General features: G+C 35.4%; 2 protein-coding genes, 1 long non-coding RNA gene and 1 pseudogene across 10 annotated transcripts; all 4 read right to left on the bottom strand.

The window, feature by feature from the left end:
- Positions 1-21930: 21930 nt before the first annotated feature.
- Positions 21931-41109, bottom strand: LOC120076875. Its single transcript, XM_039030827.1, has 4 exons — positions 40954-41109; positions 40496-40633; positions 22170-22481; positions 21931-22071 (listed from the first exon to the last, which is right to left on the bottom strand). The coding sequence occupies exons 1-4, from the start codon at positions 41107-41109 to the stop codon at positions 21931-21933; spliced, it is 747 nt and encodes a 248-aa protein (XP_038886755.1).
- On the bottom strand, positions 40176-47904 carry LOC120070273 (receptor-like protein EIX1). Of its 7 annotated transcripts, none has more exons than XR_005479832.1 (3): positions 44996-47904; positions 43363-43846; positions 40176-43256 (listed from the first exon to the last, which is right to left on the bottom strand). XR_005479832.1 is itself a non-coding variant. In XM_039022174.1 (3 exons), exons 2-3 carry the CDS (start codon positions 43840-43842, stop codon positions 43179-43181), a joined length of 558 nt encoding a protein of 185 aa, XP_038878102.1. In that variant the 5' UTR covers positions 43843-43846; positions 47525-47661; the 3' UTR covers positions 40176-43178. The 7 variants fall into 7 exon arrangements, 6 of the variants coding, with proteins under 6 accessions (XP_038878102.1, XP_038878098.1, XP_038878101.1 ...); XM_039022174.1 differs by having other exon boundaries at positions 47525-47661; XM_039022171.1 differs by lacking the exons at positions 40176-43256; positions 43363-43846 and adding an exon at positions 44749-44890 and having other exon boundaries at positions 44996-46398; positions 47530-47901.
- Positions 47905-54221: 6317 nt separating this feature from the next.
- LOC120070274 lies at positions 54222-55785 on the bottom strand. Of its 2 annotated transcripts, none has more exons than XR_005479834.1 (5): positions 55438-55785; positions 55255-55346; positions 55107-55164; positions 54909-54978; positions 54222-54283 (listed from the first exon to the last, which is right to left on the bottom strand). It is a non-coding gene; the product is annotated as an uncharacterized LOC120070274 (long non-coding RNA). The 2 variants fall into 2 exon arrangements; XR_005479835.1 differs by having other exon boundaries at positions 55255-55323.
- A 2322-nt stretch (positions 55786-58107) lies between these two features.
- On the bottom strand, positions 58108-60560 carry LOC120076867 (annotated as a pseudogene).
- Between the last annotated feature and the right edge of the window lie 11529 nt (positions 60561-72089).

The following is a 72089-nucleotide window of genomic DNA, read 5'->3' as shown; positions in this document are numbered from 1 at the left end:
CCTACAGCTGAGTATTTAAATCATTTTCAATCCCTTTGTAACTGTAGTTGGAACCCTAATACATCCACCACTATTTTCCTCTCTCTCTCTAGATTTCTCTCCACATCTTCTTCACCACATAATCTTAAGTTTCAAATTTTTTGTATTTTCTCTTTTATTGAGAATTACCATGTATATCTAAGTTAGATAGAAATCATTATATATCCATAATATAATGCAATATATTAATCTTAAACATAGATGTTTATATACTATTGTATATTTAAGTAATATATAGGCATGAATATATACTACATCTATTTTGATTATTTATCTTATATTTAGTTTATGGGTTCATATAATATAATAATATATATATATGTGAACATATAAGTAATATATACACTTAAAACGTAATATATTTAACATATAATGGAATATTAAAGTAAGATAAAAGGTAAATGTTTTTTATGGCATGAATTGAATTAGAAAATAATGGATGGATTGGAAAAAAAAAAGTACCGTCATGAAAAGTAGTTCAGTTGTTCTTAAATGGTTTATTATTATTGTTGTTTTTTTGTCAAATTATTTTAGAGGGGTTACTAGCAATTTGCTATGCTCGATTCCTTACAAAAAAAAAAAAAAAAAAAAAAAAAAAAAAAAAAAAAAAAAAAAAAAAAGAAAAATCTCCACATCATTTAGTAATTTGTGAGAAAATGGGTGATTATGGACATAAATAAAAAATGGGTAAGTTTTCACTATTTTTTTTAATTATTTTAAACTTTCACTTCATAATTATTTTAAAATAATTAATAGATATTAATGCTAAATATTAAAATGAACTTTTCATGAAAAATTGAGGTTAAGAGGGTAAATCTTGAAACTTATGAAATAAATTGAAATAAAACTCAAATTTCAAGACTAAAATTGTGGTATTTTGAAATCTAATGAGAAATCAAACTCCCAATTTAAGGATTAAAAGTATAAAAGTTTGAAACTAGGAAATAAATAAAAACTATAAAAAAATAATAAAAGTAGAGTCGCCACAAGTGTTTTTAATAAAAAGAAAAATTGTTTTTGTACTTTTTGTTTCTTTATTGTAAACTTACAATAATGCCACCTATAAAAATTATATAGTACTTTTGATCCAAAGGAAAATATATCATCTCATACTTTCAACTTAGTTATTGTAAATCAATTATTACCCTTGGCTCAATTTTCATTATACTCATCTAAGGAGCATTTGACGTGCAGAGTTGAGTTGAGTTGTATTATAGGAGGAGAATAATTGGGAGAATTGATTCGAATAACGAGATGAGAAATATGAGTTAACATGAATAACGAGATAATAAACCTTTTTAATAATTGATGAATCAAATGGTAGATGAGTTTTTTTTACCAACCCAACCCAATCCAATTTAACGGCCAAACACCCATTTACTAATTTTGACAAATGCAAGAAAAACATATCTTTCAAAATTCGTGAATTTCGAGAAAAAGAAATCAATGTAGCATAAAATTCCATTCAACAAATCTTCGACTCACAAGTTTCAATAACAAAATTTCAACATTCATGTTTTTTTTTTTAAAGTCTCGATACTTAACGGTTTATAATTCGTTAAATGTATATAAGAGTATAACTTTTTTTGGAGTAGAAACCACATATTCTCCTATATACCATATGAAATTTCAATTTCTATCCGACATTTCAACAAATTTCTTCTTCACAAATAGTTGTAAAAAGTTTATAAGAAGTCAAGTGATATTTTTCGCATATGGATTGTTTGATATATAAATATATATATATATATATTCCTTCTAAGTCTTTTAAATCCCTCATGGTTGATTGGGTATAGTTGATTCTCTTTTGAAGGATCTTTATATTGTTATTTAGAAGGATCATTATCTTCAGAAAGTCAAAATTTTTCTTTGAGAGTAAAGTCTTGGAGCTGTTAATTTTGTTGGTCCTTTGCAAAGGAAAATGCCATAAATATACTTTTCTCCTTCTTGGTGCTATATGTGCTAACCACATATTGAGTCTCTAGCTCATCTGTTTATGCATTGATCTTTTGCATCACGTTTCTAATATATTAATTTGAAGGCTTTCAGATGGTCGTTTCTGTGTTTTGATAATACTTTTTTATCTTTTTACTTCTTTATCGGTGAGTTATCCTTTTGGTGGTATGAAGAGGACACAATTTGGTTAGCTCTTTCGCAGGTGATTTTTTGGATTTTGTGGGGTGAACACAATGACTATCTTTTCAAGGATTTTTTATCCTATTTTGATCGTCTTTTATTATTACAAAATAAACACCGTACCCCTTTCGTTGTTTTAGTTTATCATTTTCAAACTTCAATTTGAGATCTTTATTATAATCACCTAAAAGTATTGTATTTTTTTTTTCCTTATTTCATTTATTCAATAAAATATTTATTTATTAAGAAAAATATTTGGGTGCATCCCAAATGTACATATTTTGTGCCGTCCATACAAATGTCCAATCACAAGTTGTTACGTGACAAATTTGTCTTTTTCTAAAATAGAGACATTTTTTAATCTCTTTTTCCTTGGTTAAGATTAAAAGGGACACATACAAATGATACTTCACCCAAGTATTCCCCTAAAGAAAAATCTCCATACAAATATACCTTACTATAAAAGAGAAAAAAGAAATCATCTCAAGTCAAAAAGGAAACAAAATTGACAAGACTTCCTCTCATTCACACACTCCATTGCTAAGCTACAAAAGCTTCACTCAAACCTCCTTCACAAAAAACATAGGTTACTGTTGAAAATTCGATACCCCATTGAGACGATGTTGGTATTCGAAGTTTGAACTCAAATCAACAATTAACAAAATTTCCTTTATCCAATAATGTCTTTGTGTCTTTGGAATAGTGTAATGTAGTAGTTAGCTAGACAAGCAGCTGGTTTTGTTTATTTTCATGATCTGTTACATCTATTCCTCTCCACTTTCCTCTAGATGTTAGCAACACTAAAAATTGCTACGAGTGAGGTAGTTATTTCTGAATCTGGCATCAGCCCGGCCAAGAACACTAAAAATTTAAAGGCCCACTACTCCAAACTAGATAAATTTAAACAATGGACAATAAGAAATCGAAAAAAAACAAAATTATTTGAGTGGTGGAACTTTTTATTGAAGAGAGAGAATAAAGTATGGACACTAATACTCAATCTTCTATTGATTTCTTTTTCAATCTTATCTTGGCAAAGATTACAATACCGCTATATATAGTCTCACAAAGTGTTTCCCTAAATTCCTTCAATAAATCACTAATAAAAGCAAATTAAAGAGATTACAATAATTAATATAGAATTTCAAAAGTTGTAGTAATTCTTGACCCTTCGTTACTCAAACTGTCATAACTTTTGTTGGAAAACTCCAAACAACTTGAGACTTAAACCATCAGAAAGTACACATTTGGGGCATCAAAATCCGTTAATTTAGACATCGTTTGACCTTCCAAATGCCTGCTAAAATTCACCCAAAAACTGACAATTTGAGTTTAATGCTCAACAAATTCCTCCCTTAAATTCAAATCTTTTAAGTCCTTCATTCCGATCATCTTTTTTAAATTTTCAAACAAAGCTGTTGGTAGAGGCTTTGTAAAAATATCAGCTACTTGATCATGACTTGAAACGTGAATCATTTTCACTTCTCCATTCTTTACATGTTCTCTAATAAAATGAAACTGGACATCAATGTGCTTACTCATTTCATGATGGACCGGATTCTTTGCCAACTCAATGGCTGATTTATTGTCAACTCATATTTCGATTGCCTCATGCTGTTGTAGATTTAATTCACACAATAAGTTTCTTAGCCAAATTGTGTGACACATACACCAAGATGCTGCCACATATTCTGCCTCACATGTCAAAAAAGTTACGATTGATTGAATTTTTGAGAGCCATGTGAATATTGTATTCCCCATGTAGAACACATATATGAAGGAACTCTTATCAAGGAGAACCCTTGAGTGGAAGCACGATCGATCCAAATTCATTGTGACATAATTACAAGCATTCACAAATATACAAACAAGTTATGCATTTTCTAACAAATTACGACATGCCATAGTAATTAAATACAAAAAGAGTGGGAGACTTACATTTGAAGAACTCTTCTCCATAGATCTCTCGCTCTTGTGAAGAACTTGGAACAACTACCTCTCGCTTTCGCTTAGAACACCAACCCAATTGTTCAGTAGTCACGAACAAACTTCTCCATGAACAAGTATCCTTTTGAACACCATCACTCAGTAACTTTAGTATTCTCGGAGTGAGAATCCAGGAGGTGTGGACTCTGTTATGAATTTAGTAAAGGTTGGACGAAACAACGATCAAACTCAACAACCAAGCAAGTAGGAGAGTATACTGGCTATCGTATGGACTTTGTGCTTGATCGTTTAATAGAACAACAGGTACACGATCGTTTAGAAAATTAGCCTTGATTGTTTACACGATTGTTTAGTGAATATTACTTGCCACGCGATCGTTTAGTAAAAAGCTACACGATTGTTTAGTGTTGCTTGCTATGCGATCGTTTAGTAAAATGCTACACGATTGTTTAGTCAAAGGTGCGTGTGCACGATCGTTTAGACAAACACTTGAAGGTTGTCGTGTAGTCTCTCGTGAGCTAAATGATTAACAATGTACTTAATGAAGCGATTCTCTACAAAATGAAAATATTTTTAATTTTATCCTTCAGTTATGAAAACTAAACATCCCACGTTCACGCACAGTTAAAGAAGAAACTACCAACAATTATCCTATAATTGTTTTAATTATAAATAAATATAATAACGAACTTATCATATTATATTTATAACCTATAGTTTCAATATCACATCATATGTAACATTTAAACCATAGTCTTTCTCTCCTTTACTTGATATAAATCATATTTATATCAAATTCCTCCAGATATTGTATTTCATACATCATGTCAATCATATCACATATAATTGAACTAGTTTAATTATATAATATATAATCAAACTCCCTCTTGTCAATTTGAACACTTCAAATTGACCCAAAAACTGATTCTCAACTTGAATCCATTGAGCTACCAAGGGGACCTCATGGACCTGTAGCTTGAAGCTCCAACGGTACATGAATAGTTGACTAAACTCTTTAGTCACGAGATCCACGATTCGTTAACTTCCGTACACTCCACTAAAAACCAACTTCTGCACTCTTCTCACTACAGATATTTTTTTGTATCCATTGGATATTATCAGTCAACAGCACGATAACCCTACACAGATGCTCGTAAGTATAGTTGGGTCAATTTATCATTTTGCCCTTGTAGTTACATCTAACTCCTTAAATACCATTGATCCCTCTAATGAATAATACATCATAGTCTAACTATGAGTGGACACTTTTTAGGCTATGAGAAGGTGTGTGGCGCCATATCGTTCAAGCCTCAGAATCTGCCCTTAATTGAACAATCTATCTACTTACCATTGCTTTGGGGAAGGAGTGAATTCCATCTTGTGTAGCTAAGTTCCCAACTCCCCAATCAGACGAATCCCCAAAGTGGTAGGTTTGAGTCAAAAATCTGGCCACTCACACCCATGCAGATCAAAGGACCGCCTTCATAGGCAGAAGTTCCCAACTTATTCAGGATTAAGGTCATGTTACCTATGGTCATCCTAGTGAAATGAAGTCTCTTTCATGAATGATGTTATATAATGAAATTAAACATTTCGTGGTCTGATCTTATACAAACTCCTTTGTATAGGACACCCCCGCTCGCATATCTCCACATGAATGATTAGGATTAGACCATCTGTAGCACGTCACAACACTTGTAACTATCTATAAAGGGGCCGCATCCGTAATGTCACAAGGATATGGTTTTCCTCCTATATCCGTATACCACAAACCATTTTTGTTATCACTTAAGGCATGATCCACTTGTATGTCTCCTCATACATGCTTAAGTTACAATGACAACCAGGGATCTTAGTTTATTGGTTTGTGGTAAAATAAATAAAATATCTCATATTTCATAGACAACAATGAAGAAAATATCTCATATTATTACATCACAAGCGTTTTTTCATATAGGGGTTTACAAACTAAGGATCCTACGAGAATTTAGGGCATCAATCCCAACAATCTCCCACTTGTCTTAAAGCAAGTGGGTCACCAAGTACAAAACAATCAACTAGGGCACTAAGGCCCATTACAAAAATCTCCCACTTGCCCTAGTCCAGCCGCGAGCGGTCCCATAGACCCAAACTCTAAAGGTGACCCTAAAAAACTGTAGCCATGAGAGCCTTCGTAAATGAGTCAGCAACGTTGTGCTCCGAAGCGATCTTCCTGACTATCACGTCCCCTTTATGCACTATCTCGCATATGAGATGATACTTCCGCTCTATATGTTTTCCATGCTTATGACTCCTAGGCACTCTGGAGTTCGCCACAACACCACTATTATCACAATAAAGAGTGATGGGCCTAGACATGTTTGGAACAACTTCCAGATCAGTCAGGAACTTTCTAAGCCAAACAGCCTCCTTAGCAGCTTCACAAGCCACTACATACTTGGCCTCCATCGTGGAGTCGGCGATGCATCCCTACTTAGTGCTTCACCAGACTACAGCTCCTCCGTTAAGAGTGAACACTGGGCCTGAAGTGGATTTCTGAGAGTCCTTATTAGTGTGAAAGTCAGAGTTCGTGTATCAAGTAAGGATCAAATCCTTAAATCCATACATGAGCATGTAGTCCTTCATTTTTTGAAGATACTTGAGGATGTTTTTGACGGCAGTCTAGTGACCCTGTCCTGAATTAGATTGCTATCTACTGACTATCCCCATAGTGTAGTAGATGTCTGGTCTAGTATACAACATCACATACATCAAAATGCCAATGGAAGAAGCATAGGAGACCCGTCTCATTTCTTCAACCTCTTGAGGTGTCTTAGGACACATTTCCTTAGACAATATAACTCCATGCCAAAAAGGCAGTAGGTCCGTTTTGGAGTTTTGCATCGAGTACTTGAGCAACATCTTGTCTATGTACGATGCCTGAGACAACGCTAGCATTTTGTTCTTCCGATCTCGAAAGATCTGAATACCAAGAACAAACAGAGTCTCTCCTAAATATTTCATTTGGAATTTGGTAGCTAGCCAGTTATTAACTGATGTCAGTAGACCTACAACATTCCCAATGAGTCAGATATCGTCTACATATAATACTAGAAAAACTACTGAACTGTCGATGATTTTTTTTTTGTAGACACAAGGTTCATCAACGTTTTGGTCAAAGCCATACGATTTGATCACAGTATCAAATCGAATGTTCCAACAGCGAGACGCCGTTTCAGCCCATAAATGGACCGATTCAGTTTGCAAACCTTTTACTCTTGACCTTGCGCCATGAATCCCTTGGGCCGCATCATATAAATGGTCTCCTCAAGATACCATTCAGAAAGGCAGTTTTGACGTCCATTTGCCACATCTCATAGTCATAATATGAGGCAATGGACAGGAGGATGTGGATAGACTTCAACATGGCAACAGGCAAGAAAGCCTCCTCATAGTCGACTCCCTCCACCTAGGTATAACCATTTCCCACAGGTCTAGCCTTTGAGATTTGCACCTTCCCATCGGCACCCCGTTTTCTCTTGTATATCCATTTACAACCTATAGGTTTTACCTCATCAAGTTGATCTACAAAATCCCATACTGAGTTGAAATACATAGACTCCATCTCGAGATCCATGGCTTTGACCCATTCATCCCAGTCAATATCCTCTATTGCCTTATGATAAGACAATGGATCCTCAACCTCGCCATCGGCTACCATAGCTAGAATTTCAGTGAAACCCATATACCGAAAAGGTGGGTTTGCAACCCTCCCACTACGTCGAGGTTCCCTCAACTCTTGAGGTGGAACTAACCTACTAGATGAACTTCCATCAACAACTTTTGCTAATGAAGCAGGCCCTGAAGAAAATTGGATATGAATATTTCCATGAGCAATGGAAAAATCATTCAAAATTACAATCGTATATGAACTTTACAATTACTGTCTCAAAAAAAACATATGGTTATGCATTAAATACAGAAATTACAACATATTATACATATGATTAAGGACAAGAGTAACACACTTTTGCAGACTCATCATAAAGCTCCTTGATCACGAACGCTCGATCACTGCAACATAGCAACACATGAACGCTCATCCAACACGATCACTACACTGCACGAACACCACGCACTCGAACTCAATGATCGCCAAGGTCACAAACACCCCGAACAACATAAACGGCCTCCACAGGATCTCGATAGTGTCGAGTTGAGTATGACACCACCAAGAAGGCTACTTTGGTATTCTCTGTGTGAGAATCTAGAGGGTGGGCTCTGTGTGGACTTGGTTTGAGGCAGAAAAATGGAGGAACAATAATCGTGTAAATGATTGAGCAAGTGGGAGATGGAAGAACCTATCATATAGGTCGATGCCCAATTGTTTAGCAAAAGCTAAGTGATCGTCTAGCAAAAGCTATGCGATTGTTTAACTCATCGCTTAGCTGAGTGTCTATCGCCTACTAACACTCCACGATCGTTTAGCTAACTCTAAGCTGTCGCTTAGTAAATCTAATTTACTTGACAACTCTCCGCGAGTATTTCCGAGAGAGGAAATCTCAAATCACAATTTTGCAAATCTTATTTTTTTCACCTACTAAAATTAGGAAAATATTTTTCCTTTTAACTCACGGTTATCATGAAACCACCAATAACCTCCCACTCAATTGGTTATTAGAGAAAAAGAGATAATTATCTCGTAATTATATTATTATATATATAAATGATAACTAACTTACCATAATATATTTATAACCTATAGTTTTAATATTTCATTTCATGAAACATATTTTCTATGTCATCACACTTAATGTAAATCTCATTTACATTAATCCTCCACTTGATGTATCTCATACACCATACTGATTATATCATGTAATCGAAATACCTCTTTTCAATTTGAACATTTCAAATCAACACTAAGAACTGATCCTCAACTTGAATCCATTGAGCTAGCTAGGAGACCTTATGGACCTGTAGCTTGAAGCTCCAACGGTACGTGAATAACTGACTAAACTCTTTAGTCACGAGATCCACCATCCGTTAACTGTCAGGCAGGCCACTAAAGATCGATAGCTGAACTCTCCTTACCACAGATATATTATGTGTCCATCTTAACCAATCAACAATGCGACAACCCTTCACAGATCACTCATAAGTACAGCTCGACCAATAATTATTATGCCCCTGTAGTTACATCTAACTTCTTAAGTACCACTGATCCCTCTAATGAACATAAGCCATAGTCCTACTATGACTGAGTCCTCTCTTCCAAAGAGAAGTTGTGATCACTATGTTCAAGCCCCGGAATCATCCCTTAAGGGAGCAATCTCTCTACTTATCCCTACTTCGGGAAAGGAGTGAATTCCATCTTGTGTATTGAGTTCCCAGCTCCTAAATCAGACAAGCCCCCAAAAAGGTAGGCATGTTAAGTTGACAATCTGGCCACTCTCACCCATACTAATCAAAGGACCGCCCTCAAAGGTAGAAGTTACTAAAACACTCAGGATTGAGGTCATGTCACCTATGGTCTTCTAGGTGAGATGTAAGTATCTAGTATCAACGGCGTTATATATAGAGTCTAGTCATTTCGTGGTCCGGTCTTATACAAACTCTTTATACAGGACACCCCCGCTCGCATGTCTCCACATGAATGGCCAGGATCTATCATCTGTAGTAGTTTACAACACTTGCAAACCTCTCCAATGCGGGTCGTATCCGTAGTGTTACCAAGATCAGGTATCCCACCTTACTACTTATACTATAGACCTATTTAGGTTATCACTTAAGTCATGATCTACTTATATCACATATACATGATTAAGTTTACATAAGATAACCATGGAGCTTTGTTTATTGGATATGAGTAAATGCCATAATGAAATAATAATTATTTTATTCATAAAAAAATGTGTATAATTACAAACAACAAGACTCTGGGAGAATTAGGATACCAATCCCAACAATCTCTCACTTATCTTAATGCCTCGAAAGACTAATGTACAATACAATATAAAACATGTACAACATACAATAAACTAGGGCATACCCCAGTATCATCTCCCACTTGCCGCATATCCCGCAGACCCAGACTCTCCAGGTGACCCTCGAACACTTTAGTTGTGAGAGCCTTTGTAAAGGGATCAACAACGTTGTGCTCTAACGCATTCTTCATGACTATCACATCACTGCTGCATAATCTCCCTAATCAAGTGGTATTTTTGTTCTATATGCTTACCCCGACGATGACTTTGAGGCTTTTTCGAATTTGCCACAACCCCGCTGTTATCACAATAAAGTGTGATAGGAAAATCCATCTTTGGAACAACTTCCAAATCTGAATGGAATTTCCTCAGCCAAACAGTTTGCTTAGCTGCTTCAAAAGCGGCTATATATTTGGCTTCCATAGTGGAGTCCGTGATGTATCCTTACTTGATGCGTCGCCACACTACATCCCCTCCATTTAGAGTGAACACTGATCCCGATGTTGATTTGCGAGAATCTCTATCGGTCTAAAAGTCAGAGTCTGTGTATCCTATAAGAATCAGATCCTTATCTCTATACACGAGCATGTAGTTCCCTCGTTCTCTGAAGATACTTAAGGATCGTCTTGACCGTCGTCTAATGATCAAATCCTGGATTGGACTGATACCGACCAACAATCCCTACTGCATAGAAAATTTTGGGTCTGGTACACAACATTGCATACATTAAGCTTCCTACAGCTGAAGCATAGGGAATCCATCTCATCTCCTCAACTGCTTGAGGTGTCTTAGGACATTGATCCTTAGACAAAACGATTCCATGCCTGAAAAGTAATAAACCCCTCTTGGAATCTTGCATCCTGTACCTGATCAACATTTGATCTATGTACGATGCCTGAGACAGGGCTAACTATTTGTTCTTACGATCCCGAATGATCTGGATCCCTAGAACATACTGCGCATCACCTAAATCTTTCATTTGGAACTGGGCAGCTAGCCATTTCTTAATGTTAGTCAGATACCCTACATCATTCCCAATGAGTAGGATATCATCCACATATAGTACTAGGAACGCTATTAAGTTGTTGATGATCTTCTTGTAAACACAAGGCTCATCAACATTCTGATCAAAGCCAAACGACTTGACCGCAGTGTCAAATCTAATGTTCCACGATCGAGATGCTTGTTTCAACCCATAAATGGACCTATTAAGCTTGTAAACTTTTTACTCTTGATCTGGAACTATGAGCCCCTCTGGTTTAGTCATATAGATGGTCTCCTCAAGATTATCATTAAGAAAGGTAGTCTTGATGTCCATTTACCATATTTCATAATCATAAAATGTGGCTATTGATAGGAGAATCCTGATAGACTTGAGCATGACAACAGGTGAGAAAGTTTCCTTATAGTCAACACCCTCAACCTAGGTATAACCCATCAGGCGGATCCACTTACACTCGATAGGTCTTACCCCATCAGGCGAATCAACAAGCTCCCAGACATTATTGAAGTACATAGATTCCATTTCTTGGTTAATGACTTTAGCCCATTCATCTTTGTCAAAATCCTTCATTGCTTTCTTGAAAGACAATGGATCCTCGACCTCATCATTCAAAATGACGTTTTGGGCTTCAATCAAACCCATGTAGTGATCCAGTGGGTTCACAACCCTCCCACTACGTCGAGGCAGTCTCAACTCTTGAGCTGGTTGACTAGATGTACTGACCTCAACAACTTTTGTTGATCTGTCAGCCTATTCAACAACTCTTGTTGAACCCTCAACAGTCTCACTAGAAATTGCTTACAAAACGAGTTTACTCCATGGTTTATGACCCCAGATGTGATCTTCTTCCAAGAAGATAGCATGGATCCTATCCCCTATATCGAACACTAAATCCTATCTATTGATCGAAAGATCTTCGTCAAATACCGGACTTTGCCTTTTTTTTAGGAATTCCTCATATCCAAAGCAGCTTACCACAAGCACCCCACCTCATACGACTAGTTGGGGGGGCTGTTCGCCTTTTGAATCAAACAAAGTCAAAAATCAGTAGTAGGGGCTGAATAGCGACTTTCATTCTAAAGGAAAGCAAAGAATCCACCTTTAGTCAATAGGAGCCCTACTTCCCTCTTTGCGACCTCATCACTGAAATGAAAGCGCTTTGTAGAAACAAACCCTTTGTTCTCACTTGGATCATAGAAGTATCCACCTCTTGTTTCCTTGGAGTAACCTACAAAGAGGCAAACCTTCAGACGCGGTTCCTACTTCTTTGGTTTAGTCACTAGCACATGTGTTGAGCAGCCCCAAATCCTAAAGTGGCGTAAACTATCTTTACGACCTCTCCACAACTCAAAAGGTGTTTCAGAAACACTTTTCGAGGGAATGTTGTTCAGGATATAACATGTAATCTCCATTGCAAAACCTCAAAACGGGTCTGGAAGATAAGCATAACTCATTATAGACCGAATCATGTCTAACAAGGTTCTGTTTCTCCTTTCTGATACACCATTCTGCTGAGGTGTACCAGGGGCCGAGAGTTGGGATGCAATGCCATGTTCTATCATATAGTTTTAGAATTAGAGGTCCATATACTCTCCATCACGATCAGATCGTAGTGTTTTTATCTTCTTACCTGATGTTCTTTTTAGAATGCCAATGTAAAAATGATATGCGATGTCTTAATCACGCTGATAGATGATATATACGATGTTACAGAGTTTACTGTAAAATAGCAATTGATGCGTTCAGATAGTGTTATACGTGTCATAAGTTTTCTCGCGATGAAGCCAAGTATAATTCCACCGCGAGTTTCTCAAAATGATCTGAAGTCAAATGTGGGGATTTGTGATGTTTGTGCGATAATGAAGTGATATGTGTGACTGTAAACAAATTATGATTGTGAAGTGCTAGAGAGTAAAATGCGATGGTAAATGAACAAACAGGTAACAAATAAAGCTGAAATTGTGCAAGGTGTGCATGAGTGAATGTGATGGCAAGTCTTATGGATAGAAACACAGAGTGAAATGGGTTAGGCAAAAAGATTATCGCAAGTTTTTCAATCCAGTTAAGGATGCAACTAAGGTTTCGTATTCCCTTGGCTTACACTTCTCAGTGATCGCCTGCATCACCATATTTCCACGATGATCAGGGACGAACATTTCCAAACGCAAGGTTGTTTCCATCTCTAGAAATACTTCTTGCTTTAGTTAATGTATTCTATCACCCTTCTTTCGAGAGGTGGATTAACATCTTCACTTTTGCTCTCGCAGGTGAAGATGCCATTGAGCATACATTAAATAAACTTAGCTGAAATCTTCAACATGGATTGACTCACTCACTCAATCATTTCCCCACACCCTAGAAGTTTAGTGACTCATGGTGTAAGAAATGAAGGATGAATGGATAATGGTGAACAAAGAGATGAAGATGAACATGGTAGTGATATTAATTGGTAAAGGTAAATCGTTTGTTACAGAGATATGAATGATAGATAGAAAATGAACAACAAACGATGAACAGAAAGGAAGAACAGTCGAGAGCTGCGTGTCAATGTCTTGGCACGGATCCCGATCAGAGTTGCTTGCTTGCTGGTGCGTTGGATGAGTAGAGGAATGAGGTAGAGAACTTCCTTCTCAGGAGAGTTCTTGGGAGAAGAGTGTTCCTTGCACATAACTTTTTTTTTGCTATTTTTCCTCTTCTTTTTCGTCTTTTTTTTTTCTAGTCCTTGTGTTGAGTGTTGCTATTTATAGATTTTAGCACCTCTTGCTTCAATGGTCCGACTCTGAAAAGTTAGTTTTTCTTGTCGCGATTGGTGGGAATGTCCCTCTGCTCCACGTTCCATTTGTCAGGCCGTACATCAGAAAAAGGTGTACGATTTCAGAAATCCCCGAGAATGCGTTGATATTTTTGTCCATGAGCAATCGCCACATGTAGTGATACCTACTACCTGCAAAACAAAGGTTTGGACATTCTTTTTTGCTCTCGCAATGCGGTCAGCAGGTATGTTTGTGATACTTTTATAATCTTCACGTTTCTAAGCCAATTTTACTACGTTCGGCACAACTTTTCCTTCCTATTGCCGCATATTCTAGGTAAGTTAATATAAATAACTTGTATTTCTACAAGTTATCACACTCTCAAATTTAGAAGTATGCTTATACTCAAGCATATCCTATACTAAGGCAATTCAGCTTAAATACTAAGTCATTGTTTTGCACCGATCAGCTACTCAAAATGCTATTCCTCTACATAATTTCTTAAAATCACTTGTTCTTTCTATCCTTTGAACATTTCTTTAGAATGTTCTACTTTTATCTTACTTTAGACGAATTTCTTGTTCAAAGTTCCCTTCTTGTTTCGAAAAGACGTTTTCTCTTTCTTGTAAAAATGGAATGCACCTTTTATGTCATAGCCTGGTTTGCGTCATATATTAGAGATCGTTGATCATGGTTACATTCTTCATTTTGGCTTGCTCCCACGGGTGTCATGTGAACATCCAACTTCGGTTGTGTACCAAGCTCAACTTCAACTCTTGTCCCTTGGCCAAGTTTTTACTTTAGCTGGACAGTGGAGTTGTCTTTTCCTTTTTATTCTTTTTGGTTGCTTCGATCCTGACAACCTACCTTCATTTTGGCTTATCTGCACGGGTGTCATGCGAAGTATCCAACTACGAACAGGTTCCTTTCACGACTTAACTCTTATCAGGTTGGTTTTTTCCCTTGCGCTCATAGTGGAGTTTTATTTGGGTTCCCCCCTCCCCCCTTTTGTTACTTAAAGATGATCGCATCTGCTCAGACCCTTCCCACCCCCAAATTTAGAGGCTTACAAGGTCCTCATAGCAGTTTGGAAATAAGAGACAAAACACTTGGTCAAAATTTTGAAAAGAAGGTTTGAGCATAGGCTTGTACTAGAGAAGGTAAAGTTGAAACTATTGCGAAGAATTGTTTGAGTGTTAGGCAGAACATGCGATATGTAAAGAAATTACGTATAATACTCATCATAGTAGCGTAAATAAACAACGCAAAAGAAGAAAAAGAAAATATAGCATTGAATTGACAAAGGATGAGATAAACAAAGAGACCAAGCACAAGGGATAAGGAAATACAGAAGATAGTAATAACTGCAAACACAAAAATTTCAAAAGATAAGGAAGAAAATACAAAGGTAGGGAAGGTAATACACCCCCAAATTTAGACTTAAGTTGAGGGACCATTGTGGGGTGGAGGTTGCGGAGCTCCGGGCGGCGCCTTTTGAAAGTAAAGTGGCTGTCGCAGATGGGGAGGAACCACGGGGCCATGTAAATATGCGGTTAAGAAGTTGGAGTAAGGGTGAAGATGTTGCATTGTATGTTAATCATCGCCTGACACAACTCTATGTTGCTTTCACATAGCTCCGTGAGGGTTTGGCAGAAGGAGAAGAGTTCTTGGATTAAGAATCCCCACATGTCATCAAGGGCAGCAACAATGGATGCGATGGGAGGAGGTGCCATCGATGTCTCACCTGCATCGATTTGGGGCTGAGTGGAAGGGCTAGCACCCAAACCGTGTGGGTCATCAATGTGTGGCGAAGCCCTAAGAGATTGGTGGGCTGGTGAGGGATGGCTATTGGATGTTGCTGGTGATGGGGGGCCAGAGTTAGGGACAAGAAGAAGGTTGGTAAGATGATCGGGAAGAGGGGAAAGGGGATCAATAGTGGGGCTTGGTGGTCGAATGACTAAAGATGACGGCTCTTCGAAAGGTTCATTAGGTGGTTGATGCGATGCACTGCCTTGGATAACTTCGTTGCCTTTGTTATTACATTGCTGTCATCTGGGTCTTGGCGGTTGCGGTGCATTAAGATCGATGAGGGGACACTTTGGTGGAGGCTTAGAGCAATAAGGTGAATCCTTGAGAAGAACTCTCAGGATTTTAGTGCTAATGAAACCATGGACTTCTGGCATAGGCTTGTCCTCGATGCCAGTGCCTACAGATAGGCAGAGGCTGAAGATAGTCCATGGAAAGAAGTATTAACCCCTAATGTAGCCTACATAGCTTCTAATTTGCCTCGCAATTAATCTGCCTACATCGATCGGGATGCCACGCGCAATGCAATATGCGACCATAACTCGATCCCTTGAAATTGTTTTGTCATGAGTGGTTGGGATGAGCCTCTTTTTCACAAAGTAGACCCATAGATGCACTTCTGGCAGCAGACGGTTAGATGCAAGGGTCCTAATGCTAGTTAGGGACACCATCTAAGTGGTTCCTGGTTGTGCCAATATTCTCAATGCGTTCTTCATATGTTCCTCAGTAGGATCGTCAATCAGCTTGTTGTCGGGTGCTTCCGGGAATTCTTTTAACTTATAAAGCTGATTGATGTCCTTGATGCTAAATGGCACTACCCTTTCGTCGATGATCACCACATTCTCGATGTCATGGAGCCTGCCTTGATAAAAGGCCCGCACTACCTTTGGGATTACTATGGATGGGCATTGATAGAAAGTGTCCCATCCAAGCTCAACCATGATGCTGACGATGAAATCTAGTAGTGGGGCCAGTGCAGGGAAGAAGCCCATCTCCATCAGTAAGTCATCATTTTCTTTTCTGGCTTTTGGGCACCATCTAGCCAGCGAAGACTTGCTGCCTTCCACCTTTTCCTTTCCTTTTTCTTGAGCGGTCACAAGGCGGGTCCTTTGTCGTTTGACGCGTGCCCTTTCCTTATCCTACTCTTCTTTTTCCCTTTCCCATTCTTCTTTTTCTTTTCTTTTCAACTTAATGTTGTACTGCACTTTGTCTATTCTGCGCAACTCCTTCTCAACCTTCTGCTTCCTTTCGACTTCTTCTTCTTTTTGCAATTCTTTTTCAAGCTACTTGGCGGTGAGCGTAATGCGCTGCTCGTCTTCGAGCTTTTTCTTCTCTTCCTCCTCCACCATTGCTTTGACACGGTGAACCTCCTCATCGTGAAGCCTTCTAGCCAAATCGGCTGAGGCGATGATTTGGCATGCCTGTGCCATCTTCTCCTTCAATTCTTTCTTCCTTTATTCTTTTTCCTTCTCTATGCATTCTACTACTTCTGATCCATTGTGGACCCTTGTGGTGCATTCCTCTGCTTCCTTACTTCGGCCTGCAGGTGGCGACGCCGTATAAGCAGGACGATTTCAAGATCTTCCTTTTCATCCAAACCTCGGAGTTGAGCCCCCGACGCAACTAATCGTTGATGTGGTAATGAGGATTGTTGATGTGATGTTGGTTCTGGTTACGCTGACATCCCCTTTTCCACCCTTGCGGTGGTGGAGTCTCCTTCGATTACAGGGCTCTCAGCCCTTTGCCTTCATTCTTCTTCCTTTCTCAGACGCCTCTCTTCATGCATGCGTTGCCTCCTTTCGACTCTCCGCTTTTCTTTTTTTTTCTTTTTCTCTCTGAGTCTCTTCATCATCTTCTGCCCGTTGTTCTTCTTGTCAGTGGTCTTTCGTTACTTCCTTCTCCATCTCTTTTGCGAGCTGCTCTACCCAAGATCACAAGGGCCATCTGATGATGGGCAGAAATGCACGTCCTTATAGGCCTTTTATTTAGAATTATGAGAAATATTAAGTAGAATATGCGGAGATTATATTAAGAATTCATGAGAAAACGAGCTTGTGTCGAGCAGTTAAGAATCTCGGCTAACCCACTATTATGCATTAATATGCGTTCAATTGTTTATTTTTGTAGCAAACGCAGAAATCGATCGCATGCACGGAAGCCAGGTTATTGTGAAGATGACCGCATGCGGGGAATCTTTCGATCGCATGAGGCAAAAGCATACGTTCGACGTATGGATGTTGCGATCGTTAACCACATGCGTTCATCGCATAGAAGTTGCGGCTACAAAATAATAACCATAATAGAGGGATGAGCGCAAAAGTGGTGGAATGCATTGATACTCTGAAAACCAAGCATGAACGCGTACCCCAAGAGTATAAAAAAGGTGATGTTGACATTTCACCTACCATGCCGATGGATGCAGAATTTCAGAGAAGGACCATCACGCCGCAAATGTCAGATTCAGAGCAGGTCTTAATGCTCGGCAATCAAGCTCTATAAATAGAAGCCGTTGAGCAGAACTTTAAATCATCAAAGTTTTTCCTACCTTCAGTTGGATCCTTGTGATCCAGACCAAAGCATGAGAAGATAGTCTTGAGAGTTCTTCATCCTCGTAATCATTCCGAGTGATGACCGAAGCCTTTGCCGAAGTTAGAGCTCGAGAGAGTCTACTCCACCACCCATCCATGGCACCACCGGCAGCTTTGACACACATCTAATGGAAGCAAGACATTGCTTCCATCTGACCCTCCATTTCTTTTCTATCTTTATATTGTATTAGATTTTGGCTTAAGAAATCAATACATTTTGTGATGAATGCATTTCTATATTTTTCTTCGATTCCATCTCCATCTTCATTTACTTAGCATCTTTTACTTTCATTGCATCACTAAGTAAGATTGCTAGAGTATCGCATACTTAATCATACGACATAGGAACATGAAGCATGTAACAAACCACTGGGAGGTGTGCGTTGCGCGAGTGTTGTAAGAAAACCTTATTTTCTTAGTGTGAAGTTGTAGCAATGCTTGTCTATAAGTGGACACAATGCTTGTCTATGAGTAAAATTAGCAACAACTAACTGCCTGGGAGGGTAAGTAGTTGATCGCATTAAGCAATGTAAGCAAGTGTTCACTAGAGATAGTAACAATCTTACGTTAATCAAGTTTATGTGATTACCTTGTCTTATGTATGCATCCGTTACTCCTTTAGATCTGCTCGAGAGAGAGTCTAAAGAAAGAACCTAAGACTTGAGAGAGCTAGGTTAGAATCTAGGCTTGAGAAAGTTGGATTAGAATCACATAAGCAAAAATAGAGACTTAGGAATAAGCTCCGTTTGCCATTACACATTGCATGCATCTTTGTCAAGTGTGTGTATAGCATGATCGCATAGCTTGCATTAGCTGGGGTTGCCCTTGCGGTTAAGCTGTTGCAGTGAAGACATCCTTGCTATTTCATCTAGTTTTTCATGCATTTTACTACGCGCTAATAGTTGTCGTGTCTCTACCTCTCAGTCATACTTCCACCGCTTAATCTGTTAGTTAGGAGTAGGAGTAGTGCATAGTCTTTCAACCTCAAATTCTTTTATTCTTTGCTGCAAACACATTACCGCATAACATTTAGCTACAAGTCCCTGAGTTCGACCTCAGATCACTCGAGAAACTTGCAATCTCGTTATATTTGACGAGAGCACAAGAAAACTTGTGACAGGAACGCATTGTCATTGCATATAAGATTAACGCATACTTTCCCTTCCAACGCATGACCACCGACGCATGAGAAAACACATAACCTAAGAAATGCATCGCATAATGCGTTACCATATTTTCATCATCACCATCCCTTTCGACGCTGCGACCAACTTCTCCTCCAACGATAGGGGCTGGTTCACTACTTCAGCTTTAGGTAACCACCCATCCTTCTCCAAATTGCTTAGAATGCTCCCAAAGACCTCCTTATCATCTTTCTTTATTGTTCACTCTCAGTTGGAGGCAATGGGAATGAAACCTCAGGACTGGTGGCAGGGGCGCTCTTCATGCTCGGCCCCTCTCGCCGAATAGATGGTGATGTAGATATCAATGACTTATGCTTGGGCTTTCCGGTGACTCTGGGAACACATTTCGGCTGGGTTGTGAAGCGGAAATTGACAGCTAGGATGGCTGCTTCCCAGGCTGAGACTGAGGTTTTAGAGGGGGGCGAAGGTTGGGAAGAAGAGTGAGATGATTGTTTGACTATTGACTCCGGTAAAGGGAAAGAACAATGGAGCTTTTGAGTAGGGAAGAACAAAGTAGGGTTTTGAGTATGCAAGGCTATGAGAGTTGAGTGGATTCGAGTGAAAATGCAGAAAAAGGTGACTCGGTGAGGCTGAGGGTTTATATAGGTTGGGCCTTGGGAGGCCTAACGAATGCAGGAAATGCACTCGACAGGCCTTGGGAATCCCAAAAGCCTGCTGCACCCCTTACCATTAAGACCTAAAAGATAAAGGAAAATGTCCTTTCGTCTTCTGTGCATTAATGGCCCTCGGGAGCTTAAACGCACATACGTTTAACCTTCTTCCCAATTTTAATTTTCTTTTTAAATAAAATATAATATGTGCATAATGTATACCCAACATTGCAATGTATACCCAACATCATAACACTTATCTCAAAACCAAAACGATAAGTCATCGCGATGCTCATACCAATCATTCATTCAATCAATATAATTAATGCAAATATAAACTAAAATGGAAACTAGTCTATCAAAGCAGTAAAGATAATTTGATGGACTCTTATTAGAAAAGATTTTCAATGTTACCGCAAAGCGCATCCTTGTAGGCGATCAGGCTTGCCTATCTAAGTCGATGGTCTCTTTGCTTCGTTCCACAAAACCCCAATAGTAAGGTTTAATTCTATGACCATTGACTTTGAATACGTTGCTTCCATCCTCGTTTGTCAACTCCACTATGTCATGGGGAAAGATAGTCTTGATTCAGAACGACCAGACCAGCGAGACTTCAGCTTACTTAGAAACAATCGCAAACGTGCGTTAAATAAAAGTACCTGTTGTCCCATGAAGAATGTCTTCTTGCTTATGCCCTCGTCATGCCATTTCTTTGTTTGTTAGTTATAGAGTTTCACATTTTCATAGAAGTTCATGCGCCATTCGACCAGCTCATTCAACTGAAGCTTCTGGACTTCTCCAGCATTAGTCAACTCAAAATTCAGATTTTTGATTGCCCATATTGCCTTGTGTTCCAGCTCGAGAGGCAGATGGCAAGCTTTTCCAAATACCAGGGCATAGGGGGACATGTCGATTGGAGTCTTAAAGGCAGTCCGGTATTTCTATAGCGCTTCATCAAGCTTTGGTGACCAATCTTTCTTGGAGGTACTGACTACCTTTTCTAAGATGGTCTTGATTTCTCAGTTGGAGATTTCTGCTTGCCCATTAGTTTGTGGGTGGTAAGCAGTTGCGACTCTATGGTTGACATTGAATTTAATTAATAGGTTGGTGATGATGTGGTTGATGAAATGTATGCCTTCATCGTTGATTATTGCACAGGGCGTTCCATATCTTGTGAAGATCTTTTTCTTGAGAAATTTTTCCACCGTGGCCGCATCGTTTCTAAAGCATACGATGGTCTCAACCCATTGTGAAATGTAATCAACCGCAACCAGAATATAGTGATGGCCCTCTGAAGGCAGAAACGGGCCCATGAAGTTGATTCCCCATTTGTCAAAAAGCTCAATCTCTAAGATGAAAGTTAAAGGCATTTCGTCTCGTCTGGACATGTTCCTGATATGCTGACACTTGTCGCATTGCACAACATGGGCATGGGCATCTTTAAACAGTGTTTGCCAAAAGTAGCCACTCTATAGAACTTTTGCGGCAGTTCGCTGCCCCCCAAAATACTCTCCATATAGGGACTCATGAAAAAGCTCTAAGATGTGCTTGGTCTCGTGTGTAGGAGCACATCGATGCAAAATGTGGCCAGGTCTGAGTCGATATAGGAATGGGTCATCCAGAAATAAAATTTAACATTCTGCCTTAACTTCTTCTACTACTAATATGAGTAGTCTTTTGGTACTTGGCCGCAAACTATGAAGTTTACGATATCTGCATATCATGGAGCGTTATCATATATCGTCATCAGCTGTTCGTCAAGGAATCTTTCTTCAATCTCATTTTCTTTCTTCTGAACCTCGCAATTTTCTAGACATGATAGATGGTCTGCAACTTAGTTCTCGTGCCCTTCCGGTGCTTTATCACTAGGTCAAATTCCTATAGGAGTAGTACCCACCTAATCAGTCTTGGCTTTGTATCCCTTTTTGCCATGAGGTACTTGATCGCAGAGTGATCTATATACACTACCACATTCGATCTGATTAGGTACTGTCGAAATTTCTCCAGGGAAAACACCACTACGAGCATTTCTTTTTCTCTGGTTGTATAGTTCTTTTGAGAATCATTCAGTGTCTTACTTGCATAATAAATAGAATGCAAAACTTTATCTTTTCTCTGGCTCAAGACCGTTTTTACCGCATATCCACTTGCGTTGCACATCAACGCAAACGATTGTGTCCAGTCGGGCACAACAAGAATTGGTGCGGTGATGAGTGTTTTTCTTAGAGTGTGGAACGCTTCGGCGTATGCATCATCAAATTCATATTTGAGATCAACCTCGAGAAGTGCACTTAGGGGTCTTGCGATTTGAGAGAAGTTTCGAATGAATCTCCGATAGAATCCTGCATGCCCCAGGAAACTCCTAAGTGTTTTTACATTGACTGGTGGTGGTAAATTGGCAATTGCATCGATTTTTGCTTGGTTTACTTCCAATCCTGCCTTTGATACCTTGTGATTCAGTACTATTCATTCTTCCACCATAAAATGACATTTCTTCCAGTTCAAAACAAAATTCGTCTCTACGCATCTCTTCAAAACTCTCTCCAAATTTCTCAAACAAGTTTCATAGGTGTTATCGAAAACTGAAAAGTCATCCATGAATATCTCAATTGACTCTTCCAAGAAATCTGAGAAAATGGCCATCATACACCTTTGAAAGGTGCCTGGTGTGTTTCAGAGTCCAAATGGCATGTGTCAGAATGCAAACGTGCCGAATGGGCATGTGAACGTTGTCTTATCTTGATTTTCTGGCGCAATTGCAATTTGGTCATACCCTGAGTAGCCGTCAAGAAAGCAAAAGAATTCATTTCCTGCGAGTCAATTCAACATTTGATCAATAAAGGGAAGTGGGAAATGGTCCTTCTTTGTGGCCAAATTCAGCTTGCGATAGTCCATGCATATCCTCCACCCCGTCGTTGTCTTGGTTGAAATTAATCTGTTCTTACTGTTGGCGATGACGGTCATTGATGCGTGTTACTTGTGATGTGTTATGGTATGAGTTTGTGGTGATGTGTGTTATGCATTGTACAGGCAAGTTTCCCTAATAAGACCCAAGTATAAGCCTTCTTAGGTTTCCTAGTACAGGGTCGAACACAGGGACTACTAAGTAAATATACGGCAGACACTTTGATTCTTTTGTGGTGGTAGAAACAAATGAAGTGGATAGTGTTTGAATAACAATTTTTCCTATGCGACGGAGTTGAACGCAGAGTTGATAAAAGTGTAGAGTTACAATGAGTATGTGATGAAGGGTTGAGAAGGGGATTAGCTAACATTTCTTAAGATTGTGCACAAGTTATGCGATCGTGCTACACACAAATAACAACACGTCATTTCTCAATGTAGAATGCCATAATTCCTATTTCTAGGACGCATGCGATGTGTATACGAAAAAGTCGATAGGACTTATGTCTAAGCCTCTATTATTGTCTACGTGATGATGAATGATGCACACAGTCATTCCTATTTCTAGGGCGCATGCGATGTGTAAATAGCAATATAACTTATGTTTAAGTTTCTATTCCTTGCTTTTGCGATTCTAATCTGACACTCTCAAGCCTAAATTCTAATCTGACTCTTTCAAGTCTAGATTCTATCTTTAGACTACTCTCTCAAGTATATCTAAAGATGAATGATGCATACATAAGGCAAGATGATCGCATTAAAATGTAAATCTTAAGTCATGCTAGCTACGTACTTCTCAACCCATTTAGAAATTTAGCTACTCATGCAAAGTATGGAGAGATTGAACATAGATTGAAATAAGATGTTCATTAGCTGTAAATAAAGTACTAAATATAAAATATCAAATGGATTTGAGAGATAAGAATCCCGATAAGCAATTTCTTTCTTCACGTGGCCTTTTACACTGCTCTTTTTCACTCCAACTCTGTTCCAGATGTATATTCTTGCTCTCGCAAGTGTTGGCCTTCTCTCCTTTGTAAAGGTTTCCGGCAGTCTCTCGATCTATTCGGGAATGATCTCTCGACTTCCTCGTCCCTTGCTCTTCTCCGTCCTCTAAGTATATGTACAAGTATGTGCGTGAATGGACTACTAACTCTTTAACTTGTTCCCTTTTACACTAGTGGCCTTTGGTATTTATAGAGCTCAAGATGAAGTAGCATTTCTCTTTAATGATTGCAATGATGGGCGGCATTAATTCCTTTGCTCTGATGCGCTGATTAATGGTCACCAAAAGTTTAGTGTACTTGTTACAGTGTGGCTTTTAACAGCTTGTAAACTAGTTTCGACCGTTACTAACTTTCCGTCCCATCGTGATTTATTATGCTGTCACCTTGATGCGCAGTCTTTATGCGGCCACCTTTTTAAGAAACTTCTCACGATCGCATACGATCGCATGAATTGTGATCGTAATCTTCAAGTGCGCTGATGCCTTATTCCTTTTGATCACAGTTTTACTTGCGCCATCACATTTTTCCTGCACAAAATAAGTGAATTAGCTGCTTTTATGCGATGGGCACTTGCGATTGCAATTCCTTTCAGTTTAGCGCTTTTGAACATGATATTGCTTATTTTACCATTGCATTCTCTCATTATTTTACTTATTTGAGCTGTAATAACTTGTATTTCTACCAGTTATCAGTCATACCCTTTTTTTTTGGAACACATTGCACTGGGCTTACCCAGCCGCTATCAGATATGGGGTAGATGACACCGACATCAAGTGACTTAAAAATTTCTTTCTTGACAACCTCCCTCATGGCAGGGTTTAGACAGCGCTACCTCTCTAAAGATCCAGTTTTTCCTTCTTCAAGACAGATTTTATGCATGCAATACGATGGACTGATCACTTAATTGCGAGGTTGTCTGTTCTAATTATGATTCTGGCCTTGACCTTGATGTTGAAAGCCTGGAGGATTTCCTCTATTTCCTGAATAATTGGTGTGCAGATTCATCTGGCCTTCTTTGTCAGTGTTCCCTCCCCAATTGAAGTGTGGATGATTCCTCCAACCTAGGTTATAAGTGTTGCTGAAGGGGTTATTATGGATGAAATATATTGATTGTTGATTTGACGGGCAGACTTCCACTGAATGAGCCTCTCTACATTGTATACAACTTACTGTTGCCATTTGTGTCAGTGCATTGGTTTGCATTGCGTTCTGAGAGAGTGCTCCTTGATTTATGGCCATGGTTTGCAGAAGTGAGGTGATTACGGCCATTTGAGTGGCCAGCGTCGTCATTATGTTCACTGGTACAATGACATTGTTTGTTTTCCTTCGTTCCGTGTCTTACCTCCATATCCGTCATCAACCCAATCATCTGTATTTTACGATATGCGATCTAGGATGACTTTGGCTTTGGTATATGTCTTATCGATAAAACCTCCAGCTGCTGAGGCGTCTGCGATCGCTTATGTTGCTTTGTTCAGGCCATTATAGAAAGTTTCCATAAGAACGCAATCTGGGATTCCTATATGCGGATAGTTCTTCACCAAACGTTGAAAGCGCACCCATGTTATGCTTAGAGTTCCATTGTCTGCCTGCTCGAAATTTAGTGCTTCCCGTCGTCTTCTGGCCTTAATGGTAGGAGGGAAGAACTTCTTTATAAATCTTTCTACCAGCTGATCCTAGAAGTTAATTTCGTTTGGCTCTAAAGAATGGACCCATTTCTTGGCCTCATCTTGGAGTGTGTAAGGAAATAGATAGAGTATGATGCCTTTGGGTGTGACGCCATGAATGGAGAACGTATTGCACATCTCGACAAAACTGGTAAGGTGTGCATGTGGGTCTTCTCCTTGCAAACCTCCAAATTGGCCCGCGTTTTGTATTATTTGGAGCATAATAGGTTTAATCTTGAACCTGGCATTTTCTTCCACAGTTAATCTTGCGATACCAAGAAGAAAATCGTATAAGTTGGGCGCAACATAGTTCCACATACGAATATTACGATTAGCAGCCAAGAAGACTGGGGTCTTATGGCGGCTGATTCATTCTTTTTACTTTGGCTCTATCATTGTTGTTGTTCTCCATATTTCTGCGATGCCTATTACGATTTTAGCATGCTCTCCTATGGAAGGTTCTCCCGATTTCTGGGTCGACATTGAATTCTAGATCCATCCCAGTACTCATACACCGTCAGTGGCTCTTCATTTAAGCACACTGTACTCCAGAAACTTGTCCTGCATAATATAACAAAAATATCAGAACTAAAGTCGCCAATACCCGGCAATGGCACCAAAAAATTGTTCTTTTTGTCATGCCAATGCAAAAATGATATGTGATGTCTTAATCACGAAAACAGATGATATATGCGATGTTATAGAGTTTACTGTAAAATACCAATTCATCCTTTCAGATAATGTTATGTGTGTCACAAGTTTTCTCGCGATAAAGCCAAGTATAATTCCACCGCGAGTTTCTCATAATGATCTGAGGTCAAACGCGGGGATTTGCGATGTTTGTGCAACAATGAAGTGATATGTGCGATCGTAAACAAATTATGATTGTGAAGTGCTAGAGAGTAAAATGCGATGGTAAATGAACAAACAGGTAACAAAGAAAGCTGAAATTGTGCAAGGTATGCGTGAGTGAATTTGATGGAAAGTCTTGTGGATAGAAACACAGAGTGAAACGGGTTAAGGGAAAAGATTATTGCAAGTTTGTCAATCCTACTAAGGACGTAACTAAAGTTCCGTCTTCCCTTAGCTTACACCTCTCGGTGATGCCCGTGTCACCATATTTCAATGATGATCAAGGATGAACGTTTCCAAATACAAGGTTGTTTCCATCTCTAGAAATACTTCTTGCTTTAGTTAACATATTCTATCACCCTTCTTTCAAGAGGTGGATTAACATTTTCACTTCTGCTGTCGCAGGTGAAGATGCCATAGAGCATACGTTAAATAAACTTAGCTAACATCTTAAACATGGATTGACTCACTCACTCAATCATTCCCCCACACCTTAGAAGTTTAGTGATTCATGGTGAAAGAAATGAAGGATGAATGCATAATCATTAATAGAGAGATAAGAGATGAACATGATAGTGATATTAATTGGTAAATATAAAACGTTTTCCATAGAGATATGAATGATAGAGAGAAAATAAACAACAAATGATGAATAGAAAGTAAGAACAGTCGAGAGCTGCGTGTCAATGTCTTGGCACGGATTCCGATCGGAGCTACTTACTTACCGATTCATTGGATGAGTGGAGGAATGAGGTGGAGAACTTTCTTCTCATGAGAGTTCTTAGGATTTTTTTTGCTATTTTTCCTCTTCTTTTTTGTCTTTTTTTTTCAGTGTCTTCTTCTTGTGCTGAGTGTTGCTATTTATAGATTTGAGCACCTCCATCCTCAGTGGTTCTGCTTTTAATAGTTAGTTTTTTTTGTCGCAATTGGTGGGAATGTATGCTCTGCTCCACATTCCATTTGTCAGGCTGTACATCAGAAAAAGCTATACAATTTCAGAATGCCCCAAGAATGCGTTGATCTTTTTGTCCATGAGTAATCGCCGCATGCAGTGATACCTATTACCTGCAAAACAAAGGTTTGAATATTCTTTTTTGCTTTCGCAATGCTGTCAGCGGGTGTGTTTGCGATACTTTTACAATCTTCATGTTTCTAAGCCAATTTTACTACGTTCGACGCAACGTTTCCTTCCTATTGCCGCATATTCTATGTATGTCGATACATATAACTTGTATTTCTACAAGTTATCACTTAACAAGATTTCAACTTCAACATTATACTCCTTGAACTTGTCAAGGGCTTCAGACTTACGTTGCATTAGGTAGAGATAGTCGTATCTTAAATAATCATCTATGAAAGAGATGAAATATTCATACCCACCCTGAGCTCTAACATTCATCAGACCACAGAGGTCTGAATGTACAAGCTCCAAGGTGTCCTTGGCTCTGTAACCTTTTCCAATAAAAGGTCGTTTGCTCATTTTGCCTTCGAGGCATGGTTCACATACTGGGAAGGAGTTTTCTTCTAAACTCTTTAGAAGTTCACTTTTCACCAACTTCTCAATCCTATTGAGGTTGATGTGACCTAACCTTAGATGCCAAAGTTGTGCCTTTTCTTTAGGAGAAACCTTTGGTCTTTTAGTTGTTGTTATTGTACTGAATATTTCAGTGTTAAACAAGGCTTTTATGATTAATGACCTTAGTACATATAAGTTACTTTCCATTGAACCATAACCAATCTCCATTCCATTCTTGAAAATAAACATTTATTCTCAATAAAGGAGATGTATACCCTTGTTTAATGAGACAAGAAACCGAGATCAAGTTCCTCTTAATATGAGGAACTATGAAAATATTATCTAGTAACAAATAACGTTTCTTGTCAACAAATAACTCTAGCCTGCCTACAGCAACAGCTGAAACAACCTCACCAGTATTGACTCGTAGAGTCATCTCTCCCTGTGGCAACTTCTAGGAACTGAATCCTTGGTAAGAGGAACTGACATGATTGGTAGCACCCGAATCTAAGATCCAAGCAGAATCATCATTCTCAACTAAACACGTCTCCAAGACCAATAAATCAGATTTATTGTCTTTCCTCCTCTTTTGGAGAGTAATGGGATCAGTGTCAGAACAACTGACACTACTGGTTTTGTTATCCATCCCTTTATGCTCGAAAAGTAAAGACTGGTGTTCAAATAAATCTTGCAATGAGTCCATGATCTCGTGTGCAATGACCATATTGTCAACCCTTTTGGCCAAAACATCAGGTATGTTTGCCAAAATATGAAGTCGGACCAACGAATTAGCCTTCATCCACACCTCATATGAACATGTCATGGTGCATCAAGGGTTGGGACTTGGGGACATTCCTCAACTATGACAAAATTAAGGTTGTTTGCCGCAAAATACGTTTCACATGATTCTTTCCACTGTACGTATTCAGTCATATTAAAAGCACTAATTGAAAATACTAACGAGTTGCTGAATAGAAAAACACACTGACCTACGTTAGGTTTTTGAGGAAATACCCATTGTAAAATAAACTACATCCAATAAGGTTTTAGCAAAACTAATATGAATCTAGTGTGACATCTAGTTTCGCAATGACGCTTCAAAGGTTTAGGACAGAAGCTACTGAAGGGAGGTCAATTATCCCTCCTCTAAATTGAGAAGTTCTCAACCAGTCATTAATACCAGAACAATTCTTACTCCTATAATGACTAGCCATCATTGATTTGGCCAAGAGATCATAAACTTACTTAACAATCTCCCATAAGTGTGACTCGTCATTTTAGGCCCTAGAGATCTACCCCAAGCAGCCAATTCGAAGGGAAAAAATCTGATTGGGGCAAAACCTAAAGCGACCCGGTCCATTTCTGGAGTTAACCTTGATCTTGACCAACTGCACAAAACCCATCAGAAGGGGGACGATCCCAGGGTGTCACGAGGGAGTACAGAATGATCTCATGGTGTGAACCAATGATAGAAACCATAGGACGTGTTGACACACGCCCTTCACCTACTTACTATAATACTTATAATAAACGGATGATGCATGATAATGCTCACGACATGCAAAATATAACTCTTATATTTTATGATGCATGCGCTTGCTTTCAAGTAATTTCTTCATGCTAGATTATAACATTTATAATACATGATGCATGAATAATTGCACAACCTAAGGTGGGTTTTTAAACTATATTTCAAACACATTGCCATATAAGCACCATACATCACATGTATAATAAACAAATGTTGATGAACCAGGTAGAATTGCCTCAAGTTCACAAAAAAAAAAAAAAAAGCTAACTATTATAAAAACAAGGAGTCTCTGGTTCAAATAGGCGAACCGGGTCTTGAACCGTCCGTTTGAAGCAACGCGTCTCCAACCATCATGTACCAAACTCCCACGATCATCTACATAAAAGAACAAACACTTCGCTCTATCGTTCACCAATGCCCCTAAAGCTAAACGATCATTTAGCAACGATTGTATACCTTGTACTAAGCGATGAAGGTATGCGATCGTCTAGCGCACTCTGCAGAACGCTTGCGTTATACGATCGTCTAAACGACTACAATGTGGCAAAGAACGATCGCCTACATAATCGCTTAACAAGTGCCTTTGTATTGTATACCGTGCGATCGTGTAGGTAGTAACTGAGCGATGAGGCTTGCTAACTTCACGATCAAATGCTCCCACTACGATTGTCTACCTACAACGCCTATGGGATCGGGAAACCAATGCAATGCGATAGAGTAAATCCCCATTAAGTAAACGATTTACCCCATTGTTTAGATAAATCCCAATGATCATTTACCTTAGACTACACGATACGACCAACTCTTGGTCTTCTTCCTCATTGAGAACCGCATCTCCATGCTTCAAAATTTCATCACGAACGACTCGAAAAACTCAAACACTTTGAATTACAGACTCAATTGCAAGTTAATTACGCCCAAAAACATAGGGGCCCTTACAAATTAATACTTTATAATTGAAGAAAGCTTTAAACAAAGGCAATTAAACCAGTAAACATTCATTAACTCCATTCACAAATGTACTTAACAATTAAACACAAATGCAGAAAAATCACCAAGACTGTAAAAGAAGTTCAAAACAAAATTGAAATTTGGAATATCAGAACAATCTAGCTCTGATCAAATTGAAGGAAATCAAATACGAAAATTTCCTTGAGCAGTGGAAAGACCATTCCAAATTACAATCATATACGAACTTTACAATTACAATCTCAAAATAAACATACGGTTATGCATTAAATACAGAAATTACAACATGTTATACATATGATCAAGAACAAGAGTAACACACTTTTGCAGACTCATCATAAAGCTCCTTGATCACAAACACTCGATCACTGCAAAACAGCAACATACGAACGCTTGTCCAACACGACCGCTACACTGCACGAACACCACGCACTCGAACACAGCGATCACCAAGGTCACGAACTCCCCAAACAACACGAACAACCTCCACAGAACCTCGACAATGTCGAGTTGAGTATGACACCACCAAGAAGGCTACCTTGGTATTCTCGGTGTGAGAATCCAGAGGGTGGGCTCTTTGTGGACTTGGTTTGAGGCAAAAAAATGGATGAACAAAAATCGTTTAAACGATTGAGCAAATGGGAGATGGAAAAACCCATCGTATAGGTCGATGCCAATCATTTAACAAAAGCTCAGCGATAGTCTAACAAAAGCTATGCTATCATTTAACTCATCGCTTTGCTGAGTGTCTATCACCTACTAACACTCCACGATCGTTTTGCTAACTCCAAGCCATCCCTTAGTAAATCTAATTTACTTGACAACTCTCCGTGAGTATTTTCCGAGAGAGGAAATCTCAAATCACAATTTTGTCACCTACTAAAATTAGAAAAATATTTTTCCTTTTAACTTACGGTTACCATAAAATTACCATTAACCTCCTACTAAATTGGTTATTAGAGAGAAAGAGATAATTATCTAATAATTAATATTATTATAAATATAAATGATAACTAGCTTACCATAATATATTTATAACCTATAGTGGTAATATTTCATCTCATGAAACATAAAAATCATAGCTCTTTTTCTATTTCATGGCACTTAATATAAATCTCATTTACATTAATCCTCCACTCGATGTATCTCATACACCATACCGATTATATCATATATAATCGAAATATCTCTTGTCAATTTGAACATTTCAAATCAACACTAAGAACTGATCTTCAACTTGAATCCATTGAGCTACCAACGGGACCTTATGGACCTGTAGCTCGAAGCTCCAATGGTAGGTGAATAACTGACTAGAATCTTTAGTCACGGGATCCACCATCCGTTAACTGCCAGGCACTCCACTAAAGACCGACAACTGAACTCTCCTTACCACAGATATTATATGTCCATCTTAACCAATCAATAGTATGACAACCCTTCACAGATCGCTCGTAAGTACAGCTGGACCAATAACTGTTATGCCTCTGTAGTTACATCTAACTTCTTAAGTACCATTGATTCCTCTAATGAACATAAGTCATAGTCCTACTATGAAGAGTCCTCTCTTCCAAAGTGAAGTTGTGGCCACTATGTTCAAGCCCTGAAATCAACCCTTAAGGGAGCAATCTCTCTACTTATCCATACTTCGAGAAAGGAGTGAATTCCATCTTGTATATTGAGTTCTCAGCTCCCAAATCAGACAAGTCCTTAAAAGGGTAAACATGTTGAGTTGGCAATTTGGCTACTCTCACCAATACTAATAAAAGGACCGCCCTCAAAGGTATGAGTTCCCAAAACACTCAGGATTGAGGTCGTGTCACCTATGGTAGTTTAGGTGAGATGTAAGTCTCTAGTATCAATGACGTTATATACAAAGTCTAGTCATCTTGTGGTTCGATCTTATACAAACTCTTTGTATAGGACACCCCCGCTCGCATGTCTCCACATGAATGATCAGGATCTACCATCTATAGTAGTTTACAACACTTGCAAACCTCTACAAAGTGGGTCGTATCCGTAGTGTCACCAGGATCAGGTATTCTACCTTAATCCTTATACTACAAACCTATTTAGGTTATCACCTAAGTCATGATCCACTTGTATATCATATACACATGCTTAAATTTACATAAGATAACTATGGAGCTTTGTTTATTGGATATGAGTAAACGCCAGAATGAAATAATAGTTATTTTATTCATAAAACAGTGTGTATAATTACAAACAACGAGACTCCGGGAGAATAAGGACACCAAAATATATCTAATTCACCTTTCCAGGTAGGTTCCCAGGTTGGGGTGTTCCGTTTCTATCAGTTTAAATACCTCAGCCTAGACAGAACTCACCATAGACAAAAGGTCCCTTATAGATAGATTTGCTACATATTTAATTTTTTGTTAGTCAATTTAATCCTATTAAACTGATTAAAAGATTAAACATTAGGTTGCTAATCTCATTAGAACCGTGATCTTAGGTCTATCTTTATCAAGTTTTAAAACTCTTTTAAAAACATGATTTAGGCCTAAGTTCGCATACATATCTTTCTTATTGATTTTAATTCTAATTTTCCTTATAACAGTTATAAAAGATACAACCAAAACCATTCCCATTGCTATGCATAGCTAGGTATTTACAACTCTTATAAATTTAACCTATGTGTCATGCTTCATGCAACGTTCATTCATTACTATATATAACTCTTATATACTTTGTAATGAACTAAGCATACATGCTTCCATACACCCTTCTACTATAACACTTATAATATAAAAATGATGCATGTCTATGCTTAATGCATGCATAAATAAAACTCTTATATTATATGATGTATGAGCATGCTTTTTAAGTAACTTAATCATGTAAACTACTATATCAAAACACTTACAATATAGAGATGATGCATGACCAATGCATAACTTAAGGTGGGATTTCAACTATATGGTATACTATATGACATATAATAAAACATACATCTTATATACATTCACAAAAATTAATGGACCAGGATGAGTAGCCTAAAAAAACTGAAATTTAAATTCTATCTATTACATAAAACCATTGAGCAAACCAATTCACAAGTGAACTGGGTCTTGAACCGTTCGGGTGAAGACTTCTTCCTGATCGTTTAGTAAATTGCTTGAGTAACCACGATCCCATAGCTATGATCAAGTACCATTTATAATGCAATGAAGCATGAGGCCATTCAATCGTTTAGCGTACTAATTTAAATAGCGCAAGTCTAAACGATCGTTTAGATGACTACATTATTGTGAAGCACGATCATCTAGACGATCATAGATCACGCGCTAAGTAACTTTTACTACAAGATCGTGTAGTCAGTGACTAAACGATGAAGCTTGTTGAGCTACACGATCGTTTAGTGCACACACATCTACTTTGCTGTCGAGTATCACATATTCAATGATCGCTTACCCCATCTTTTACACGATTTGACCAACGCTTGGTCTTCTTCTTCCTCGAAGTAATGTGCAACTCCTTGCTTTGAAGCTTCATCACGAGCGACTCACACTAACGCAAACACTTTGAATTACAGACTCGATTGCAAGTTAATATACCAAAAAACACAGGGGCCCTTACAATTAACTTTGAATGTAAAAGAATTCAACCATTCAGAGGCAATCATCCTAGAAAACTACATTAATCCACATCTACAAACATATTTAACATTTAAACAGAATGCAAACATGATTTACCCACCAAAACTGTAAATGCATTTCTATACATCAATGGATTTGGAATATCAGAACCTATCTCTAATACCAATTGAAGGAACTCTTGTCAAAGAGAACCCATGAACGGAAGCACGATCGATCGAAATTCATTGTGACAGAATTACAAGCATTCAAAACATATAAACTAGTTATGCATTTTCTAACAAATTACGACATGTTATAGTAATTAAATACATAAGGAGTGAGAGACTCACCTTTGAAGAACTCTTCTTTCACAGATCTCTCGCTTTCATGAAGAACTTGGAACAACTACCTCTCGCTTTCGCTTAGAATGCCAACCCAATTTACCAATAGTCACGAACAAATTTCTCCACGAACAAGTAACCTCTTGTACACCACCAGTTAGTAACCTTGGTATTCTCGGGTGAGAATCCAGGAGGTGTGGGCACTGTTATGAATTTGGTAGAGGGTTAGAGGAAACAATGATCGAACTCAACGACCAAGCAAGTGGGAGAGTATACTGCCTATCGTATAGACTTTGTGCTTGATCGTTTAATAGAACAGTAGGTACACGATCGTTTAGAAAAATAGCCTTGATCGTTTAGTGAATATCACTTGCCACACGATGTTTAGTAGAAAACTATACGATCGTTTAGTGAATTGCTTGCTACGCGATTATTAGTGAAATGCTACACGATCGCTTAGTCAAAGGCGTGTGTACATGATCATTTAGACAAATAGTTGAAGGCTGTCGTGTAGTCTCTCATGAGCTAAATGATTAACAGTGCACTTAATGATGCGATTCTCTATAAAATGAAAACATTTTTTCATTTTATTCTTCAGTTATGAAAACTAAATAAAACCTTCCACTTTCATGCACAGTTAAAGGAGAAACTACCAACAATTATCCTATAATCGTTTTAATTATAAATAAATATAATAATTAACTTATCATATTATATTTATAACCTATAATTTCAATATCACATCATATGTAACATTTAAACCATAGTCATTTTCTCCTTTACTTGATATAAATCATACTTACATCAAATTCCTTCAAATAATGTATCTCATCCATCATGTCAACTATATCATATATAATTGAACCAATTTAATTATATCATATATAATCAAACTCCCTCTTGTCAATTTGAACACTTCAAATTGACCCAAAAGCTAATTCTCAACTTGAATACATTAAGCTACCAAGGGGACCTTGTGGACCTGTAGTTTGAAGCTCCAATGGTACCTAAATAGCTAACTAAACTCTTTAGTCACGAGATCCACCAATTGTTAACTGCCGGACACTCCACTAAAGACTAATAGCTGCACTCTTCTGACTACAGATATATTTCTTTGTTGATCAGATATAACTAGTCAAGAGTACGATAACCCTCCACAGATGCTCATAAGTACAACTGGACTAATTTACCGTTTTGCCCCTATAGTTATATCTAACTTCTTAAGTATCACTGATCCCTCTATTGAACAATACATCATAGTCCTACAATGAGTGGACACCTCTTGTGCCATGAGAAGCTGTATGGTGCCACATCGTTCAAGCCCTAGAATCAGCCCTTAAGGGAGCAATCTATCTACTTACCCCTACTTCGTGGAAGAAGTCAATTCCATCTTATGTAACTAAGTTTCCATCTCCCCAATCAGACGAATCCCCAAAATGGTAGGTTTGAGTCGGCAATCTGGCTACTTGCACCCATGCAAATCAAAGAACTGCTCTCATAGGCAGGAGTGTTGGAATTGGTGTCTTAATTCTGTCGGAGTCTCGTTATTTTGTAAAGATACACATTGTTTAATGAATAAAATAAGTGTTATTTAATTCTAGCATTTACTCATATCCAATAAACAAAGCTCCTTAGTTATCTATGTGAACTTAAGCATGTATATGTGATATACAAGTGGATCATGCCTTAAGTGATAACCTCAATAGGTCTGTAGTATGGATGACGTGCTACAGATGGTAGATCCTGACCATTCATGTGGAGACATGCGAGCGGGGGTGTCCAATACATAGAGTTTGTATAAAACCTGAACCATGAGATAATTAGACTCTGTATATAACGTCGTTGATACTAGAGACTTACATCTCACCTAAATGACCATAGGTGACACGACCTCAATCCTGAGTGTTTTGAGAACTCCTGCATTTGAGGACAGTCTTTTGATTAGTATGGGTGAGAGTGGCCAGGTTGCCAACTCAACATGCCTACCTTTTTAGGGACTTGTCTGATCTGGTAGCTGGNTGCCAACTCAACATGCCTACCTTTTTAGGGACTTGTCTGATCTGGTAGCTGGGAATTCAATCCACAAGATGGAATTCACTTCTTTCCTGAAGTAGGGATAAGTAGAGAGATTGCTCCCTTAAGGGCTGATTCCAGGGCTTGAACATAGTGGCCAAAGCTTCTCTTTAGAGGGATCAGTGGTACCTAAGGAGTTAGATGTAACTATAGGGGCATAACAGTTATTGGCCCAGCTGTACTTACGAGCGATATGTGAATGGTTATCGCACTTTTAATTGGTTAAGATGGACACATAATATATCTGTAGTAAGGAGAGTTCAACTATCGGTCTTTAGTAAAGTGCCTGGCAGTTAACGGATGGTGGATCCCGTGACTAAAAAGTTTAGTCAATTATTCACGTATTATTGGAGCTTCGAGCTACAGGTTCATAAGGTCCCCTTGGTTGCTCAATGGATTCAGTTGAGGATTAGTTCTTGGTGTTGATTTGAAATGTTCAAATTGACAAGAGATATTTTGATTATATAGGATATAATCGGTATGATGTATGAGATACATCCAGTAGAGGATTGATGTAAATGAGATTTACATTAATTATCATGGAATAGAAAAAAACTATAGTTTATATATTTCATGAGATGAAATATTAAAAATATAGGTTATAAATATAGTATGATAAGTTGGTTATCATTTATATTATAATAATATTAATTATTGGATAATTAATTCTTTTTCTTTAATAACCAATTGAGTGGATGGTCATTGGTAATTCATGGTAACCATGAGATAAAAGAAAAATTATTTTCCTAATTTTAGTAAGTTTTTACAAAACGTCAAAAATTGATTTTGCATTTTTTCTCTCGCAAAAAGAAACTCACGATGCTTGTTAAGTAAATAACGATTTACGAAGGGACAACGTGTTTTAGTAAACAATCGTGTAGTGTTTTGTAGGCGACAAACATTGAGCTAAACGATCGCTTAACTTTTGCTAGAGATCGCTTAGCTTTAGCTAAATGATTGGGCATTGACCTATGCGATAGGTTTTTGTCTTCTTCCACTTGCCCAATCGTGTACACGATTATTCATTCCTTCTTCGTCTGCCTTATTCCAAGTCCGAACAGAGCCCACCCTTTGGATTCTCAGACTGAGAATACCAAGGTAACCTTCTTGTTGGTGTCATACTAAACTCGACACCATTGAGGTTCTGTGGAGGCTGCTCGTGTTGCTGGGGAGTTCGTGACTGAGGCGATCGCAAAAGACGAATATGCGGTGTTCGTGCTACAGAGCGGTCATGTTGTTCGAGCATTCGAGGTTGCTGTGTTCGAGCTTTCGTGAACAAGGAATGTGGAGACGAGTCTACAAATGTTCATAGAGATTTATTCTTATTCATTTGTGGTTGTTCATGCTGTAATTTCTATATTGATTGTATAATCGCATGTTTTGTTTACAATTGTAATTGTAATGTTCATTCATGATTGTAATTTGGAATGATCTATTTTTCGCTGCTCATGGAAATCTCGAGTTTGATTTCCTTCAAGGAGTTCCCAACTCACTCAGGATTAAGGTCATGTTACTTATGGTCATCCTAGTGAAATGAAGTCTCTGTCATGAATGATGTTATTGTTGGGAACGTCCAAGAACTCGTAGTTCATATTAAAAATTCTATTTATCAGTAATAATAACTTGTTGATTTTGCATCTTATTATGAAAATCCCATAAACATATCCATGGCTATAGTCTGAATACTGTGATTTTATATAGTGACATAAATAGGATCAAGTTAACAGTATATAGCTTAAATGGTCATAATAAGTATATAGATGAAATTGGGTATCTCATCCTGGTAACACTATGGGATGCGACCCACTTTGTAATTGTTACAAGAAGTTGTAAAGTGCTACAAACGATGTTATCCATAGATCGTTCATGTTGAGATATGTGAGTAGGGGCATCCTATGCAATGAGTTTGCATATAGACTCGACCACGTAAATAGTCACTTTTCTTTATAACGACCGTTTACCGTTAAAACTGATTATTTAATTTATTAAATAATCTAAGTTAACTCGATCTTAATCCTGAGCTAGCTATGAACTTCTGTTTGTTCGGGATTATCTTTTGATCTGCAAATGGTGAGAGTAGTCCAACAACACTACTCAATAAGCCTCCCATTTTAGGGATAAGACCGGATGAATATCTGGGGACATAACCTTACAAGATGGAATTTGCTCCTACTCGATTTAGGGTTAGCAGATAGGTTGTTCTATTAAGTACTGATTTCAGGTTTTGAACAATCTGGACCTCACTTTCTCATGATAGAGGAAGGATTTGATTCATAGGGATTATGAATCAGAATTGTTCAATAGAGGGTTAGTGGGAACTTAAGGAGCAAAATGTATTCATAGGGGTAAAACGGTTATTTTGACCTAGCTGTGATTACGAACAACTTGTGAAGGATCGATTTACTGGTTATGGTTATAAAGTGGACATAATATATCTACAGTGATGGGAGTTCAACTATGGGCTATAGTGAAGTGTCCCATTAGTTAAAGAATGTGGGTTAGATCGGTCTAATGAGTTTAACCGATTAATCTCGGATCATTGGAGCCCATGATCTATAGGTTTACGAGGTCCCTTGACTAGCTCGTAAATGGTTAAGTTTTAGAGTATCTTGAGAAATTAATTTGCAACATTCAAATTAAAATTAAAAGGAATAGGAGAATATATATTTAAATATGATTTAAATATATGAAGATAGTTTTGTGCAAAAAAATAATTTAGTATTTGATATTAAATTAATTTATGAAATTAATTTTCTAGTTTTAAAATCAAAAAATCAAAATTTTGATTTTAAGATAAATTGAAAAATTGGAAAACATGCACAAAATGGATTTTCATAGTTTTCCATTATCATCTTCTTTATGCTCACACAAAACCCACTTCCTCTTCTTCATTAACTCCAAGCATGAGCTGCAAGCTATGCACATTTCTTCTTTGCATGTTCACCTGCAATAAATAAAGAAGAATAGAGTGATTTGGAAAAATGCATTCTACAAAAATTTAAGAGAAAATTTCAGCTAAAGAAGTATTCTTCGAGTGAGTGTTGTGGTGAGCTTTTCCTTGCGTTTTACATTGCTTCAAGCTGTTCTTGAGTCCCACAACTCAGTCTAAAGCTCCAAGAGGATAGTGGTGAATATCTTGAGGTGGTTCACGGTGATCTTTGGAGAAGACTACATCTGTTTGATCGAGATCTTGAAGAGTTCTCCAAAGTTATGATCTAAAACCCTCTTGTTTAGATGAGCATGCTTTAGTTTCTGCCAAAATTAGTGAACTTAAATGCTTATTGATCCTTGTTACTTTCGATACATGTTATTACACTCTTACAGTTATATAACGAGACTAAATACTTCGTGGTCCAGTCATATACAAACTCCTTTGTATAAGACACCCCGTTCGCATGTCTCCACATGAATGATCAGGATTATACCATCTGTAGTATGTCACAACATTTGTAACTATCTACAAAGTGGGTCACATCCATAATGTCACTAGGATAAGGTTTCCCCCCTATATCTATATACTACAAACCATTTTGGTTATCATTCAAGGCATGATCCACTTGTATATCTCCGCATACATGCTTAAGTTACAATGATAATAAGGGATCTTAGTTTATTGGTTTGTGGTAAAGCAAATAAAATATCTCATATTTCATAGACAACAGTGAAGAAAATATCTCATATTATTACATCACAAGCGTTTGTTCATATAGGTGTTTACAAACTACAAGACCCTATGAGAGTTTAGGGCATCAACCCCAACAATATTCTCAAGTGATTTTTCTATCATCTATATCTCCGCCCCATCACTGTTAGAGTATCCTATCAACTTGTATTCACTCGTCCTTGTGTAGAGAAGCCCGAGTGATTTCATCCCTCGAATGTATCGAAGAATTCATTTAATGGCTTTGAAGTGCGAGAGCCTTGGATCCTTCATGTATCAATTCATTACACCAACATTATATGCAATATTCGGTCTTGTGCATGTGAGTTATCGTAGACACCTTACCAAACTATGGTATTCACGTGCATTTACTTGATTTCCTCCCTCAAATCTAGAGAGTTTTGTGCCAAGCTCCATTGGTGTTGCTACAGGCTTACATTCTTCCATCTTATTTCTTTTCAAAATGGCCTTCGTATATGCCTCCTGTGAAACAAAAATTCCAAAGTTTTCTTGCCTAATTTCAAGACCAAGAAAGTATTTCATCAATCCTAAGTTCGTCATTTCAAAATCCCGCGTCATAGCATCTTTAAAGTCCACAATCAAGTTCTCATTACTCCCCATGAAAATAAGATCATCAACATAAAGGGCAAGATAAGTAGATTACCTTCTTTTTTCTTTACGTATAATGCATACTCATGTGGGCATTGTATGAACTTTTTCTTCTTAAAGTAAGTATCAATTTGAGTGTTTTATGCTCGAGGTTCTTGCTTTAACCCATAGAGTGCCTTCTTTAGTTTCAATACTTTATTTTCCTTTCCAAATTTCATGTATCCAGGGGGTTTCTCCGTATAGATTTCTTCTTCAAGAACTCCATTTAAAAATGCTGATTTTACATCCATTTGATAGATAGCCCACTTGAATTGTGCAGCTAGAGATAAAAGGAGTTGAATTGTCTCCATTCTTGAAACTGGAGCAAAAACTTCGTCATAATAGATTCCTGCTTTTTTTTCTGTAACCTTTTGCAACTTGACGCGCCTTGTACCTTTAAATCTCACCTTAGGCATTCATCTTCTTCTTGTATACCCATTTTACACCAATAGGTCTATATCCATCAGACAATTCCATCAAATCCCAAGTTTTGTTTCTTTCAATTGCTTCTATCTCTTCATCCATTGCGACTTTCCACTTTTTGTCTCTTATGGCTTCTTCAAAAGCAATGTTCTCTGAGTTTGCTAATAAGCAAACTAGGTGTACTTCATTGGTTGAGTCGTATAGATCTTGTAGACTCTGCATCCTAGGTTGACTCAGCTCTTCCACTTTGTCAAATATTTTAGAAGTCATTGCAGTGTTTATTGGTGCAATTCTCAATGACTCTTCTTGTAATGCCTCATGTTGATTATTCTAGTTCCACGCGCTTTCTTCATTCACTTGAATGTCACGACTTACAATCAACTTCTTTTCAATTAGATCGAATAATTTATAAGCCTTCGTCTTTTATTCATACCCAATAAACACATATTCCTTACTCTTATAATTGAGTTTGGTTCTTCTTTGGTCTGGTTCTTGTGCATAGGCCACACTAGCAAACACTTTAAGGTGTAAGATGGTTGGTTTATGACCACTCCAAGCCTCTTGCAGTGTTTGATTCACCAATTTTGTATGTGGACATTGGTTTTGCACATACATAGCACATTGTACTGCTTCTGCCAAGAATTCCTTTGGCACATCTTTACTCTTCAACATTGATCGAACCATATCAAGGATCGTTTGATTTTTCTTTTCTACAACGTCATTTTTCCGAGGTGAATATGGTATAGTAAAAAATATTTTGATACCTTGTTCCTCACAATAATTTGTGAAAGCGGTTGATATGTATTCTCCACCTCTATCTGACTGTAAAGCATTGATGTAAAGATTGGTTGTCTTCTCTATCATCACCTTGAACTTTTTGAATACTTCAAATACTTCTAACTTTTCCTTCAAAAAATAAACCCAAGTCTTTCTTGTATAGTCATCAATAAAGGTAATTAAAATACCTTTTCTCACTGAAAGATTTTGGAGTGATTGAGCCACACATGTCTGTGTGTATCAACTCAACAGGTCCTTTTGAACAATATTGTATTTTCTTTTGGAAAGTTGCCCTTGCTAGTTTGCCAAGTACATAACCTTCACAAAACTTCTTGGTATAGTCCACTTTTGGTAGCCCATGGACCTTGTCCTTCTTTGCTAACTCTTTTAGTTCGTCGTAGTGTAATGTCCAAACCGTAAGTGCCATAAGAATGCTTTGTCCACCATGCTGGCTTGTAAACACCTCTCTTGTACATTCTTCATGTTGAGTTTGAACATCCAATTCTTCCCCATCTCAACGTGTGCGAGCACTCGATCATTTCTGTCATTCAAGTGCAACATTCGATCTTTCATGAAGATCGAACATCCTTTCTCCAATAACTGCCCATACTTAGAATATTACTCTTCAAGTTAGGTACATAGTAGACATCTTCCATAGTACCTTTTTTTTCATTCCTTTGGGAAAAATGTATTTTTCCTCAACTTTTGACTTGAATCTTTGATGCATCTCCAAAAGACACATATCCATATTCTATCTCTTGCATATCAACAAAAAGATGTTTGTGCCCACACAAATGGTTACTTGCACTGATATCAAGATATCATACCATGTCGCTGTCTGGAGTGATTCCTTCATGGGCCATCATGAGAACACTGTCAGCTTTTCTCTCATCTTTTGTGACTAAGTTCGCATTTTCTTCCACATTCTTCTTGGCATAGCAATCCTTTTCGTAGTGTCCATATTTTCTACTATTGTAACACTGGACATTTGGGGTATTTGAGCAATCGCCTCTTCCACGACCTTAACCTCGTCCATGCCAATTTAGTTGGCTCATTTTTTCTCTCTTTTCATTGTTGTTTCCACGACCATGACCTCTGCCGCAATTGAAACTGCGACCACCACGACCATGTTCTCTTCCTCAGTTGTGTTTCACATACATTGCCTTGTCTTCTTTCATGGTCATCTTTGTTTGTAAGGCCTCATCCAAGACCTCTTGTTTCTTTTTCTTCTTTCTTTGTTCATGTGCTTCAAAGGAACCTGCAAGATCATCAATAGTCATTTCTTCCAAGGTCTTTGATTCCTCAATAGCACATACCACATTCTTAAAATCATTTGTCAATGATCGAAGGATTTTCTCCACAACCTTGGCATCTTCAAGAGTTTCTCCATTGCGTTTAAGTTGGTTCACCACTGTTTGGACCCGGGTGATGTAGTGAGATACTCTTTCTGACTCCTTCATTTTCATGGTTTCCAATTCACCTCGAAGAGTTTGGAGCCTCACTTGTTTGACTCGATCAACACCCTTGAAAACCTTCTCCAGTATGTCCCACGCTTCCTTCGATGTCTTTGCACCTACAATTTTCTCAAAACCTGACTCATCCACAACTTGGATCATGAGATAGAGAGTGGTTTTGTCTTCCATGCACATCTCTTTTATCGCCCTCAATTGGTTTGCTGTCATATTTGCAATTGGAGCCTCCTCTTCAAGACCTTCCTGGACTACTTCCCATTCGTCTTGAGCACCAAGCAAGGCACGCATTTGAATACTCCAATTGTCATAGTTTATCTTGGTGATTCGTGGTAACTGCATTTGTCCCAACATTGTGCTCCCATGGTTTGACATAGCTCTGATACCAAATTGAAAAAAAAAAAAAAATTGAGTGGTGGAGCTTTTTATTGAAGAGAGAAAGAATAAAGTATGGACACTAATACTCAATCTTCTATTGATTTCTTTCTCATCCTTGTCTTGGTAAAGATTACAATACCACTATATATAGTCTCACAAAGTGTCTTCCTAAATTTCTTCAATAAGTCACTAATAAAAGCAGATGAAAGAGATTACAATAATTAAGACAAAATTTCAAAAGTTGCAGTAATTCTTGACCCTTCGTTACTCGAACTGCCATAACTTTCTATAGAAAATACCAAATGACTTGAGACTTGAACCATCAGAAAATATACATCCGGAGAATCAAAATTCATAGGTCATACATTTAATTTGAATATTTTTTGACCTTCCAAATGCCTGCTAAAAACTGTCTAAAAACTTGACAATTTGAGTTTAATGCTTAACATAAATGGGAAAGCTTCCTCTAGCCTATCTCTTACTTGTATATGGATTTATCTTTAAGCTCTCCTCTAGCTCGTTTTGTACTTCTCTTTGATTAATGTAATGCTTTTAGATCTGGGATGTGATTAGGACGCTAAGGGTGTGTGAGCCTAGTTGAGATACTTGGTTGCTCTACTATTCCCTACCCCTCTAGTAATTTGTTAATATATATATTAAAAGAAAGGATTTTTTAAAATCATTTTTAGACTATTTTACCCCTATGAGTTTTTATTTAATTATAAATCTACCATCTAAATTAAATAAAATTTAGGCATATTCACGTTGAGTTCAAATATATAATTATAATATTTATTCCATTTTTATTAAGGGCTCATATTGCATATATATAAAAAATGAGGCTAAAATATTGAAAAAAATAACAAAACTTAAAACTAATTGTAAATACAGCCAACTTTATTAAATATCCAAAAAGCCCAATAAAGGTACAAAAAAAAAATGTTGAAGGCCTGAAATTTCCAATTTTCAGTAATAGATGGTAATAGACTTCTATCACTATATATCAAATCAATGATTGATAGTGATATCTCCAAGGTACCTGTACCTGTACAAGGGTAAAAAAAAATCCTTCAAATACTAAGCAACATCCATTTTGATATCTTTTTAAGAAAAAAACATGGCTTTAATTATAAAAAAAAGGAATATTTACCTGATTTCAATGGATTGTGTTCATTAGAAATTTGAAGTACGCATGTCTCCATCTCTTATGAAGTAACAAAGTGCCAAATATACCCCAGAAACCAACAATATATCCAAATGTCATGCTGATAAAAAATTCTCCAAGTACGAACCAGCTATCTTCATTCTTATTTTCATTAACATGAATATCATTTGGCTCTCGAGGGATTTCATTAAAGCACTTTTTCAACGGATCTCCACAAAGATAAGGGTTTCCTTCATAAGAAGAATTTTGGAAGCTTTGAAGCTGAGTGCTTGTGGGAATTTTTCCTGAAAGGTTATTATATGACAAATCCAATACTGACAACCTTGATATTTGAGAAAGAGTAGCTGGAATTGGACCGTATAAATGATTTCTTGATAAATCCAAAGAGTCCAATGATTGAAGTTGACCCATGTTACCAGGAATTGGACCTGTTAATTCATTGTTGGAGAGATTCAAAGTAATCAAACCAACAAGCTCGGTGATTTCATCAGGAATTTTTCCGGTCAAATGATTGCAAGATAAATCAATAAATCTTTCAAATCTTAATACTTTTCCTATGATCAGTCTCTCTTTACCTTTCAACACCATTACCAAACCTTCATAACCAGCTGACACGAGTAATCTCCTTTCTCTTTTCCAAAATATGAACTCCATACCATTATCGTCAACATCAAAATCATTACTTGGGTCTGATGTTTGTTTGAAGGCTTGGAAATTATGAATGCAGGTTGGTATGCTTCCAGATATATTGTTGGATGAAATATCCAATACATGAATCCGTTTGAGATTGCAAATACTTGAAGGCAAATTTCCATAGAAGTTATTTGACTTCAAATTCAGGTAAGTCAAATTAGGCAACTTTGATCCAATCCACGATGGTATTGCTCCAAATAAATTGTTATTCATTGCATCAATGGCTTTCAAAGATGACAAGCTGGACAAAGAATCAAACCCTCCACAGAATTGATTGTTGCGTAAAAGTAAGGTATTCAAATGAATGAGGCTACTCATAGAGTGTGGAAGGTCTCCGGAAAAGTAATTATCAGACAATTTTAATGCCTCTAAGTTGTCCATGGAGTCCCAACAATTAGGAAGTTGTCTTGATAATTGGTTGTTAGAAAGATCCAATTCCTTTAAAGGAGAGATGCCAATTTTGCATAAGCATGTTAAGTCAGAAAAATTATTATTTGAAAGACTGAGCAATCGTGATTGAAAAAGAAAGGCGGGAATTCGCCCCACAAATTTGTTTGACTCAAAATTAATAGTCTGTATTCCTTTGAAGTAATTCAATGGCAAGTCTGGAATTTCACCCATGATTTTATTCCCAGAAAGATCTATGTAGTACAAGTTCGCAGACAAGTTGGTCCAAAACCAATGAGGAATGATGTCTGAAATTTGAGCAAATGAAATATCAATGAGATAAGAGAAATTCTGAGTTGGTAACCACTTGGGAAAAATTGGACCCAACTTGATTGATCTCAAATAGATTTCCTCCAACTGAAAAGGAGGGACCCAATTAGACTTGAAGTTTAAATTCAAATTAGGATTATTAGATAGATCCAAATATTTTAAATGTGTAACCTTTGCAAAATGAGTTTCACAAACTTCGCCTTCCAATAAATTGTCATTGAGATATAATTCCTCCAATTTTGATAATTGTCCCAAATTTTGGGGAACTCTTCCATGCAACATGTTGTATGATAAATCTATTTCTTTTAAAGATGGAAGCATAGTAAAATTTGGCAAGAATCCACTAAAGTTATTTGATGCAAGATGTAGAGACTGAACTGAGTGAAGCAGGCATGGTGGAAAAGCTTTAAAAAAATCAGATAGCAATCCTCCTATATTATTGAAATTTAAGTGTAATGAATTCAAATTGCAAAGACTTCCAAAAGACTTGAGGGAATGAAAATTAACTCTAGTGGAAGTTAGATCAAGAAATACAAGTGAAGTCATATTTTCAAAATCATTATAGTTCAAACCCTGTAGATTGTTGGATCTAAGATTCAAATAAACGAGATTAGTTAAGTTGATCAACCATGAATAAAATTTGGAGGAATTAAAATTAATATGATTCCAAGAGAAGTCCAACTCAACTAGAAATCTTGAGAAATTGATGTTTGAATGATGAGATGATAGAATAGGGGTTGGAAGGCCACAATTGCTTAAAAACAAACTTTGTAACACGGGAAGTTTGTTAATCGCAATTGTCCAATCATTGGCATCTTCAGAGACTACTGAACTCAAGTCAAGATATTTTAATGATGACAAAGTATTCGGGATCAGCCATCTAAGGTCATGATTTAACCAATAATTTGATGAAAGATCAAGAATAGACAATTTGGAAAGGTTCCCAAGATGAGGAGGAATGGGAGTTGCAAAGTTATTATAAGACAAGTTTAGATAATTCAATTCCATAAGAGAAGCAATATCCTCAAAGACAATTCGATCAAACAGATTATTGCTAAGATCTAAGTAGTTAAGGTGTGACAATTGAGTCAAGGAAGAACCAACCTCACCCTTCAAACACCTTTCGTAATTATCAGAGGCATGAAGATCAAGTCCAATGATATGATGATGAGTGGTAGTAGTGTTGCTGCATTCAACACCTTTCCAATTGCAACAATCACTGTTGACATCTGTGTCCCAAGAAGAGAGTATATCATATTCATCCACCAATTTTTGCTTGAAGGATAAAAGTGCTACTCTTTCCTTCTCCATACACCTTATTTTCTCTTTGACAGATCCATTCAATTCAAGATGGGCAACATTTTTTGACACAGAAAGCAAAAGGATGAGATGGATGGAAGCAAAATACCAAATCAGAGCCATGGATACTCTCATTGCATGCTGTGGGTGAAGACTATTAATTGCTAAAGTATGTTCCCCAAACTTGTCAATTTATAGTAAAATTTAGAGGTTGCATATAAAATATGAGATTTTTATAAAAAAAAGTTTATTAGGATAAAGTACCTTTTTGGTCCTTGATTTTGATTCTTCTTTTCATTTGATCCCTGATTTTAATTTTTGTTTTCATTTGGTTCTTAGGTTTCAAGACGTGTTACACATTTAGTCTTTAAATTTTGAATTTGGTTTCAATTTAGAACCTAAGTACCATACTATTACACTTTTACCCCTCAATGTTGAGTTTTGTTTCAATTTTGTCCCTAAGTTTCAAAATTCACACTTTTAACTTCGATTTTTGCTAATTACTTATTTTTCGTCTTTAATGTTAATGTCTAACTATTAATTAATTGAAAAGAATTGTAATTAATTAATTTTCACTAGTTTTCATCACTATTAAATTTAAAATTAAATTTTCACTTCATAATTATTTTAAATATGCATATCAATTAATGTTAATATATTAGTAGAAATTTCAAATGGTTCATTTGACTTAGATTTCTCGTGATGTGATGTCTTTTAATTTGATTGAGAATTACTATATTGCAATTGAAGAGTAAAGACTTTGAATATTTTAATTTTTAGTCTATCAAAAGTGATGCATATCTTTGAAGAATCCTTTAGTGGAAGACTTTTTACACGGAAGACTTGCATAAATTATAACTTAACTCAATATTTTAGAGGTCGGCATCTAAATTAACCTAAGAGACATGTATATTTAACCAGTGAGACCCACTCCACCCAATTACATGATAATAGAAAGGGGTCAATTTTTTATATTGGCTAACCACAAATCTCTTAATTACTAACACGTGTCATTTGAATTAGACTCTCTTTTGCTATAACAAATTTAACCTTCATTAGGATAGAAAAAGTGATACAAATTTATTTAATCTTTTTTTAGTTTTTACATGCAAAATAATTGGTTGAAACTTATTTTATTATCTTTAGGAATATAGATTATTTTTATCCAATGAATATATCCCAAATAGCTTAATGTACGGGTTGGGGTTAGAAAACTCGGAGAAAATCATCACAACCGTTTGATATTTTAAATGTACCTTTTATTTATTTATTTATTATCTAGGAGCGAACTGATTTTAAATATAGAGTAATGAACTAAAATATTTATAAAATATAACAAAATTTTAGAATTATCAATGATATTCTATCCGTGTCTATTAGTGACATTGATAAACACTGATAGAAGTTTATCAATATTTATCAACGTCTATCATTGATAGTTCTAAAATTTTATCATATGTTGTAAATATTTTTAACAATTTTACCATTTGAAATAATTTTCCTTTAAGAGCGAAAGAAAAAGATAGGAGACAAGAGAAGAAGATGAGAAAGGAAGAAACAAATTATTTAACAGATCCTACCAAAATGAGCTTAACTAAATAATTGACATGCACTTTTTAATTTTTATTATAGAAGTTGAAGGTATGATCTAACATATATCGTGTTAAAGAGAGGGGGCTAAAATTGAATATTTTCTAAATGTTGTGCTAATTATTCAGGGAGCCACTTAGCTTGAAGAGAAGTCGTAAATTTACAAAAATGATAATCCAAACAGAAAAATGGTTTAATTTTTATTCCACGTTCACATTTATCATTTTTATAATTTTACCTATTATTTTATTATTAATAAATATATTTCTTTTTGCAAAGGTCATAATTTTTAGGGGTTTTGTATTGTGTTGTAAATTCGATGAAAATATTTGTAAAAATAGAAAAAAAAAGCATTTCAATTATAGCAAACACGTTTTAACTTTTTACAAATTTCAAAATTGCCTTTTTTATTTTGTTAGAGATTTTTTGTTTGACTATTGTCATTAATTGGAAAATTATTCTTCAAAAGAAAAAACTCATAAAATCAAGGAGATTATTAATGTAATATAAACCGAATTTAATAAATACTAAATTCAGTTTGAATTTTAAAAAATATTTTCATTATAAAATAATATAAAAATTTAATATGAGAGTGCAAACATTATCCTAAAAGTAAGGGATATATACCGTTAATAAAAAATCATTAAATGAAGATATACAATTAATGATAATATATAATGAAATCAATTATTTAAAGAAAAATTTTCAAATAATTATTACTAAAAACGTTTTGAATTGTTTTTAATATTTTAATTACAAATTAATGAAGACATTTGGAGAAAGAACTACAAGGTTAAAATTATCCAAAAAAAAAAAATTAAAAATTTAATTATGAAATATAACTAAAGTTTAGAACATGTAAAATATTGTTGATGAAGTAGGTCAATTTTATGATTTTTTTCAAAAAGAAAAAAAGAAAAAATTATTGGGAAAGATACCTATTTGGTTATAGGTTTTGGGTTTAGTTTCTATTTGATCTCTTGATTTCAAAATATTACCAATGACCCTTTTTGATAACTATTTTGTTTTTTGTTTTTTGTTTTTGATTTTTGAAGATTAAGCTGATATTATTTCATTTTGATACAATGATGAATATCTTTCTTAAGTAAGAGAGTTGAATTATTAACCAAAATCTAAAAACAAAAACAAGTTTCTAAAAACTACCATTTTAGTTTTAAAAAATTTAGCTTGGTTTTAAAAACATTCCTATAGAGTGGATAACAAAACAAGAAAACTAAAAGTAGAAAGGATGTTTGTAGGCTTAACTTTCAAAAATTAAAAACAAAAAATCAAATAATTACCGAACATGGCCTTATCTTTTAAGTTCAGAATTTGGTTTGAATTTAGTCATTGGATTTTAAATTCACACTTTTAACCTTAATTTTTTTTTATTAATTACTCATTTGATGTATTTAGTGTTAAAATAATTATAGTAAATTAAGTTTCCCTATTTTTTTTATCGCTATTAATTTTAAATTTCAAAATTTACTTCAAAATTATTTTAAATACACGATATACTCATTCTGAAAAATATAGTAGCTTATACCATCGAGATTTTGCACTAAATTTTAATTTATTTAAGTATGTTGAAATAGAAGCAATTAATCAAAATAATATTTTTTAAAAATAAAAAAGGAAAAAGAAATCATTACATAAAAATGACTTCCATCCCAACATGTCTATCCTTTCTTTTAAATAAAAATAAACATGGAAAACATAAAGCATACATACAATTGATCATTAGATTCTCTCCTTGTTAAAATGTGGAAATAATATTTGAATGAATATTTTCTATCTTAATTTGAGATTTACATAGAAAATTATAGATAAGACAATATCCAAATTTTCTAACTATAGCCTAAATATATACATAATACATAAATTGAGGTCTAAATATCTCAACAAAAAAACAATGAAGGAACATTTTGCCTGAACAAGCAAAAAGTTTTGTTCACATTGTTTCATTTTTTTTTTCTTACATATATATTATGCTACTTGAAAGCTTTAAATTGAGAATCAAGATTCTAACATATTTTCATAGAAATTTTAAATGGTTCAATATGATTTAAATTTCACGTAATGTGATGTCTTTTAATTTGATTGGAAATGACTAAAGAAGAAAAACTATAATCTTAATTCTTAGTCCTTTCATTTTATCACAAGTGGTCAATATCTTTGAAGACTCCTTTAATGAAACAAAAATGGAAGACTTTGTATAAGTTATACTTCAAACTCTCATTTTAGAGGTCACCATCTAAATTAACTTATGTTATGGGTTAGGATTAGAAAACTCAGAGAGAAGACTCTCATACCTCATTTGATACTTCAAGAATAGGGTATTTAGGAAAGAAATTACAAAAATAGTGGTAAGTTCAAGAATAGTGTATTTTTTAAAAGTAATAACAAAAATATGGTATTTAGGAAAGAAATTACAAAAGTACGGTGGAGGGAAAAAATATTGACAAAAATAGGGTAACAAAATCGTGTATTCGGTACACAATTTTTATCTTAGGTAAAACAAATCTATGTGAAAAAAATAGATTTATCCTTCATTCTTGATTAGAAATTTGATTTCAATTTTTATTTTACCATAGGCCTTTAAAAATTTCAAATTTAGAGTGAAAAATTCTCCAAAAATACAAAAAACACTAAAAAAAATAAAGGAAGACAGAAGTTGGGGAAAATGTGAAAAAAAAATAGATTTAACCTTAATTCGTGACTAAAAATTTGATTCAATTTTATTTAAAAAAAACTAAAAAAATAAAAGAAAAAGATAGAAGTTGGGGGAAAATGTGGAAAAAAAAAGATTTTGAAATAATTCGTGACTAGAAATGTGATTTAATTTTTATTTTACTGTAGACCTTTTAACAATTTGAATTTCATAGTAAAAAATTCTTTGAAAATATAAAAAAACACTAAAAAAATAAAAGAAGAAGACAAAAGTTAGGGGAAAATGTGAAAAAAAAAATTTAACCTTAATTCGTTCCTAGAAATTTGGTTTAATTTTTATTTTACTATAGGTCTTTGAAAATTTGAATTTCATACTACAATTGATCATTATTTTTGTCAATAGTTTCAAACTAATCCTATTTTTGTCAATAAATATTAAAATAACATTATTTTAAAAAAAAAATTCAGACATAAAGTTAATCATCAGATTGTCCCCTTGTTAAAATATGGAAATAATATTTGAATGAATATTTTCTATCTTAACTTGAGATTTACATAGAGAATTTATAGATAGGATAATAATCAAATTTCCTAATTATAGCCTAAATATATACATAATCCATAAATTAAGGCCTAAATATCTCAACAAAAAAACAAAGAAGGAACAATTTTGCCTAAACAAGCAAAAAGTTTTGTTCACATTGTTTCATTTTTTTTTTCTAACATATATATTGTGCTACTTGAAAGCTTTAAATTGAGAATCAAGATTCTAACATATTTTCATAGAAATTTTAAATGGTTCAATGTGACTTAAATTTCAGTAATGTGATGTCTTTTAATTTGATTGGAAATGACTGAAGAAGAAAAACTATAATCTTAATTCTTAGTCCTTTCATTTTATCACAACTGGTCAATATATTTGAAGACTCCGGTAATGAAACAAAAATGGAAGACTTTGTATAAGTTATACTTCAAACTCTTATTTTAGAGGTCGCCATCTATATTAACTTATGTTATGGGTTAGGGTTAGAAAACTCAGAGAGAAGACTCTCACACCTCATTTGATACTTCAAATACATTTTTATTATTATTATTTGTTTATTTATTATGAGAATTGGGTCAATTGGGTATGATGTTTGTGTCAAGACATTGAAGTTATTGATACAAGTTGGAATGCTTTCATAAATATAATAGTTGGTTGTTAGAGAGATTCAATGCTAACAAAAGAGAGTTGATGAATTCACATAAGCCAGTTTTGTCAGACAAATTATTATTTGAAAGATGAAGTGAAGTAGATTGGAAAAGAAAGGCGAGAATTTCCACCACAAATTTGTTTAACTCAAAATTGATAAAGCATATTCTTTTGAAGTATTTCACTAACAAGAGCTTATAAGTATCATAAACAAAATAGTAAAGACCGTAGTTTGTCGTACCTTTGATGTATCGAAGAATTCTCCTTGCTGCCTTCGAGTGTGTGGTCATTGGTTTCTCCATCAAGCGACTGAAAACTCCAACTGCATAAAGAATGTCAAGCCTTGTGCATGTTAAATACTGCAAACTTCCAACCAAGCTTTTAAAGAGTGTTAGGTCTACCCTTTCTCCTTCCTTCACAACGTAATAGTTGGATTCCCCATTCCACTAGTGTGTTGACGGGATTAGAATAATTTATCTTGAACATCTTGATCACTTCCTTAGCATAGCCTTCTTATGTGATAAATTAAGAAATAAAATACCTAGTTTTAATTCGATTATATTTCTTAGAAACTTGAAGTATGTATGTCTCCATTTCTTAAAGAGTAGAAGACTACCAAAGATTCCCCAGAAGACAATTATAAATCCAGATGAAATGGTGTTACACTTTGTGTGTTGGTAATATTTATTTATGTCTGTTGATGTCTTTTAGAATGTCTCTGTATTTGATCTTGTGGCTTAAGGTTGTCATATGAAAATGTTGTGTAACGACCCGACCCCCTAGGACTTAAGTTAGGCCGTTACTAAATACATGCATGCATGGAACTTAAAACAACACTCTTTTATGGTGAAATAAATGCTAAATAAATAAGGTAAGTTCAAAAGTCCTTTATTAAATGCAAATATTAAAAACAATAATAGGGTACCCATAAATCATAAATGTTAATAAATAAGTCTGAAAAGAATTCTTAATAGTAGGTTTCAAATATCAAAATTGAAAGTTAAGCAAAACATGAAAGGAAATCTAAATCTCATGAGCGGAAGCATAAAACTAGCCCCAGTGGCTCGATCACGAATTTTTCTTTTCCATCGTCGGTGCATCTCTACCTTTACCTGAAACAACAATATGAGAAAGAATGAATATAAAATACTCAGTAAGTAACCCCACTACTGTGTCAGGTTAGACATCTATGTCCTCTAGATGCCTACCTCTGGTGGAACATATAGACTGCCCTAGTCCTCATGGGATACATACATACATGCAAAACTAGTTTCTATCCTACTGTAATTAAGTATGTCCACTACCTCTGATGAATTCTGAAGAAAACACAATATCTAGTGAATCCCAAAGGAAACACAATCTAGTGAATCCCGAAGGAAACACAATATCTAGTGGGCATCAACTAATTAGTAAAATCACTATCATAGTCTCAACATCATAATTATCATAATATGGTTCTATGACGTACATATATGCCTCAACATCATGGCTCTACAACATACATACATGCCTTAATATCCTTAAATCAAATACAACCTCATGGAATCAATATCATCTCATGCTAGCATTCATGTATCTACGTGCGCAAATAAAATTTTCAGATCCTCAATCAAGAACATACATCGTTGATACTAAACTATCAGTCTATCATGCCATTGTTTTGTCATAATATTCATCTATCATACTAACTACATCTAGTGCCTAGCCCATGGGTAGTTCCAAGAGTAGATTACTTACCTCAAATTTGGTCACAAATTAATCCAAGTAATTAACCCTCTTACAACTCCTGGAAGGCTTTGAATCCACCCTATAACAATCATTACAAATATTAATTCAGCACCCCTTGTCCAAAAATAACAAATCCAAAGTTTTAAACTCATCTTTGGGTCTAATCAAATTAACCAAATTATTTAAAGATCTTCAATTTAACTTTACCTAAATCGGAAATGATAATATCAGACAACCAACGAAACCAGTAACTCCAAGTAAGACCCTGACATAAGAACACCACCAAGTTTTAAAATTAAAACCAAGGCCTAATCACACATACTCCAAGTACTGCCAAAAATCTGGGTAAACTCACTCAAGGTGTGATATGAGGTGCACCAAATCTGCTAAAACAATTCCAACTTCACCTAACAGCACCTTAATACTTTCAAGAACATGAATCCAAAGCTAAAACATAAAGGCCTCAATCGATTGGTGACAAAAGTAAATTGGCAGTTAAGAATCAACTAAAAACAACCCCAAACAGCAGAAATCTTACCCAAATTGATAAATATGATGACGGCACAAGCAACGACAGCGACGACAGGAGGAATCCGGTGCATATCTGGTCGATTGAAGGAGAGGAGCGGCGCTGGCGTTGGCGGCTCGGGTGCAGAAGTGTCTGGCCAAAAGGGACGACTTGCTGCGGCGGCGCTGGTCGGCTCGTGGGTGACGCACAGAGGAGCGGCGCTAGTTGGCTCGTGGGCAACGTTGGTCGGGGCCGGCTCGGTGTCGATCGGCGGCGAGCGGCTATGAGACTTGCTACTGGCTGGGCGGTGACGATCTAGTCGGGCTGAGGAGGATGGGCGGCTGGCGAGGTCGGCGACGAGCAGGGAAAGAAAAGGAAAAAAAATTGAGAGGTTTATAAAAATAATAATAATAAAAAAAAATTAAAAAGGAAATAAAAATAAACTATATTTTATTCTTTTCCTTATTCTACTTTATACTATTAAATTCCTTTTCTTCTCAAAATGAAATTAATTCCTATCATTACTTTTCAAATTGAATAATTTCACGTCAACAATTAAATTCCCACAATTACATTTGAAGTCCAAAATTTCAAAAATGCCCTTCAATAATAAAAATCACTGAAATTACATTATTACTAAAAAAAAATGTGGGGTGTTACATGTTGTCTCTGCAAAATACTTCCTTACGTGGATTATTCTATATCTGTAGTATACTTGCAGATCTTTCCTTCTCCGTGTGCAAGTAATTTTGAAATTTAAGGTTGGTCTTCTTTGCATCCGCTACATGTATATCAAGACACTTGGTTTTTGTTAGAAGGTTGGCCATTTTGAAAAAAAGAATTTAAGAGCTGTTTGTCTTGTGAAGTTTCTTTCGTCATAAGTGTTTATTCTATAAATCTTTGAAGCCATTGAAGATTGTGATGCTGTGAGGTTGGAGATATACTCCAAGACGGCTGTGTGCTTCATCATTATACTACTTGAGAAAAGACCCTCAAGCTTAGCGGGATCCTAAGCTAATCAAGTGAAGTGTTTTTTACTTGAATGGAAAAGATAACATGCAATTGAGATGTAGTCTCACATCTTGAGGGGAACTCAAGTCTTGCCGAGAGGAAGTCTGTTTCTTAGGGAGAGCCTAAGACATTCATCACTGATATTATTACTTAAGGGGAGCCTAAGTATCAAAAGAGAGGAATCTCTCATCTAGGGGAGCCTAGGTGTACCATTGAGTGGTTGAGCTCTATAGAGGTCACTATATTAGAGTTATCAATATAGATAAAGTATATGTCGTAATTACATTACATTTTTATTAATGAAGTTATCTTTCCATGGGCACACTGCCATCAAGACATAGGTGTTAATCATCGAACTGGGTTAACAATATCTAGTATTATTTTGTTTTCCTATTTCTATTTATTAATTGTTCTGTGAATTGTCATGAAATTTGTAACACATTTTATTGTGCGATAGGTACTTCAATATTATTTTCATTTGGTATCAGAGCGGGTGGGTCACTATTATCTCTGGTGTTGTGATCCTGATTTATTTCCACGAAAGAAACCAAAGAAGGTGGCTCTACCTCACATCCACCGGTCTTGGATGGAACAAACTATGCATATTGAAAGGCAAGGATGATAGCCTTTCAGAAGTCCATTGACAAAAGATCCTAAAATTTTGTCCTAGTGGGTTTGTTCCACCTTAAAATCACTAATATAAAAGGTGAAAAGGAACTCAAACCAGAAGTGGAGTGGTCCAAGGCTGAGGATAAAGCCTCTCTACAAAAACTCTAGAGTATTAAATGCCATTTTTAATAGTGTTGACAAAAATATTTTTAGGCTGATAAACATATGTGCCTCTGTAATGGAAGCTTGGAATGTTCTTGTTGTTGCTCATGAAGGGGCATCAAAAGTTAAAATATTAAGACTTTAGTTGTTAGCCACAAAATTTGAAAATCTTAAGATGCACAAAGATGAAACCATAGTTGAGTTTAATGTGAGATTGCTTGAACTTGCAAAGGAATCCTTTGCTTTTGGAGAGAAAATCTCAAAGGAGAAACTTGTGAGAAAAATCCTAAGATCTCTTCCCAATATGAAAGTGATTGTGATTGAAGAAGCTCATGATATTTCTTCTATGAGAATTGATGATCTCTTTGGTTCTCTTCTTACATTTGAAATGTCTTTAAAGGAAAAGCCTGATAAAAAGAGTCGTAGCATTGCCTTGCAATCTGTTTAGAAGATAAAGAACAAGATCAAGTTGAAGAATCAGATGAAAATCTTGTTGATGCAATTTCTCTCATGTCTAAACAATTATCTCATGTGTTAAAAAAATTTAACAGAAGGCCAAGCTCTTTCCCTCCTCGGAATACCAAGTCAAGAGGTCATTCAGGGTTTGGTTCTCAGAAAAGCTCAGAGGATAAAGAAGGATGCTGATAAAGGTGGATTATTTGCTAAAGCGAATTTTGTTAGATGCGAAGAGTGTGAAGGTTTTGGCCACTTCTAAGCCAAATGTCTGACCTTCTTGAAACGACAGAACAAATGTTATATATTGACTCTGTTTGAAGAGGAGTCTAATGAGGATTGTGAATTTGATGGAGATGTCAGAACTTTTGTCAGTCGCATTTCCTCGATAGCTTAGAAGAAAAACTGTAGTAATATGATTCTCTAACTTTTGGTGATGAAAAAGTTCATGATTCATCTTTTGTCTTAGCCTATCGTGATCCTTATAAGTGATGGCATGAAGACAATAAGGTGTTGGAAGTTCAAAAGCTCGGCTAAGAACACTAAAAATTTAAAGGCCCAGTACTCCAAACTAGACAGATTTAAAGAATGGACACCAAGAAATTGAAAAAAAACAAAATTATTTGAGTGGTGGAACTTTTTATTGAAGAGAGAAAGAATAAAGTATAGACACTAATACTCAATCTTCTATTGATTTCTTTCTCAACCTTGTCTTGGAAAAGATTACAATACCACTATATATAGTCTCACAAAGTGTCTACCTGAATTCCTTCAATAAATCACTAATAAGAGCAAATTAAAGAAATTACAATAATTAAGACAAAATTTCAAAAGTTGTAGTAATTCTTGACCCTTTGTTACTCAAATTGCCATTACTTTTCTTGAAAAATTCCAAATGACTTGAGATTTGAACCATCAGAAAGTACACATCTGGGGCATCAAAATCCATAGATTACACATTTAATTTGGATATCGTTTGACCTTCCAAATGCCTGTTAAAAACTGCCAAAAAATCTGACAATTTAAGTTTAATGCTCAACAAAAATTGAGGTATTAACAATGCTGATTCAATGAGAAAAACAAAGCATTCTATTCGAAAATACAATCAAAGTCCTACATTGGCTAGACAAAGAGATGATCATGAGTTTATGAGGAAGGACAACCATCTTCAATTATATAAGGTCTTTTGAGTGAAGAAAAAATAAAACCATAAGAGTTTATATCCAAAATAGACAGTATCATACTATCATGGGGTCCATCGTTTCTTAACACACTCATTTGCCTTTAAAAGGTTTAAAAAGTATAAAATGATAGAAGGTCGAGGGTGTTGGGCGCTTACCAAACCATAGTTGCAGAAGGGATGGTTAGTTTGAGTGTTGTGAGAAAGTAGGTAAAGGATTCAAATGTAAACCCTTCCCATGTTTGTTGAAATTTGGTAGTTGTCTTAAACATATATGTCCCCAAAATGAGAGAAGATATCCACAAGGAAATGAAAGCTGCCAAGGCAGGTCCAATGATACCAAGACTTGTCCAATTCACCAAAACATATGCCTCATAAATGTGAATGATCATAGGAATAGATGAAAAGACAACCAAGGGCAAAAACAACAGATTGTGTTTGAAGAAACCTAAGGAGGTTATGGAAACGTCCATAAGCAAATAATGCTGGAATAAGAAATTTTTCATAGGTAGAGGCAACTTTTGGAATGGAAGATCTTGATGGAGTAAAATAAGGAGAGGCTCTGAGTAGTACCATAAGACAGATGAGATAACAAAAAAGGATAAAGATACAATGCAAGAGGCTTGCAGATACAACCCAAGCTTCCTATATTGTTTGGCACCAAATGCTTGCCCACAAAGTATCCCTAGTGCTCTCCACTAAGTCCAATCTAGAATCAAAGAAAATTGAATAGAAAAGGGAATCAGAGCATGAAGAGAAGGATTTTATGTATAGATCTTATTATTTTTTATTTTTTATCTATTGAGGTGAACATTTTAAAAGGAAGTCATTTTTATTTAACCTCTCTAGATAAAAATGTAAAAATGGACTAAGAACAACCATGAAGTCCAGAGGAGAAAGCAAATCTGGAGACGGTGACACAGGAGTTGCACCGGCAAGCTCGAGGGTAGCAAGATGACCGGCGAACATGGCAGAAACTAAAGGGATTATGTAATAAGAAGCATTAGCAATAATCATGGGTAGCGAAAACAATAACTGTGTCTTGGTCTCCTCAATGTCAATGACACTATTCCACCACTGGATTCTTCCCTTACCCACTTCTTTTTCGCCGCCATGACCAATGTGCTACAACAATGGCGCGTGCTCACCCTCCATTTTAGATGCTCTACTTCTACTGCTACTTCAACAGAGAAGGCAAATGAAGAAGCAACTGAAATCCATAATAACTAGCTTTGTTTTTACATTGATATACTGACTTTATAGCTTACTCCATGAACTTGGTAACCAATTGCATTATCTTTTTTGAACATTAAAAACGTTTTTCTCAAGGAATTTGAAAATGATAAAAAGAGTTTTTTAGAAAACTTGATAATGTACTCCTTGTTCTCTAACTGTTGACATAGTTTTTAGAAAGCTTATACATTTAATATCAAAGTGTAAACGTATATCAATCACATAACTGATATATCTTAACAGATATAGTTAATATTAAGTATATTGTTGATACATTATTGAATTGATATAGTTTATTTTTGGTATATTATTGATACACTTAATTAATTGATCTACTTGATATTGGATATATCTTCAATACGCTATTTTATTGATAAACTTTATTTTAATAATATACCTAAAATAAAGTATACCATAGTATATTATTTAAAAAATCAATTAACGTTATTTTAAATACATCAACAAAGTAACAGACATCAATCAACAAGCTTTTCAAGTACACCATTACGCTATCTCAAGTATATCATTAAGATGATTATCTAACTAGCTAAGTATCAATTAGAAACTATATATATTAAAAAAAGAATTATATACTACATATATAAGGTATATAATTTTAGTCCTTTATTAATGAAGTACATCAAATATACTTAAAAAGTTAACATGTTTTCCATTTTCGATGAATCTCTGTATGATTTGGGGTATATAAGGTTTTTCAGACTTTTATTAATTCTATTTGGGTTGAGTTTGTGTTTTTTGGCTACGTTTTCAAAAGAGAAAAAAACATAGACCACATATGCAATATCAATTTTTTTTTTTTTGTTATATCTACAATTGTTCTTTAATTTTACCTGTCATATTTCAATAATAATAAAATACAATTTGAAGTTTTCTAAAAAAAAATACAATTTTAAGTGAAAAGTAATGGAGTTGTTGGAACTTGGATGTCAAATTTTAATCGCGAAGTGATGGAGTTGTCAATTGGAAAAAAAACTAAAAAAATTGTGGATTAAAATAATTTTTATACTAAACTTCTAGCTTCATCGAATTAGAATTCTAATTTTCTCGAACTTGTAACTAAAACAAAATATAAAATTCTTCATAAGATATTTTAATATTAGTCCTATATGGAGTTTGAAATACAAAATTAAGTTTGACCAATAGATTAATTAAATTTTGAATAAATTTACCAAAACTCACAAATTCGTCAAATTTTTTAATTTTGGCTCATAATTATCTTCGGTCAATAATTAGACCAATTATTTATTAAATAAATCAATGAACTCATAGTTCAATAATTTTCTTAGGGTTGTCATTTAATCATAGTCGATTTTTTTTATATAAAAAATAACAAAAAATAATTTAACTATATTGATTATGATTATGAATATAATATCAAATTGTGAAGGACCAATCATTTTAAATTTCAACTAATACGAAAATGTGATTGAACCCATTATAGATTTAAAGAAATATGACCCTATGCGCTAGTCTCTAGTACATATCAAATCTACAAGCCCTTGTTTTAACATCATCATCATCATATATTAGTGAACAATATAATAAATAACAATGTATAAAAGTGGTAAACTATGTCCTAATGTATATAATGCTTTGGGGTATAAATTAATAATAACAAAAAAAGAAATCAAAGGGAACTTGGCTCAACGATTATTGACATAACCTATTTTCTTAGAAGTTGAAGGTTTGATCTCTCATAAAAGGTGGAATTATTTATGAAAAATCTTAAATTAAGCACTAGATTTTGTTTGATAATATTGTAATTCATGGGTTGCTATGTTTTTAGACAATGGGAGTGCAAGCAATCGGTTAGGACACAAACTCGACTGGATATTCGATTGAAGCACATGGTCCGAAAAATACTTGTAATCTTCTCAAATAGTTAGTTTGTGTGATCCAATATTTATCTTTGTAATTAAATTCGCTGGATGAGAAAATCGAATCTTTGACATCAAGATTGATAGTACTTACTTGATGCTAGTTGAACTATACTCTCATTTTGGTATGGATGACTAATGAATTGTTTTTACTTACAATACTAATTACTTTGTCCGTTATTTTTAGTTAACTAAGTCTATAATTTTCTTTTGAATAAAATATCATTTTGATTTTTCAATTTTTTTTTACTAATATTGTTATTTTTAAAACTTATTATGAAATTAGAGTTGTTTAGAAACTTATTATCTAATATCCTTTGGAAAATTTATTTTTTTGTCCGTTATTTTTATTTGAAAATGTAAAAGACAAATAGAAAACAGAAATAAGAAGGAAAAAAAGGAACAAATTACGAATAAAATACAAATAATAATAATGATGATGATGATAATAATAAGAAAAGGAAAAATACTGCATTTTGGACTATTTCAATACATATACTTCTAATGAATCACAAAAATAGTATTTTCAGTTAATTTTTAGTTGACTTTTTTTTCTTCAAAACAGTTTTTCTCTATGAACATATTTGAATATAATAGAATCAAAATGGAACATAGAAATTATATTTTAGCTTTTATTAAAACTTTTATTTTGTCCGGTACATCTAGCTTTCTGAATGTTTTATTTTTTATTTTTTTTATTTTTTTAAACTTAAACGGAATTCAACTCATTATTGATTAATAAAATCTTGGAAAAACTATCTTTCTAGTCTATAAATTTTGAAGAATAGATGTCTTTGATCTTTGAGTTTTCAAAAAAATACATTTTTAGTCCTTGAGTTTTTTTAGAATAGGTACATTTGATCCCTAAGTTTTCAAGAAAAAAAGATTTAATTCACAAGTTTTTAAGAATAAGTGTATTTGGTCATAAACTTTTTTTTATTAATATAATTATATAAAATTTTGAATTATAAAATCTGTTTAAAAAATAATTTTAGAGAGAAGAGGTAATTTTAAAAAAATAAGAATAAAAATTTACTCAAAAACCTTTTAAAACTATTTTTAAAAATTTGGAGACGAATATATACATAACTTATGAACCAAATGAATCTATTAAAAAAAAGTCAAAAATTAAAAAGGTATATGTTAAAAATTCAAGGATCAAACACACATTTTTCAAAATTTAAGGATTAAAAGGATAAATTTCTAAAAAATCAACTAGGTTCAAAATATAATTCGGATGTACGTATTTGATATATATATAGAGAGAAAATAATCAATGCTTTGAAAAAAGGAAGAAAAGAAAGTGAAGCATGAGCTCTGCGGAGGCTTTCAAATAATTATTTATGTGTTGCAAAACAATTTAGGTTATGGATTTTAGTTCGTAACAATTTAGTTTCAATATTTTTTAATAAATTGAAAATAACTAGTTATTCTAAGTGTTGTAAATTGAAGTGTTGTAAATTGAAGGACATTTATATAAATAAAGACTTTGTAAAATTTTTGTAATTAAATATATCTTATTTAATTAGGACTACTTTATGTTAGAAATGGGAGGACTGACGCACAAAGAGGAGAGAAAAACGCATAGAAACTTACCAACAGCCGCAACAGACAATTGGCGAGTGAAGTGGATATTGATCGTTGGTATGTCGAAGATGGGCAACTCCATAGATCATTTGAAAACTTTAAAAAGTTGAGTATGAGCATTTGAAAAGTTCAAATATGGACATTCCCAATCCATAAGCACCGACCAAACTCTGTAAATGATAAAGAAAACACGTGGTATTTTTTAGATTGTCATTTGTTTGTTACTATATTTAAAATGCATTTTATTGCTCTATTTTTTGGAAAAGTTGGAAATTTTGACATATTTATAATATTTAAAAAGTTGAAGACATGCTTGCAAATCCCTAAACTTAAATGGACACCCAATACAATTTCCCTTTTTAGAATTGTTATATTTTGATAATTTACGATCCATTTTATAATCATTTAGACCTCGTTTGGTAACGATCTGATTTTTGAGTTTTTGTTTTTCCATCTCCAAATTTCTTACTTGGTTATCTACCTTTTACCAATAGTTCAAAAAACAAAGCCCAAATTTGGAAAAAAAAAGAAAAAAAGAAAAAAAGCTTTTAAAATCTTGTTTATGTATTTAAAATTTGGCTAAAAGTCAATCATTGTACTTGATAGTGATACAAATCATTGTAAGAAACGGAGAGGAAATAGACTTAATTTTTAATAACAAAAACAAAAAATGAAATGATTACCAAATCGGGTCTTGGTTTTTTATTTTTAGTTTTTGAAAATTGAGGATACAAACATCTCTACCACCTCAAAATTCATGCTTTATTATCTACTTTTTACCCATGTTTTCAAAAAACAACCCAACTTTTGAAAACTAAATAAAGTAGGTTTTAAAAGTTTATTTTTTTAAAAAAGAAAAATTGGCTAAACGTTCAACACTTGTACTTAAAAAAGATGCAAATCATTATAAAAAAAATACTAGTGTTCGCACAAGGTTTCTGGATAAACTTGTTTCATAGAGTTGAACTTGTGTTTGTATTGATTTGATGCAATGTGGTTCGATCTCTAGTGCTTAATCCTCTGATTCTCTCTCAATTGATTGCGTACACTTGACTTGGGGAAGCGAAATGCGTGATGTTTTTGAAGTTGAAGTCTTGGAAAAATCTTTGTATCTTCAAAACTTAAGCTTCAAGGAGTGATTTAGTCTTCAGGAATCAAAGAGTCTTCTGAATGTAGAGAATTCTCGATGAAAATGCCACACTTAATTCTATCTCTAGGGTGCATGTGTTAGTTAAAAAGAATAGACAAAAGACATGAACAATTTTATATCTAAAATTACTTCATGCCCTAGCTTATTGCGTTCAACAATTAACTACTCTTTCGAGTGACTTAACTGCTTTTTTTACTTTAATCAACTGATCAGGTAGATTCAAGCATAAATTTTATGCATTCATCAAGCCAGAAAGTTCACAAACACAAATAACTTAGAAAATAAACAGATGGAAGTGTGGAGAATGGTCGAAAATGAGACTGAATTAAAGATATAAGTTTAATACCATTACTCTTAGTTTAATAAGTGGAATGGTTAATGAGAATGAAAAGGAAAAGAAATAAGTCAAGTCATAGAGTTCAATCTCTTATCCTCTTTGGCTTGTTTTTAATGCTTTTTGTAGCTAACTTGGTGGAGGAGTTGAAGGAAATGTCTCTCTCAATCTTCTCTCCAGCAGCACCTCGCTATCAACGATGGAAAATGGTGTTCGCCTCTCCTATTCCTGGCTTGTAGACGGCAGAGGTGAAGAATGTCTAACTACTTGCTAACTGTCTACTGTCTAACTCTCGAACTTCTTCTCTTACAGGTAGCTTCTCCTTATATAGGAAATGACTTAGCCACTTGGTGATGTGATTGCATTAAATTTCATACCCTGAGATAGTTGCTCTTCACTCTGCCTTGATCAGACGACTTTAGTCAGATTCTCATGCCTACAAGTTGATGACTTGACGTGTATTGTACAAGCCAAATGTATCTTCCATGTGTCGAGTAGTTTGGACGCATACCCCTTGTATTGACCTTATCTACAACATATAGTAGACTTTTATGATTCCTGTATTAAAGTGCGTTAGTGAAGCAGTTTTTCACTTAAAGGATACTTTTGTATGAGTTTATCACATATATAAAATTTCATGCATTTTCTTTTAACAAGAGTGCATTTACAACACTAATAATCCTAATTATTTCAACTTTGAGAGAACAATAATTTGTATTTCTACAAGTTATCCCACCCCCACAATGCTCGTTCTCGAGTATTCCTTGTTGGAGTTTATGTCCTAAATCTTATGTATCTTGTGGTTTGTAAAGACAAATTACTTATATAATAAAATAACAAGTATTTTATTGATGTTTAGACTGTATTAATTCAATCTAATAAACTAAGATCCAAGGTTATCTGATGAAACTTAAACATGTATGTGAAGACATACAGGTGGATCATGTTTAAGTGATAACCTAAATGACATGTAGTATATAGATAAGGTTGGGTACCTTATCCTGGTGACACTAGGAATACGACCCACTTTGTAAATGTTACAATTATTATAAAACAATTGTTGTAAAGTGCTACAAATGATCTGATCCTATACAAAGAATTTGTATAAGACCGAACGACGAAGTGAATAGACTCTCTATATAACACTGTTGATAGAAGAGACTTACATTTCACTAGGATGACCAGTGGTGACTTGAGTTTAATCCTAAGAGAGTTGTGAACTCTTTTCGATGAGGGAGATCCTTTGATTTGTATGGGTGAGAGTGTCAGATTAGTCGACTTAACAAGCCTACCATTTTAAGAATTTGTCTGATTGGGGAGTTGGGAACACAGCTATACAAGATGGAAGTTACTCATTTTCGTCTTTAGGGGAAGTAGTTAAATTTCTCTCTTAATAGCTAATTTTAGGTCTTGAACATTGAGACCTTAACCTTTCACTGGCCCATAGGTGTTAGTTAATAGTCGGACTATAAACTGTTTGTTCATTAGAGGGATTAGTGGTACTTAAGAAGTTAGATGTAACTAAAGAACTACAATAGTAATTTGACCCAGTGATGGTAGCGCAAGCGCACACATTAAATTATAATATTATAGTAAAACGGTCAGGAGACCGAGTATCGTCCTCTGAGAAATTGGTTTGACTCTTTTAGCTATTCAAAGATTATTCGAATTTTATTTAGGGGACTGGACTTTGAAACAATAATTATTTTGACCTTTGATTGATTCATGCAAATTATAGATCTAGGAGTCTTTTATCCAGTTATCCTCTCTCGAGCTCATCCCTTTCTAATGACTAACCATTGACCTGGATCTCTTCTATCGCTTGACTAGCCACAACATAAGTTCCTCTGTCAACAATCTTTATTAATCTCCTATCACTCTCATGCATACTCGATTAATAGTTTAACATGCTAGATCCAACCCAACACCTTCTCTCTCGAGACAGACATTAAGTAAAGAACATTTAATTAGTGATTAGTTAATTAAAAGCACTAAGAACAAACATGCTAAAATAATTATGCATAAATTAAATCCAAGAAATAACCAAACCAGTTTTCGCAATCCATAAAACTAGATCAACACCCTAAAAACACAAATCAGTTACTCATGCTTACAACACAAACATAGACCATTCATAAGGTTTCCAAATCCAAAGAAACATAAAATAAAATAGGGAAGAGATTGCAAGCCATGTTCTTGACTCTCGTCCCGAATCCGAAATTGTAACCCAACAATCTCTTCAAATCTTCAGTCCTTTAAAGCTCTGAGATGTCGCATCTGTCGAAAATTACACTCCCTAGGGAGGCCTCACCGAAGTATCACTTCACACTCTCAAAATAGCCCTAAAAGTACCTCCCCGAATCAAATCGGCCAAAAACTACTTATATAGATAGTCGTCGCAGCGTTGCAATGCTGGCAGTAATTTCAGCATTACTAATCGTAGCGTCGAAGCAGCGTTGCGACGCTGTCCTATTTCCATGAGCTATCTGCTTGCAGCATCATGGGGCGGCGTTGCAACGTTTGTTCAATGCTACCCTGCCTCCGATTTCCGAATTTTCTTTTCTTTTTCTCCATTGATCAATTTCCTGGGTCAAAACTTTGACCTTCTTGGGGGTATTTTTGTCATTAATTTTTCAAAATTGCTTGTTCTAATTCAATTGCTCGATTTCCTACAATCAAACAATAAAAGCATCAAAGATATCAAATTAAGCATAGGACTAACTAAATTCTAAGCCCAAAAAATGCACATTTTTTATGCGTTTCACCACCGCAAACTTAGAACTTTACTAATCCAGAGCAAAGAAAGAACAAGACTATAATGAAATTTAGACAAGCATGCAAGTGACTCAAAATCTCATCATTCAGAATAAGCATATTAGATCCATTAGTAGAAACTTTCAAGCACATCCCAACATTAAAAGATTTCAAGGACAAATCTCATCATCTCCCACCTGTGCGTGGAAGTCATATTTAATTCAAAAAACAAGAACTAAAGTCAGGTTCAAGACAGCTTCTCCGGTTTTCTCCTACTTTGGCTCATGCACCAATCATTAAGCATCCACACATTCAAGAAAGTAATATGTCCACTAAGGTGTCTTGTTTTTATTATTCTTTTTAACAACAAAAAAGGCCCTAAACTTGCATCATTTTATCTAAGGATACTAGCTTTCACACATCCACTGCAGGGAACCATACCTAGTCAATTTCTAGATGTCCTAACTGATCACAGCAACGACAGCTCTTTTTACCCCCATCCGTGCATACACATTACAGGTTTAAAATAATAAAAAGATATTTTTTTTAAGCACACAGGTATATACTCTATTTTTTCTCAAAGGCAATAATAATATTATTTTGTTTTTCTCTTAGTCTAACATTACAAACCATCATACATATCAACCCTCTAACCGGTGGTACCTTTCGAGGTGACAACCAAATACACTACACTTATTCCTCATTTTAGTTAAAGTTTCTAAATTAAAGTGACTACGTGCTCATGCTATGGGAGACTCAAAGAGGGAATTAAAGATAATTTAATTCATGAGTATTTCATCCTATTTCCACAGCAGATCATCTAACATGCAAATTTAGAATAACTCATAGGCAATCATAATCACTACATCCTAAAAAAATTTCATAATTTAAGCACAAGATCCTCTTTTTAAATCATTTTTTTGAAATTTTATTCAAAATTCAGCCACTCAAAACAATTAATCAATAATCATGCATAAGACAATTTTTCTAAATAACATGCATAGCAGGATAAAAATACAAGACAAACAACAATATGCAATACATCCCCTACCCCAAACTTAGAAACATGCATTGTCCTTAATGCAATAAAATAAACACAAGAAGTGAGTGAAATTGGCTTGATTAATGAAGTAATGCACGTGTGTTAGACTTACAAACCATGATTTAATTTTAGGGCACCTATAAAACCTGGACCAGAAAAAGATAAGAGTCCAAACCATGAGCACTGAACTAAAACTAAAATAAACTAAAATAGCAAAAATAACATAAAAGCTTGGGTTTCCTCCCAAGACGTGCTGAGTTTAACATCCAAGCCAGATGACATGGGAGATTGCCCATCAAGGTACATAAAATTCTCCAATTTTTCAGGTCCCTTCTTGCTTGAATCAATATAACCTACAAAGTCTTATAGGCTTTCCATCTTTTTCAGGGTACCTAAAAGCAAAAACTTATTTTTGGTATTTTTAATTTTTGAAAAATAAAAAGACTCAATTAAAAGTAGACTCAAACTAACACGACTAATAAGAATATGGGAGAGAAAGATCAATGGCAAAAGGACTCTTTAGTGATGGAACATAAGGCTTCTCAACCTCAACCTTAATTACTTGAACCTCCTTATCTAAATTGGGCACATCTTCTCACTTAATCTCACGAACCGGCTCTTAGTATGACTCTAATGCTTCCAACTCATCCCCATCATCAGAATCTACAATAACTGACCTCCATACCTCAGTGGCATTGGAAATATGCTTCTGATACAAACTCTAAATGTGTCAACCATCAGACTAAGTTGATCTCTTAAATGTTTCAAGGCTGCCTCATTCTCTACCAATTGGGCTTCTATCCTATCCAACCTCCTCCTCTCTTTCATACAAAACCTTCTAAATTGGGACTCTAAGATAGACTCTTTTAACAGGTCCTCTAAAGAAGGTTTCTCCTCTACTGGGGGTGGATAAACATAAAAACTCCTATGGTTATGGGATGGGTAACTAATGGGATATGGGGGTGGGTTGAAAGACATTCCTGGTGGTGGTAGTGGTGGTGTTGGACCTAGATTAGATTGGTAAAACCCATAAGGCCACCCAAAATTATGATAAGACATGATAAAGTAAACACCACAAGCAATCATACAAGAGAAAACTCAAAATAAAAAAAAACAAAAATGAGATAAAAAAATAATCTACACCCTAAATTAAAATCAGTCAAATCTCTTAAATATTAAAAGAACTCAAAACACAATTCCCCGGTAATGATGCCAAAAACATGAAAGTAGCACAAGCGCACACGTCAATTATAATATAGTAAAATGGTCAAAAGATCGAGTATCGTCCTCTAAGGAATTGGTTTGACTTGTTTAGCTATTAAGAGATTCTTCTAATTTTATTTAGGGGACCGGACTATGATGAGAACCTAACTAATCTAATCCTAAAAGAAAAGAAAGATAAAACTGAAGTGAAACTAGACAAAGACACGTTCTAGGGTATTATCTCGTTAAACGGATTAACAAAATAAATTATTTTGACCTTACATTGATTCATGTAAATTATAGATCTAGGAGTCTTTTATCCAGGTATCCTCTCTCGAGCTCAACCCTTTTTAATGACTAACGATCAACCCAAATCTCTTCTATCACTTGACTAACCACAGTATTAAGTTCTTTCATTAACAATCTCTAGTAATCTCCTATCACTCTCATGCATACTTGATTAACAGTTTAACCTGTAGATCGAACTCAACACATTCTCCCTCGAGACAAAAATTAAGTAAGGAACATTCAATTAGTGATTAGTTAATCAAAAGCATTAAGAACAAACATCCTAAAATAATTATGTATAAATTCAATCTAAGAAATAACCAAATCAGTTTTTGCAATCCATAAAACTAGATCAACACCCTAGAAACACAGATTAGTCACTCATGGTTACAACACAAACATAGACCATTCATGAGGTTTCCAAACACAAAGGAACGTAAAAGAAAAGAGGGAAGAAATTACAAGTCTTGTTCTTGACTTTCATCCTCGAATCTAGAATTGCAACCCAACAATCTCTTCAAATCTTCGATCCTTTGAAACTCTGAGATGTCGCCTCTATTCAGAATTACACTCCCTAGGGAGATCTCACTGAAATATCACTTTACGCTCTCAAAATAGCCCTAAAAGTGCCTTTTCAAATCAAATCGGCCAAAAACTGCGTATATAGACAGTCGTCATAGCGTTGCAATGCTCCAATGTAGCATTGCAACACTGACGGTAATTTTAGCATTACTAATCGTAGCGTGCAGCGTTGTGACACTATGCTATTTCCATGAGCTCTCTGCCTTTCAGAATCATGGGGCTACGTTGCAATGCTTGTTTAACGCTACCTTGCTTCCGATTTTCAAATTTTCTTTTATTTTTCTCCATTGATCAATGCCTCTTCCACGACCTCAGCCTCGTCCTCGCCAATTTAGTTGGCTTGTTTATTCTTTCTTTTCATTGTTGTTTCCATGACCACGACCTCTGCTGCGACCGAAACTGCGACAACCACGACCACAGTTGTGTTGCACATACATTGCCTTGTCTTCTTTGATGGTCATCTTTGTTTGTAAGGCCTCCTCTAAGACCTCTTGTTTCTTTTTCTCCTTTCTTGGTTCATGTGCTTTAAGAAAACTTGCAAGATCATCAATAGTCATTTCTTCCAAATTCTTTGATTCCTCGATAGCACATACCACATTCTCAAAATCATTTGTCAATTATTGAAGGATTTTCTCCACAACCCTGACATCTTCAAGAATTTCTCCATTGCGTTTAAATTGATTCACCACTGTTTGAACCCGGGTGATGCAGTTAGTTACTCTTTCTAACTCCTTCATTTTCATGGTTTTCAATTCGCTTCGAAGAGTTTGGAGCCTCACTTGTTTGACTCGATCAACACCCTTGAAAACCTTCTCTAGTGTGTACCACGCTTCCTTCGATGTCTTTGCACCTGCAATTTTCTCAAAACTTGACTCATCCACAACTTGGAACATGAGATAGAGAGTGGTTTTATCTATCATGCGCATCTCTTTTATTGCCCTCAATTGGTTTGCTGTCAAATTTGCAATTGGAGCCTCCCCTTCAAGACCTTCAAGACCGAGCAAGACACGCATTTGAATACTCCAGTTGTCATAGTTTATCTTGGTGAGTCGTGGTAACTGCATCTATCCCAACACTGTGCTCCCATGATTCGATATAGCTCTGATACCAAATTGAAAAGAAAAATTATTTGAGTGGTAGAGCTTTTTATTGAAGAGAGAAAAAAATAAAGTATGGACACTAATACTCAATCTTTT

The sequence above is a fragment of the Benincasa hispida genome, chromosome 1 (genome assembly GCF_009727055.1).
Source record: "Benincasa hispida cultivar B227 chromosome 1, ASM972705v1, whole genome shotgun sequence".
Classification (NCBI taxonomy): domain Eukaryota; kingdom Viridiplantae; phylum Streptophyta; class Magnoliopsida; order Cucurbitales; family Cucurbitaceae; genus Benincasa; species Benincasa hispida.
The sequence above is the reverse complement of the archived record's forward strand: the minus strand, read 5'-3'. Positions and strand labels throughout refer to the sequence as shown.

Excerpts from the sequence above, each read along its gene's own strand:
- LOC120076875 (XM_039030827.1), bottom strand. The coding sequence starts at position 41,109 with ATGGAGACAATTCAACTCCTTTTATCTCTAGCTGCACAATTCAAGTGG. Across the intron at positions 22,482-40,495 it reads CACGTGAATACCATAGTTTG|GTATCAAAGGCAGGATTGGA; the intron begins GTAAGGTGTCTA and ends CTGAATCACAAG. Across the intron at positions 22,072-22,169 it reads GCAACGCAAGTGGATATGCG|AGAAAAAGAAATGCTCGTAG; the intron begins GTAAAAACGGTC and ends CTATACAACCAG.
- LOC120070273 (XM_039022170.1), bottom strand. The coding sequence starts at position 47,854 with ATGAGAGTATCCATGGCTCTGATTTGGTATTTTGCTTCCATCCATCTC.